Genomic DNA, 71,793 nt, shown 5'->3' with positions numbered 1-71,793 from the left:
GGGGTGGGGCTGGAAGAAGGATTATGATGCAAAGTGCCGCGAGGGGTCAATGCCTCGATCTGGTGTGCGAGGTTGGTGTTGATTCAATTAAAAATGGTGTATCGAGTGCACTTAATGAGTGTGAGAATGAGTTGGCTGTCTGTGGGGGTGGACCAGAGTTGCGAGGGGCCCAGCCAATCATGTCCACATGTTCTGGTCATGCTCAAAGTTGGAGAGACATTGTGGGTTGTTTTTCAGCACCATGTCCGAGGCATATGGAATTGTAGCAAGGTCCCCTTGAGGTATTCGGGCTTTTGGACTTGACGGAGTTGCAGACAGGAGTGGGGGCAGACATCTTAGCCTTCGCCTCATTGATCAATCCCAGGCGTGTCCCTTTGGGGTGGAGGTCAGCCTTTCACCCCCAGTGCCTCGGTGTGGCTGGGGCACCTGTTGCAGTTTCTGACTTTGCTGAAGATAAAATTTGCCCTGAGGGGGGCGGATGAGGGATTCCACCAGAGATGGGGATCGTTCATTTTTCATTTTGGAGATCTGCCAGGCTGGAGAATTGCTGGGGGGTGGCGTGAATCCCGCCCCCGCTGGCTGCCGAATTCTCCGGCGCCGGGGTTTTGGCGGGGGTGGGAATTGCGTTGCTCCGGTCGGTGGCCGCGAGCAGCGGCGATTCTCCAGCCCGTGATGGGCCGCGCGACCACCCGTTTTAGGCCGGTCCCGTCGGCGTAAATTAGACTGGTACTTACCAGCAGGGCCTGGCTCTGCGGGTGGCCTCTGGGGTCCTCGGTGAGGCATGGATCTGGCCCCGGGGGGTGGCCCCACGGTGGCCTGGCCCGCGATCGGGGACAGATGCGCGGGCGGGCCTGTGCCGTGGGGGCACTCTTTCCCTCCGCACTGGCTGGTGTGGACCTCCGCCATGGCCGGTGCAGAGACGACCTCCCCTGCGCATGCGCTGGGATGACCCCAGCACACGCTGGCATTCCCGCACATGCACTAACTCGTGCCGGTCGGCGGAGGCCCATCGGCGCAGGTTGGCATGGTGCCAAGCCCCTGCTGCGCCAGCTGGTGCAGTGCCAACCCCGCCGGCGCCGGCCTGGTCCCTGAAGGTGCGGATTCCGCACCTTCCGGGCGGCCCGACGCCGGAGTGGTTCATGCCACTCCTCGGCGCCGGGACCACCCGCCCTGCCGGGCAGGGGACAATCCCGCCCCTGGTTGCTGCTAAGAGGTGGGGTGAAGGGGTGGGGGGGGGGGGGGGTGGGCGGGGGGGGGGGGGGTAGCTATTAGTTGTATGTAAAAATGTTTTGAAAATGTTTGATAAAAATACTTTTTTAAAAAGATCTTGCGAGGCGTTGGGAGCTGGGTAAATCCCGGGACAGGGTCTCCCAGCTTCTACCGGCCACGCCGCGCCACGGCAAGCTGATTTTCAGGCGCAGCATGACCGTTGGATTGTGCCCTGTTTCCTGTTCGCTAACCAATTGTTTATCCATAGTAACTGCTGCTGAAATTGCCTGGCAATCAGGGATGGGCAACAAATGCCCGCCTTCACAGCGACACCCACATTCTTTGAAAGAATAAAGACTAAAAATACATTTTTATCGAAACGCAAAGTTGAACAGAGTAGTCAGATCGGCATTCCTCCACCTACAGGGTAGTGGCAGGGGGGAGCCCGGTGAAGGGTAAGGAACAGAAAGTGTTTACAGGGTGAGACTGGAATGGATCTGGGCACTCCGCCAGCTACATATCATTTGTAAGCCGCTGTGTAAACACCACAGGCTGGAGCATCCGAATCTGCTCTCCAGAGTCCAGGCCAAGGCAGCAGCTTTGAGTCCGGCTGCCTCTCCGATGGAGATGGATAATCTTGGAGATCGTGCGGCTATTCTGGAGAATTGAGCGAGCGAAAAAGGTCTGGCTCCTCGCTGGCTCGCAACCAGGGAACCAACCCAGCTCTGCATTGCACACATGACAATAAAAAACCCAGTCAGACAGGCTCACGGCCTGCGTGCAAACGCCTCAATTTTCAAATTCCCAGCCTGCTTTACACATTCCTTGGCATCAGATAGAAACATAGAGACGAGGAGCGGGAGGAGGCCATTCGACCCTTCAAACCTGCTCCACCATTCAGTGTGATCATGACTGATCCTCGATCTCAATGCCATATTCAGTCTTTCTCCCCATACTCCTGCATGCCATTAAACTTAGAGTCTGTTACACTGACACAAAGAGGCTGTTCAGCCCCTTTCAAAACTGTTACACAGGAACTCCAGGAGCCCATTCAGCCCCTCAAGCTTGTTACACAAGAACAAGAGGAGGCCATTCAGTACCTTCTTGAGCCTGTTACACAGGAACAGGAAGAAGTCCATTGAATCCCTTCTCGAGTGCGTTACACAGGAACAGGAGGAGGACATTGAGCCCCTCTTGAGTCTCTCACAAAGCAACAAGAAAAGGCCATTCAGCCCCTTCCTGAGCCTGTTGCCCAGGAACAGGAGGAGCCCATTCAGGCCGTCTCCCGAGATTGTTACAAAAGAACAGGAGGAGGCCATTCAGCCCCTCGGGCCTGTTACACAGGAACAAGAGGAGATCGATTGAGCCCCTTATGAGTCTCTTACAAAGGAACAAAAAAAGGCCATTCAGCCGATTCTTGAGCCAGTTACACAGGAACAGGAGATCATTCAGCCCCCTGTCCAGCCTGTTACAGAGGGACAGGAAAAGGCCATTCCGCCCCTTCTTGAGCCTGTTGCCCAGGAACAGGAGGAGCCCATTCAGGGCGTTTCTCGAGATTGTTACAAAAGAACAGGAGGAGGCCATTCAGCCCCTCTCAAGCCAGTTACACAGGAACAAGAGGAGGCCATTCAGCCCCTCTCAAGCCAGTTACACAGGAACAGGAGGAGACCATTCAGCCCCTCTCAAGCCAGTTACACAGGAACAGGAGGAGACCATTCAGCCCCTCTCAAGCCAGTTACACAGGAACAGGAGGAGGCCAGTTAGGCCCTCTCAAGCCTGTTACACAGGAACTGAAGGAGGTCCATTGAGCCCTTCTCGAGTGCATTACACATGAACAGGAGGAGGCCATTCAGTCACTGTCCAGCCTGTTTCACAGAAACAGGAAGAGGCATTCAGCCCCTCGGGCCTGTTCCGCTGGAAGAGGAGGCCATTGAGCCCCTTCTCAAGCCTGTTACAGAGGAACAGGAGGAGATATTGTGGCTCTATTAATAATGTTGGTGAACCACAAGCCTTCCCTTATGTCGATCAAATGACCACACAACAAGTTAGCCAGTTCAAAAGATGGTTTATTTACATACACAGAAGTTATCTCAACATGCAAACACAATATCTACTACGGGTTAAACTACACCTATCAGCTACAATAACCTACACTTAACTTCAGGGCGACCGGCACTGTGCAAATGGATAAGGCCTTTATCTGGATTTCACTTGGCTGGTTCGAAGAAAGCGGCTCTGTCTCTGCTGGGCTCATCCATCAGGCAGCGATCATTGGTCTTGAACTTGGCTGGCTGTTCCTGCTACAATTGGGCTGGCACAGGCTGGATCCAAATGAGACAAAACACATGGCTGTGTCCTCTTTTATCCCTCTGGAATTTCACAATCTTGGGGTGTTCCTTTACCTTGGACCCAATAGTTCGACAGGGCTCTGATCACTGTCTTCGATTTTGGCCAATAAAGCGTCAGGTGCCTTGGTAGCTGTGCGGGTCCTTAGCTGTCATTGACCTTGGCAGTTGTGCTTTCTGAGTAAGGGGAGTGGCGCCGATCAGTCTGTGGCTGTACTGGTTGCTTGATTGGAGTTCTATTGTCCTGGGAAAATGGGCCATTGAAATGCAAATGAGCGGGAGTTTCGGTCAGGTCTGGTTACCTGTGTTTCAAATACACATTGGCTCTGTATCTGTCTGAGTCCTGTGTTGGCCATAATTCCCATGGTCATCTGGGCCTGTTTAGTACAGGGCTAAATCGTTGGCTTTGAAAGCAGACCAAGGCAGGCCAGCAGCACGGTTCAATTCCCATAACAGCCTCCCCGAACAGGCGCCGGAATGTGGCGACTAGGGGCTTTACACAGTAACTTCATTTGAAGCCTACTTGTGACAATAAGTGATTTTCATTTCATTTCAGGTGGCCATCTTAGATGGCTACATTCCGTCCTCTTGATCCTGAACGCGAAGCGTGGTGGGTCACACTATTGATCCCTGTTCATCCTTGGTGGACCGGTCACTCTTGATCAAGGCAAGGTTCTACTCTACTCTATCTTATGGTTTGAGACATTTACCTAATATTTCATTAATACATTCGTAAATTAATTCATCTCTAATGGTTACTACAATCAGGTCACTATAAAACATTTAATTTATCCGCACAGTTGATCTCTAGCTAACACGATCTAAGCTACTCACATGCTGCTGGATATCAAAGAACTTATATACAGTACAAAATTTAAAACAGCAGCATCACATTTCTCCTTAATCCTAATAAAGTTAAAGAGGTACATGGATTATTTTTAGCCACGATTGGGACATGAGTTTAATTTGTTGAATTCCAAAGAAGGGGGCTCGGACTGTATGTATCGGGGAGCGGGAGGCTTTTGCTCGCCATTCACGGAGTCGAAGTGTCTGAATGACACTGCAGATTATTGCAATTACTGGAAGGGCCTCTACTGTGTATGAAAGGGGGTTCCATTTGGCAATGTTTTCGCACCAAGTGGGGGTTTTGGTGTCTGTCTTTATGTGTGGTGTAGTGTCCGGGCTGGTGGTGGCCTGTTGTGTGGTAGTGTCCGGGCTGGTGGTGGCCTGTTGTGTGGTAGTGTCCGGGCTGGTGGTGGCCTGTTGTGTGGTAGTGTTTGGGGCTGGTGTAGGGTCTGTAACGAAGATTTGTTGCGCGCGCAGTTGCAGAAGTCCAGCGATCATCCAAACGCATATCAGCAGTCCTTGCTTCATCCTGTGATTTCTGTTTTCCATGTAATCCTGGGGGTGCGAACATAGTATCTGTTATTATCTTTGGTTCATATCTCGTTTTATTTGTCTTTCTGTCCTTACTCCAATTACCCGTTATGATTGCACCATGTGTTACTCCCTCATTTTTTTTTTTTAATACCATTTTGGAGAGACTAGAAATGCAAATGTTTAAAGTACAGAGAATCTCACAGCTTGTGGTCGATGCAGGGAGTGGGCGGACAATTTATTCGACCAGTCTTTTCTTTACTTGCAACCAGTGGTGGTTGAGGCTTAACTTAACCAGCCGAATTTCAGGGAGGCCAGTTATATAGAGTGTCGTCCCGGGGTTCAGAGGTAGTTCACGTGTAGCAGTGTGTACAGCAACCAATTGTGTCATATGTGTAAATAGCGACTTCCGGTTGCGGCTATGCAGAGCTAAGCCGCACGATTCGGCAGCTCCCGCGAAGACGGAATTTCGGGCTCGATAGAAGAGCCCCAACGGAACTTTTTACATAGCCAACCCGTGGGGAAGAGAGGAGAGAGGTCCCCCACTAACGTGTATGGACCGGACCCGCAGCGAAACGGCCAAAAAAACGGCACTGGAGCAGCGGGAGAAGAGGGGGAAAACAAACAAAATGGCGGCGGCCGGGGACAAAGAGGAGATGCAAGAATTCATCAAGTGCTGCTTCGAGGAGTGCGCAAGGAGATGGTGGCGCCTATGCTGGCAATAATTGAAGGATTTGGGGCAACCCAGAAAGCCCACGAGGTGAAGATCCAGGAGATCCAGGACAAAGTGAGTGAGAATGAGGACGAGCTCTTGGGCCTGGCGGTGAAAGTGGAGCGGCACGAGGCGCTAACAAGACATGGGCGGGAAGACTCGAAGACCTGGAGAACAGGTCGAGGAGAAACAATCTGAGGATCCTGGGTCTCCCAGAAGGAGTGGAGGGGGCCGACGCCGCGGCATATGCGGGCACAATGATCGGGGCGCTGATGGGAGCGGAGGCCTCCCCGAGGTTGCTGGAGCTGGAAGGGGCGCACCGGGTGCTGGCGAGGAAGCCCAAGGCAAACGAGCCGCCAAGGGCGATGGTGGTGAGATTTCACCGGTTCACAGACAGAGAGAGGGTCCTGAAATGGGCCAAGAAGGAGCGGAGCAGCAAGTGGGACAATGCGGAGATCAGAATATACCCGGACTGGAGCACGGAGGTCGCTAAGCGGAGAGCGGGTTTCAACCGGGCCAAAGCGGTGCTGCATCGGAAAGGAGTGAAATTTGGAATGTTGCAGCCAGCGCGACTGTGGGTTACACATAACGGCCAACACCACTACTTCGAAACGCCCGAAGAGGCGTGGACCTTTACACTAACTGAAAAGTTGGACTCTAATTGAGGGTTTGTGAGGGTGGGGGGTATTTGAGGGTTGAAGTATGATGGCGGTTGTAGAGAGGGGGACAAGCACGCGCAGGGAATGTTATATAGGCTGGGGACGAGAGACAAGGCCGCAACAGAAGCTGCGTCAGGGGGGGCGGGGCAGACTCTGGAAAGCGCGGGGTTTTTCTCCCTCGCGCGGGAAGAAAGATGGGAGGGGGAACGTAGGAACGTCTGCTGATGGGGAGATTCCCACACGGGGGGGTCAAAGGGATGGCGGGGGAAGCCGGGGTCAGCAGGCGTCAGCTGACTTACGGGAGTGATATGGGGGGAGCAAAAAAGCTAGACAGGGATCTAGCGGGGGGGAGGGAAGGATGGGGAGGGGGGAGGGGGGGAGGGGGGGGGGAGACAGGGTTGCTGCTGCACTGGCCGAAAGGGAATGGGACACAGAAGAGGTGGCCGGGACAGAGGTCCCACGGTTGGGGGCCTGGAGGATGAGGGAGACGCAGACACGGGACTGGCCCAGAAAAGGAGATGGCTCCCCCCAATCCGGCTGATAACGTGGAACGTGAGGGGCCTGAATGGACCGGTGAAGAGGGCTCGAGTGTTCGCGTACTTGAAGGGACTGAAGGCAGACGTGGCTATGCTCCAAGAGACACACCTGAAGGTGGCGGACCAGGTGAGGTTAAGAAGAGGATGGGTAGGACAGGTATTTCACTCGGGGCTGGACACGAAAAATAAGGGGTGGCAATTCTGGTGGGACAACATGTGTCATTTGAGGCCAAGACTATCGTAGCGGACAATGGAGGGAGATATGTGATGGTGAGTGGTAGGTTGCAAGGGACGTGGGTGGTGTTGGTAAATGTATACGCCTCGAACTGGGATGATGCTGGATTCATGAAGCGCATGTTGGAGCGCATCCCGGACCTGGAGATAGGAGGACTGATAATGGGAGGGGACTTCAATACAGTGCTGGATCCAGCACTGGACCGCTCCAGATCAAGGACAGGAAAGAGGCCGGCGGCGGCCAAGGTGCTCAGGGGTTTTATGGATCAGATGGGGGGAGTGGACCCATGGAGGTTTGCAAGACCGCAGGCCAGGGAATTTTCTTTCTTCTCCCACATGCACAAGGCCTACTCCCGGATAGACTACTTTGTGCTGGGCAGGGCGCTCATCCCGAGGGTGGAGGGGATGGCGTATTCAGCCATAGCCGTTTCGGACCATGCCCCGCACTGGGTGGAACTGGAGCTGGGAGAGGAGAGGGACCAACGCCCGCTGTGGTGGTTGGATGTGGGACCGCTGGCAGATGAGGTGATGTGTGGGAAGGTGAGGGGGTGTATTGAAAGGTACTTGGAGGCCAACGACAATGGGGAGGTGCGAGTGGGGGTGGTATGGGAGTCATTGAAGGCGGTGATCAGGGGAGAGCTAATCTCCACCAGGGCTCATAGGGAGAAGACAGAGGGCAGAGAAAGGGAGAGGTTAGTGGGGGAGATTTTGCGAGTGGAAAGGAGATACGCAGAGGCCCCGGAGGAAAGATTACTTGGGGAAAGGCGACGGCTCCAGACGGAGTTTGACTGTTGACCACGGGGAAGGTGGAGGCACAGTGGAGGAAGGCGCAGGGGGCGACCTACGAGTACGGGGAAAAGGCCAGTCGGATGCTGGCACACCAGCTCCGTAAGAGGGCGGCAGCGAGGGAAATAGGGGGAGTCAAAGATGGTGGGGGAGCCATGGCCCATAGTGCAACTGAAATAAACAAGGTATTCAAGGCCTTCTATGAAGAGCTGTTCAGATCCCAGCCCCCTGGGGGGGAAGAGGGGATGAGAAGATTCCTGGACCAACTGCGGTTCCCGAGGGTGGAGGAGCAAGAGGTGGCTGGTTTGGGGGCACCAATCAGGTTGGAGGAGCTGAGTAAGGGTTTGGGGAGCATGCAGGCGGGGAAGGCCCCGGGGCCGGACGGGTTCCCGGTGGAGTTCTATAGAAGGTATGCGGACCTGTTGGCCCCGCTACTAGTGAGGACCTTTAACAAGGCAAGAGAGGAGGGGACCCTGCCCCCGACAATGTCGGAGGCGACAATTTCCTTGATTCTAAAGCGAGACAAGGACCCACTGCAATGTGGATCGTACAGGCCGATTTCGCTCCTTAATGTGGACGCTAAACTATTGGCAAAAGTGCTGGCCATGAGGATTGAGGACTGTGTCCCGGGGGTGATACACGAGGACCAGACGGGATTTGTAAAGGGCGGGCAATTAAATACGAATGTGCGGCGGCTCTTAAACGTGATAATGATGCCATCGGAGGAGGGAGAGGCGGAGATAGTGGCAGCTATGGACGCGGAAAAGGCCTTTGACCGAGTAGAATGGGAGTACCTCTGGGAGGTATTGCGCAGGTTTGGGTTCGGGGGAGGGTTTATTAGCTGGGTTAAGCTCCTTTACAGCGCCCCGGTGGCAAATGTGGTGACGAACCGGCGGAGGTCGGAGTACTTTCGGCTGTACCGAGGAACGAGGCAGGGGTGCCCTCTGTCCCCCCTGTTGTTTGCATTGGCGATCAAACCCTTGGCCATATCACTGAGGGAGTCTAATAAATGGAGGGGGGTGGTCCGCGGGGGAGAAGAGCATCGGGTGTCGCTATACGCGGACGACCTGCTGCTGTACGTGGCGGACCCAATGGAGGGGATGGGGGAGGTCATGCAGACTTTGAGGGAGTTTGGGGAGTTCTCGGGCTATAAGCTCAATGTAGGTAAGAGCGAGCTTTTTGTACTACAGGCAGGGGACCAAGAAAGAGGGATAGGGGACCTACCGCTGAGGAGGGCGGAGGGTTTTTTTCGGTGTCTAGGGATCCAGATAGCCAGGAGCTGGGGGGCAGTGGGGCAGCACGGTAGCATTGTGGATAGCACAATTGCTTCACAGCTCCAGGGTCCCAGGTTTGATTCCGGCTTGGGTCACTGTCTGTGCGGAGTCTGCACATCCTCGCCGTGTGTGCGTGGGTTTCCTCCGGGTGCTCCGGTTTCCTCCCACAGTCCAAAGATGTGCAGGTTAGGTGGATTGGCCATGATAAATTGCTCTTAGTGTCCACAATTGCCCTTAGTGTTGAGTGGGGTTACTGGGTTATGGGGATAGGGTGGCGGTGTTGACCTTGGGTAGGGTGCTCTTTTCAAGAGCCAGTGCAGACTCGATGGGCTGAATGGCCTCCTTCTGCACTGTAAATTCTATGATAATCCTCTATGATAATCCCTACACAAATTGAATATGACGAGGTTGGTGGACCAAATGGAGGTGGACTTCAAAAGATGGGACATGTTGCCGCTCTCATTGGCGGGTAGAGTGCAGTCGGTCAAAATGGTGGTCCTTCCGAGGTTTTTGTTTTATTCCAGTGCCTCCCCATCGTGATTACCAAGGGCTTTTTCAAGAGAGTAGGTAGGAGTATTATGGGGTTTGTGTGGGCGAACAAGACCCCGAGGGTAAGGAGAGGGTTCCTGGAACGCAGTAGGGACCGAGGAGGGCTGGCGCTGCCAAACCTAGGGAGCTACTACTGGGCAGCAAACGTGGCGATGATCCGTAAGTGGGTTATGGAGGGAGAGGGGGCGGCATGGAAGAGGATGGAGATGGCGTCCTGCAAAGGAACGAGCTTGGGGGCGCTGGTGACGGCACCGCTGCCGCTCTCGCCATCAAAGTACACCACGAGCCCGGTGGTGGCGGCAACGTTAAGGATCTGGGGCCAGTGGAGACGGCACAGGGGTGCAGTGGGAGCCTCGGTGTGGTCCCCGATCAGGGGTAACCACCGGTTTGTCCCAGGGAAGATGGATGGGGGGGTTCCAGGGCTGGCATCGGGCAGGGATTAGAAGACTGGGGACCTGTTCATCGACGGGACATTTGCGAGCCTAGGGGCACTGGAGGAGAAGTTTGAGCTACCCCCGGGAAATGCATTCAGATATATGCAGGTGAGGGCTTTTGTGAGGTGACAGGTCAGAGAATTCCCGCTGCTCCCGACACAAAAAATTCAGGGCAGGGTGATCTCGGGTGTATGGGTCGGGGAGGGCAAGGTTTCGGCAATGCACCAAGAGATGAAAGAAGAGGGGGAAGCGCTAGCAGAAGAGTTGAAGGGTAAATGGGAGGAGGAGCTGGGGGAGGAGATCGAGGAAGGTTTGTGGGCTGACGCCCTGGGTGGGGTTAATTCCTCCTCCTCATGTGCCAGGCTCAGCCTGATACAATTTAAGGTGGTTCACAGAGCGCACCTGACGGGGGCGAGGTTGAGTAGGTTCTTTGGGGTAGAGGACAGATGTGGAAGGTGCTCAGGGAGCCCGGCGAACCATGTCCACATGTTCTGGACATGTCCGGCACTGGAGGGGTTCTGGAGAGGAGTGGCGGGAGCAATATCTCAGGTGGTGAAAGTCCGGGTCAAGCCAAGCTGGGGGCTAGCAATATTTGGAGTAGTGGATGAGCCGGGAGTGCAGGAGGCGAAAGAGGCTGGTATTCTGGCCTTTGCGTCCCTGGTAGCCCGGCGAAGGATCTTGCTAATGTGGAAGGAGGCGAAGCCCCCTAGCGTGGAGGCCTGGACAAACAACATGGCTGGGTTCATAGAGTTGGAGAGGATTAAGTTTGCCTTAAGGGGGTCTGCACAGGGGTTCTACAGATGGAACGTTAGAGGAAGGTCGGTCAGCAGCAGCAGCAACCCTGGGGGGGGGGGGGGGGGGGGGAAACGAGGGATTGTTTGAGGGGACGGATGAGCGGGGGATAACATGGAGGGTGGGGGAAACTGGCACGAATGGGCAAGAGCCAGTGTATAAAGCTATGTAAATATATCATCTTACCATGTATATATCTTGCTCAGGGCAATTTTGTGTTAATTTGTTACGGGGGGGAGGGGTTTATTGTTTGTAAGGGGAAAAAATTGTTTTGTTAATAAATATATATTTTTTTTAAATATGTGTAAATAGCAGGTGGGGAGCGACCAGGAGGTCACGGAAGTTAAAGGAAAGAAGGAGTGAGCGTACGGAACGTGCAAAATGCGTTCTTTATAACACAACCAAAGGGAGAGTCGAGAAGGTGAAACTAAGGGCTTGCCAAAGACAGTGCAGAGTGTAGAGAACCATTCTAGAGCGTATGAAGTGAACGGGAACAGAAGGTGCGTGTGGGCCGCTGCGGGATAAGAATGGGTGGAATCCTCGGGTAGGGCGGGGTTTAGTGCCGTTACTCCACTACCCGAGCTTAACTGACCGGATGCATTTGGGGTCCTCAAGTAGAGCGGGGATCAGTGCCGTTCCTCCCTACCTGGGTGACCTGGGTGAACGGAAGAGTTTGTAGTCGTGTGGAAACCTGTCATAAAGACTGGGAGAACAGTGATCTGTTTCTCAACAAACTTGTGCCTTTAACTGACATTGGGTATCGTACCCTCGAATCAGAAGAATAATTGTGTGTCGGGCGACATTAATTAAAACCATGGAGTGGAAAAAAGAAGAAGGAAAAAGGCGGGCAGGCTCCATCAGAACTTTGGACACCTTAATACTCAGGTGGTGTCTCTTTCTCATCATCTGGACACCTCAGGGTTCTGTACCAAACAGTGTTGTAAAAGCATTACCGAAACGAGACTCTGAATCATCACCACCGCCCGATTGCCAGACCCGTGCCTGCCATTTCTGTGCCTTGGCCGTGTGGGCCGGCGGATGATCTGAATCGTCGTGCCTTACTAGTCTGCAAGAGTTGTCGCGGTGCCGAAGAGGGGCTTGTTTGTTGTGAGGCGTAGGGGCAGTGGGAATGGAGGGCAAGTTATTGTGGTCAGGCGCCGGCTGTGGCGGTGCCTGGGGGAGGGCATATAGGGGGTCAAAGATATCTAAGTCGTGGTTCAGGGGGCTGGGGTGACTGGGGGCAGAGAGATCGCGCCAGTGTTCAGGGATAGTAATCAAATCCGGGAGGCTTTCGCTGTCGTCGGAGTCAAGTTCAAGGTGAAAGTCCGTGCCTGTGGGCGGAGGCAAGTTCGGGTCTGTGGACGTAGACAAGGGATAAATGCCGGCATGGCTGGTGGAGGGTTGGGATAGAAGTTGGACTAGGTTGTCGATGGTCGGGGCGTGATCGCCTCCTATTGGCAGAGAGATGTGGTGGGAGTGGCTACATTGGGATCCGTAGACTTTGAGTTGGTTATGTGGGACCAACCAGTTTTACCGTTGGGGTAAGTTATCTTGTACACGGAGGGGCTCACTTTGTCGGAAATGGAATGGGGTCCTGCAAATTTGGGGGAGAGGAAAGAACTGCGGTTGTAAAGTGAAAACATTACTTGCTGCCCGACTGTGTACTCTACGGGGCGGACGATTTTGGCAAATCATGCTTTAGTCTGCTTCCTTCTAGCGCCTAGTCAGACAGCTGCAGCGAATTGTGCCGCTTTAATGTTATTTGTAACCTGTTGGATTACTTTTTCGTGGGTGAGGGCGGTCAATGTAGGGCTTGCCAGATCGAGGCCTAATAAATATTCAATACCCTTCATGGGCGTCCGGTCATGAGAGTGTGGGGGGGTGAAACCTGTTGAACTGGAAATGGTGTTCCGAATAAACATGAGAGCAAATGGGAGGATCGTGTCCCACGTGATATTGTTCTGTTGCACCATCTTCCTAATGGTCGCTTTTAAAGTTTGATTCATTCTCTCGAAAATGCCACTGGATTGGGGGTGATAAGCTATATTGAATTCTGCCTGATCCCAAAAGTTGTTAAAACATTTTGCATGACTCTGCCGGTGAAGTGGAAACCTTGGTCTGACTCAATTCTGTGGGGGAGACCCCAGCGTGTGAATATCTGTTGGGTCAAAATCTTAGCGGTGACCTTTGCCGTGTTTGTCCGTGAGGGAAATGCTTCTACACATTTAGTAAAGGCAGCGATTACAACCAGCACGTACTTGAAACCGTTTCTGCAAGGGGGGAGGGGGCCAATGTAATCGATTTGAAAATTTGTCCAAGGGCCATTCACAGGTCGGGTGTGATGTAATTGTCCTTTCTTTGAATAACGTTCAGGATTGTTCTGAGCACAGATAAGGCAATTCTCGACATAATGGGTTACATCACTTTTTAAATCGGGCCACCAACACAAAGGTCTTAAATGGGCAAAGGTATTGTCTATCCCCTGATGTCCGTGTCCGTCAAGAAATTGGTAAATGATCTGGTTTCTGTCCTGGGTGGGGACCAAATAAATTTCATTTTTTAAAACGCTGCCGTCCTGTACAGTCAGTGCGTCCTTCCATTTATCATAGGGGGCTGGAAAGTTGCCGCCTAAAACCTGTTTGAGGGTGTCATCTGCTTTTTGGGATTGGGATAGATCCTCAATATTGGTCTGGGAAACCTGGACTGAGTGTATCGGTTCGCTTTCGGGTGGCTGCCAGAAGTGACCATGGCGTGAACCTGCTTTGTCTAAGGCATCTGCCTTTACATTACCGGGTGGGGACGAGCGATGATGGCTTCTTACTTTAAGATACCGTATGTGCGATCTGAGGCTGTCTTGAGAATGTGCTTCAACAACGGGGCAGAGGGTAGGGGTTTTCCATCGGCTGAAACAGAACCTCGAGATTCCCGCAGGGGCAGGAATTCTGTTAAGTTGTTGCACACATACAGGCTGTCCGAGCGTATGTCTGCGGGGGTTGGAAAAGAGTCAGGGTACTGAACTACATAGGCTATGGCTGCGAGTTCTGCTGCTTGTGAACCTAGGTGGCCGGGCAATTTTAAAGAGACCTCTTTTAGTGGGCGTCCCTGTGCGTCTTCCACATAAATTCCACAACCAGTAATTCTAACTCCATTTTCGATTGTGGAGGAACCGTCTACATACATTTTTTAAGTATCCCCAGTGGCTCAGGAATCCTGTGTCTGACTGCCTGCTCGTGGGTGTAGTGACTTTGGGATAAAGGGCCCTGTGTGGTGTTTCATAGAATTTACAGTGCAGAAGGAGGCCATTCGGCCCATCGAGACTGCACCGGCTCTTGGAAAGAGCACCCTACCCAAGGTCAACACCTCCACCCAATCCCCATAACCCAGTAACCCCACCCAACACTAAGGGCAATTTTGGACACTAAGGGCAATTTATCATGGCCAATCCACCTAACCTGCACATCTTTGGACTGTGGGAGGAAACCGGAGCACCCGGAGGAAACCCACGCACACACGGGGAGGATGTGCAGACTCCGCACAGACAGTTACCCAAGCCGGAATCGAACTTGGGACCCTGGAGCTGTGAAGCAATTGTGCTATCCACAATGCTACCGTGCTGCCCCCTTGTAGTTCTTCAAAGACTACAGGGAAATTCAGCCAAGCCTGGAAAAACTAGCAAGTGAAAAGCCTCCTGTGTATTAGAACTTGCAGAAGCCCAGACAGCACTGAAACTCACAGCCATCTGCATATTAATGAGCGATCCCCGGGAACAATGGAAACATTTAAGGTGAAAAAGGCCAAGCCAGACTCCTCGGCGCCAGCAGGAGCCAAGACAAAGGACGGCCAACGGACACCTAGGGACCACCCAGCGATCAGGGAACGGCTCCAGTATTGGCGAAATCGATCCAAGTGATCAGAACTTAGTCCAATCACTTGGAACCAGGTACAGGGTCCGCCCAAAGGGGTGGGAAGCCCCTGGAGACTATAAAATAGAGTTCCCAAGTTCAAACCATCCTTCTTGGCAGGGTCACTTGGCAGCAAACCAACCCTTGGCAGTGAACTGCCTGAGCTGCCGCATCAACCAAGTAAGTCTCCAGTCAACGCACGCTATGAGATAGGCGCTCCTAGCTACCAGTCCATACCAGCTTTTGAATCCTGCAGACTTAGAATCGAACGAAAGGCCATTTGTTCCCCTGACCTGGTGGGCCAGTTCCAAGCAAAGTATAGGCCTTTTAGTGACATAGATAGCCTAGTAAGTTGAGTTTTATGCAGAGTAGTGATTGACTGTGCATAATAAATGTGTTTTGATTTGAATCTTCCTAATTGGTGTGTCGAGTTATTGATCAGTACTTGAACTTGAACCTCGTGGTGGTATCGTAAAGATACCTGGCTACTCTAGAGCAAAGGTTATAGAAGCAGGGCGAATTAAGTAAAGATACAACGGGCAACATTTAAGAGCCAACCAAAAGTTAGCAACATTTACTGGCTGACTCTGATGGGACCCGACTTAGAAGTGGCCTAACCACTCCGGGAGAACCCAAAATTTGAATTAGAATCCAATTGGGAACAGAAAAACCACAAGTGTTCAAGCAATTCTGATCAATCTTCGTAATTCAGAAGTGTATTAATGAATGCGTAACTAACAGGGCTATGAGGTAAAACTGATAGACTTTTGTTGCGAAAAACTGTCGGGAGTTTGTATTCCGGAAATTAGCGAACGCCGTACCCGTGTTTACAGCAGCTCCTTAGTACCCCTCGTTCCAAATTTTAAAAGAGCATTCAAAAAGAGTAAAAATGGCAATGAAGGCAATGGAACGCCTTATGAACTCCCAGGAATTCAAGGTCGCAACGACCAGCAGCAGAGTAGGACAGTGTCCCGTTTGGGAAGAAGAGATCAGAAAATATCTCAAAGGGAAAGGATGGCCCCTTTGGAGTGAATTCTGTGATAATGAGGAAACAGGACCTGGGAGTATAGGACATACTTGGTGGGAGAACCTATCAGAGATCCATACGAAAAGCAGAGGAAAAGCTCGCAAGCCGATGGCAATCGTGTCCTGTCTGGCACAATTGCGAGGCACCGAGGAGGTTGTTCGGATGCTCCGCAAAGAGATAGAAGAGAGACATCGAATGAGCAAGGTCAATGTTAGTGAGATCGAGAGAGAAAATATAGAATTAAGAAGGAAGTTGGCAGCAAAGGACAGAGAGGTGGATGATGCCAAGTGGGCACACCAGTCTTATCTAGCGCATCTGAGCAGCTTCCAAACCCAATATGAGAAGGCCTAACAACGTGCAGTCCTGGTAAGAGAAGAGACAGAGAAACAGGTAGAGGCATTGCAAAGGCAGTGCAGCGATTTAAAAGCAGCGTTAAGAGCACTCCATGCTGCCACCACGGAGCACAGACAAAGCTCAGTGGGTCATTCAAAATGCAGGAAGCAGATTGCGGAACTGCAGTCTTTGCTTTCAGTACAAAATGGGTTTCAGAGCACCTTTGGATCCCAATCAGATGAGGAAGACGGCCCTGATTTGCAAGAATTAAATGAAACCGCGCATAGGTATGTTCAGGGAACATGTGTGCAAGGAAAGCCCCAAAAGAGAAAAGCACCCCAACCCCCCACAGAACAGATAGATCAGGCACCCATGAAGGGACACAGAATTTCTTTATACCGCCCCCTTAACCGTGACCCAATTACGGGACGCGTGCGAAAAGATCACACCGTTCCTTCCCACCTCATACCCCCACCACTTCTTTGCTAGAGTGAAACGGCAGGTGACCATGTACGGCCTGGATGAGCGTGAGCAAGCAAAGCTCACAGTTTTAAGCTTAGACCCTTCGGTTGTGGCAGCCCTTCCCAACCCACAGAATGTAAGAGGAGGCACCCTTGCAGACATGCACACGGCAATCCTAGACGCGATCGGTTACAACAGAGGTGACCCAGTAGAAGGCCTGAATAAGTGCAGGCAGAAAAAGACAGAACACGCCACAGCGTTTGCTGGACGTCTGTGGATCCATTTTACAGCCGTTTTCGGCAATTTAGACCGTGCCCATTTGTCTCAAGACAGCATGGCCAAATGGATCCGTACCCTTATCTCCCATGACACAGAGGCAGGACAAAAAGCCTGTACAAATTATGACCCCTCGGAAGAAGCGCACAACGAAAAGTGGGTTTTAAAAAGATTGTCCCGCACCTGGGAGCAATCTGTCCAAAAGAAAACCTAATTTCTAGCACCCGATGAAGAGCAGGTAGAAATGAACCCAGTTAAAGCACACCAGAACCCCGCATGGGTCAATGAGGGCAGGAACAGCCAACCCCAGCCCAAAGCTCAAGAATGTTACAATTGCGGACAATTAGGACATTACGCACGAGAATGTCAAGCCCCCCCTGAAACAGCAACGGAATCAGCCCACAAATGCCCCCCGAACCAGCAAAGACACCATCAGCCCCGACCCCCCACCCAGGGAACCATACCCAAGGGAACAATGCACCAGAGAGCGTGCTCCACCTTTATGTGCCCCAGGGGTCATGTTACTCTAGAGCAAAGGTTATAGAAGTCTGGGTGTGGAACTTGTAAACGTGCCTAGGGCGTGTTTTAAATCATCAATGGCGTCTGTGTGTTGTGGAAGCCATTCCCATGGGGCGTTCTTTTCAAGGAGCTCTGAGAGTGGGGCTGCTTTAGAGTCAAAACTATCTATATAATTTCTGCAATATCCTACCAAACCTAGGATTGACCGGAGCACAGTGACATTTTGGGGTAGGGGCAATTTAATGATGGATTTGATCCATTTTTGCTCAATTTCTCTCTTCCCATGGGTGATGATGGTGCCTAAATAAAGAACCTTTTCCTTTAAAATCTGGACCTTTTTGGGGTTTACCTTAAATCCGATTGATTGCAGCAGGCCTAGTAATTCCGATAAAAGCTCTACGTGTTCCTCTTTTATGTCCGTTTGCAAGAGCAGATTGTCTACATATTGTATTAGGCATTTGGGTCAGGAAAATTTAGAAAGTCCGTTGGCCAATTGTCGGTCGAAAATGGAGGGGGAGTTATGGAATCCTTGTGGGAGGCATGTCCATGTGTACTGCTACCCTTGAAACGTAGACGCAAATTTATACTGGCAGGCCTTGTCTAACGGGATGGACCAAAAGCCATTGCTGATGTCCAGCATTGTGAAATATTTTGCCTGTACTCCTTGTTTGAGCATGGTCCCGGGACTCATGGCAACAGTGGCAACGGGGCTGCTAAAGGGATTACCTTATTAAGATCTCGGTAATCGATCGTTAGTCAACATGAACCAGCGGACTTTTTTACGGGCCAAATTGGGGCATTATTTGTGGACACAATGGGTCGAATAACTCCTTGGTCTAACAATCTGTTAATAACCTTCGAAATCTCACCCTCAACTTGCTGTGGGAAGCCGTATGGCTTTTGCGTCTTTGGATCGGGACCTGAAATCTTTACTGTACCTGGGATGTTCCCACAATCATGTTTGTGTTGTGCGAACTAAGCTTTGTGTTTCATGAGGATCTCTCTAATCGTCTGACCTGCACTAATTGTTTGCTGATTAAACCAAATCCTGTTTTCATAATCCTGAGCAAATCCTGTTTTCATAATCCCCTTCTGTGAGCATAGCGGGAGCCCTAGCTGTTTTAGCCATTTGCCATACACATCTGTTTACTGGGTCAAACGAAAGGTTATGGGAGCTCATAAAATCAATGCCTAAAATGTGCTCTGCTGTTTGGGGGTAAGTCAACTAAAATGATGGGGTGTCTGGTGCTAATGTTCCCTATCTATTTGGGTATGGGAGCTGTGATATATCCTTGTTGCATGTGGCCGGTGAATCCACTCAGGGTGATGGTGTCTGTGGTGGGCCATTTGTCCTGTTGAAACATGGTGGAGGAGTTTAAAGTGGTGTGGGTTCCTCCTGTGTCACAAAGAAAATCGACTGTATGTCCCGGACTGTGCCTGTAACTACTGGGCTGCCTGATTTGTCCCAGCGTGTGCCACAGACCCAAGTTGGGGAGTCCGATCACCGTCAATCTGTGGAGTTAAACACTAAGTCTTCTGAACGGGTACTAACATTATGCATGGGCCTAACATTGTTCCTCGGTGTGGGGGGGTTTGGTTGTTGGTAACGTTGCTGGTTCGGGGGGTTTTGTCGGCAATCGCGGGCGTAATGTCCCATGTGGCCACAATTGTAACAACCTCGTGGTGCCTGTGCTCTGGGGTGCTGTTCCTCGTGTCCACCCTCGTTTATCCATGCTGGGTCCTGGCTAGTCCTAACTGGGTGCATGTTTGCTTCTATATCGTCCTGATCTGTCCGTCGGTGTAGGGCTTGTTCCCATGCGCCAGAAAGTTGTTTAAGTACCCAAACTTAATTGTGTGTGTGGTCTGCGGGGTTGTAGTTTACACAAGCCTTTTGACCTGCGTCTGTGGCATGCGAGACTAAGATGCGGTGTCCTCCTCATTTAGGTGTGCGCGGTTCAATTGTCCGTAGACTGCCATGAAATAAATCCATAGGCGACCAGCAAACGTGGTCGGGTGTTCTCCCTTCTTTTGCCTGCAGTGATTTAAACCCTCGACTCGATCTGCTTTGTTATACCCGATGGCATCTAATATGGCTGCTTTCCTTTCCTGTAGGGTTCCTCCTGCTACATTTTGGGGTTCTGGCAAAGCTGACCTTACGGACTGGCTACGGCTCACAACTATTAGCTTTACTTCCTCTCTCTCATCTCGGCCGTACATAACCTTTTGTTGGCGCACCTCCTCAAAGAAGCTGTGTGGGTCTGGGGTGGGCTGGAATGGAATAATTTTCGTGCAAGCATGTCTTAATTGGGTTATGGATAGTGGGCTGGTGTAAACGATATCAGGCTCCTCCTGATCCGATGACCTGTGTTGTGTGGTAACTGGATTCATGGGGGTCGAATTGTGAGTGGGGGTGGGTGCTGCCTGTGCAGTCGGTGGTGCGGGTGCTTTTCTTTTTCGGGCGTGGGGGGCTCGATTGTGATTTCCCGTGTCCTCTACCTATCTTTGGGCGCTTTTGTTTAATTCTTGCCAATCTGGAGCATCTTCCTCATCTAAATCCTGCCCGAAAGTGTACCTGAAGCCATTCTGTACTGAGAGTAGCGACTGTAATTTTTCTATCTTCTGTCGGCATTTGGCATGATCAACGGTACTCTGCCTGTGTTCCTTAGTGGAGCTGTGGAGCGCAGTCTGGTTTTTAATCGGCGCATTTGCTGGTTCGCTGGGTGACCTGTTGTTCTGTTTCCTCTCTTACCAGGACTGCGCGCTGTGTATCATGGTAGGCTTTATCATACTGGGTCTGGAAGCTACTAAGGTGAAATGGACAAGATTGATGTGCACGTTTTACATCGGCCATTTCCTTATCCTTTGCTGCTAACTGTTCCCAGAGTTGCTCAATTATCTTCTCGCTTTCGTTACTGTTTCCCTCGTTCTTTTCTTCCTTCTCAACTAACTGCCTCTGGAGCGTCTTCACGACCTCCTCTGTGCCTCGCAACTGTGCCAAACAGGACAGTATTGCCATCGGCTTTCTGACTTTCCCTACATTTTTCTTGTGGACCTTGCTTAGGTTCTCCCACCAAGTTTGTCCTATCTTTCATGGACCTGACTCATCATTAGCACAAAAATTCGACCAAAGGGGCCATCCTTTCCCCTTTAAGTATTTCCTTAACTCTTCCTCCCATATGGGGCATTGCTCTGCTCTGTTGGTCGCTGCGACCATTACTTCTCTTATCTTTTTCTCTACTTTTAATTTCGGACAGGGGAATAAGGAGGCAATTTGAACAGCGGGTATGGCCTAAGCTACCTTCCGGCTCACAATCCCTCGATAGTTGTGCACAATTCTAACGAGTTTACCTTACTCTTCCTGCACACACTTCCAAAATTCGGTTATTTAGTCGATATGGGATTGCACTTGTGGTTATTCTCTTTCTCGCAATTGGATTCAAAATTTGTGGGTTCTAGCAGAGTGGCAAAGTCATTTCTAATTGAGTCCCACCAGAGTCGCCAATAATGTTGCCCTATTAATAATGTTGGTGAACCACAAGCCTTCCCTTATATCGATCAAATTACCACAGAACCAGTTAGTTAGTTGAAAAGATGGTTTATTTACAGACACAAGAGTTATCTCGACATGCAAACACAATATCTACATCAGCTGCAATAACCTGTACGTAACTTCAGGGCGACCGGCACTGTGCAAATGGATAAGGCCTTTATCTGGATTTCACTTGGCTGGTTTGAAGAAAGCAGCTCTGTCTCTGCTGGAGTCATCTGTCAGGTAGCGATCGTTGGTCTTGAACTTAGCTGGCTGTTCCTGCTGCAATTGGGTTGGCACAGGCTGGATCCAAAAGAGACAGAACACATGGCTGTGCTCTCTTTTACCTCTCTGGGATTTCGCACTCTTTGGGGCGGTCCTTAAACTTGGACCCAATAGATCGACAGAGCTCTGATCACTGTCTTCGATTTCGGCCAATAAAGGGGCGGGTGCCTTGGTGTCTGGGCGGGTCCTTAGTGGTCATTGACCTTGGAAGTTGGGCTTTTTGAGTAAGGGGGGTGGCGCCAATCAGTCTGTGGCTGTACCGGTTGCTTGATTGGAGTTCTATTGTCCTGGGGAAATGGGCCATTAAAATGTAAACGAGCGGGGGTTTCGATCAGGTCTGGTTACCTGTGTTTCAAATACACACAAGCTCTGTATCTGTACTGGGTTGGCCATAACTCCCATGGTACTTTGCAGGTGGCCATCTTAGATGGGTACAATATTCAGCCCCTTCTCGAATGTATTACACAGGAGGAGTGTATTCAGCCCCTTCTTGAGCCTGTTCCCTGTAGCAGGAGGTGGCAATTCAACACCTTCTCGAGCCTGTTGCACAAGAACAGGAGAAGGCTATTGAGCCCCTCTAGAGTCTCTCAGAAAGGAACAAGAGGAGACCATTCAGCCCCTCCTTGATCCTGTTACACTGGAACAGGAGAAGACCATTCAGCCTCTCTCGAGTCTCTTACACAGGAACAGGAGGAGCCCATTCAGCCCCTCTCGAGTCTCTTACACAGGAACAGGAGGAGCCCATTCAGCCCCTCTCGAGTCTCTTACACAGGAACAGGAGGAGCCCATTCAGCCCCTCTCGAGTCTCTTACACAGGAACAGGAGGAGCCCATTCAGGCCGTTTCTCAAAATTGTTACACGGGAACAGGAGGAGGCCAGTCAGCCCCTCCCAAGCCTGTTGAACAGGCAGAGAAGGAGATCCATTGAGCCCCTTCATCGAGAGTGTTACAGAAGAACAGGAGGAGGCAAGTTAGACCATCTCAAGCCTGGTATACAGGAACAGAAGGAGGTCCATTGAGCCCCTTCTCGTGTGTGTTACACAGGAACAGGAGGAGGCCATTTAGCCCTCCTCCAGCCTGTTACACAGGAACAGGAGGGACGGAATTCAGCCTATGAGGTCTGTTAGACAGGAAGAGGAGGAGGCCATTCAGCCCTGTGATGAACCACTGTAATAGGAGATGTAAGCTAGGACCTGCACTACAGTTTCGCCGGTAGCTCCTGCCGGCTGACTCCGCCCAGGGAGAACTATATAAATATGCATGACCTCCAGTGCCCTGCCATTTGGCCAACTGGAGCAGGAGGCCACGCATCTGACACTAATAAAGCCACAGTTGTACCCAACTTTAGTCTTTGTGCAAATGATCGTGCATCAATTTATTACAGTCAAATTTTCCACAGAATGGATATCAGAATTAAGCCCGATCGCCTGCAGCTGGATCCGCACTCGCCCGGCGCCAGGAAAGACTTTACACACTGGCTAGCATGTTTCGAGGCCTACATTAAGGCTGCGGACCCCGAGCCAACGGAGGCTCAGAAGATAAACGTCCTGTACTCCAGACTGAGCTCCAGTGTGTTCCCGTTGATCCAAGATGCCACGAATTACACAAAAGCAATGGAACTCCTTAAGGAACACTACGCGCAGAAGGCAAACCGCTCTTCGCCAGGCATGTACTTGCCACCCGCTCGCTTCTACCTGGTGAGTCCATCGAAGACTTCTGGTGGGCCCTAATTCCACTTGTCCGGGACTGTGACTGTCAGGCTCACGGCCGCCGAATACGCAAATCTCCTCATACGCAATGCTTTTGTGATGGGGATTGCGTTGGACTACATCCAAGAACGATTACTGAAAGGGGCCACGCTCGAACTGGCGGAGACGAATACCTTGGCGCTCACCATGATGGTCGCATCCCGTAACGTACAATCGTACCTCTCCCGCTGCGCTGCCCACCCTTCTTCCCCTTCCCACCCCTCCTGGACCCCGCCGACGACCTCCTCAGCCGGGGCCCTGCCTTCGCATTACACCTGCGCCGCTCGCCGATCCGTGTACCCCCGCCAACACTGCCCGTCCCGCACTGCAGTTTGTAAAGCCTGCAGTAAAAAGGGCCACTTCGTGGCTGTGTGCCAGGCCCACGCAGTCGCTGCGATCGCACCCGCTGTCGCTGCGATCGCGCCCGCTATCGCCCCCTCCCCCACGCCAGACGCACAATGGGAGCTGCCATCTTCTCCTCCCGGGTCCATGTGCGACCAATGGGCGTCGCCATCTTGTCCCGACCCCGCAATATGCGTACCATGGGCGCCGTCATCTTGTCCCGACCCCGCAATGTGCGCACCATGGGCGCCACCATCTTGTTCCCCACAGGGCCCCCGGACATCTTGACATCGGATCTCCGCACCCGCTCACCACCCGAAGCATCCGATGGCTACCCGCAGCTCGCTTCGATGACGCTGGACCAATCTCGTCCGCACAACCTGGCCACCGCGTCGACGACGGTTAAAATCAACGGCCACGCGACCTCGTGCCTGCTGGACTCCGGGAGCACCAAAAGCTTTGTTCACCCAGATACAGTAAGGCGCTGCTCCCTCGCGGTCCACCCTGCCAATCAAAGGATCTCCCTAGCCTCCGGACCCCACTCCGTCCCGATCCAAGGCTTTTGTACAGTCACCCTCACCGTCCAGGGCGTAGAATTTAGTAACTTCCGCCTCTATGTCCTTCCTAATCTCTGCGCTGCACTCCTGTTGGGCCTGGACTTCCAGTGCAACCTCCAGAGCCTCACCCTCAAATTCAGCGGGCCCTTACCCCCCCTTATCTTTTGCGGCTTCGCAACCCTCAAGGTCGATCCCCCCTCCCTTTTTGCAAACCTAACTGCGGATTGCAAGCCCGTTGCCACTAGGAGCAGATGGTATAGCACCCAGGACGAGATCTTCATCAGGTCCGAAGTCCAGCGGCTGCTTGGAGGGTATTATCGAGGCCAGCAACAGCCTCTGGAGAGCCCAAGTGGTAGTGGTTAAAACTGGGGAGAAACACAGGATGCTCGTGGACTACAGCCAGACCATCAATCGGTACACGCAGTTCGACGCGTACCCCCTCCCACGCATATCTGATATGGTCAATCAGATTGCGCAATACCGGGTCTTCTCAACAATTGACCTGAAATCCGCCTACCACCAGCTCCCCATCTGAAAGTCGGACCGGCCATACACTGCCTTTGAGGCGGACGGTCGCCCCTACCACTTCCTTCGGGTCCCTTTCGGTGTCACAAATGGGGTCTCGGTCTTCCAAAGAGAGATGGACCGAATGGTCGATCAGTACGGTTTGCGGGCCACCTTTCCGTACTTAGATAATGTCACCATCTGCGGCCATGACTAGCAGGACCGCGATGCCAACCTCGATAAATTCCTCCGCACTGCCACCCTTCTCAACCTAACCTACAACAAATAGAAGTGTGTGTTCAGCACAACCCGGTTAGCCATTCTCGGCTATATCGTCCAAAACGGACTTCTCGGGCCCGACCTCGACCACATACGTCCCCTCATGGAACCTCCCCTCCCCCACTGCCCCAAGGCCTTCAAACGCTGCCTGGGGTATTTTCCTACTACACTTAGTGGGTCCCAAACTCTGCGGACAAGGCCCGCCCACTCATTCAGTCCACCCAATTCCCCCTCGCGGCCGAGGCACAACACACTTTCGCCCGCATCAGAGCAGACATCGCCAAGGCTGGGATGCGCGCAGTGGACGAGTCACTGCCTTTCCAAGTAGAAAGCGACGCTTCAGACGTCGCCCTTCCCGCCACTCTAAACCAGGCAGGCAGACCCGTGGCATTCTTTTCCTGCACCCTTCATGCCTCTGAAATTCGACACTCATCCGTCGAGAAGGAGGCTCAAGCTATCGTTGAAGCTGTGCGGCATTGGAGGCATTACCTGGCCGGTAAGAGATTCACACTCCTTACGGACCAACGGTCGTTAGCCTTCATGTTCAATAACACACAGCGGGGCAAGATCAAAAATGATAAAATCTTGCGGTGGAGAATCGAGCTCTCCACCTATAATTAAGAGATCTTGTATCACCCCGGTAAACTCAACGAGCCCCCAGACACCCTCTCCCGAGGTACATGTGCCAGCGCACAAGTGGACCAACTCCGGGCCCTACATGACAGCCTTTGTCACCCGGGGGTCACTCGATTGTACCATCTGGTCAAAGCTCGCAATCTGCCCTACTCCGTCGAGGAAGGAAGGACAGTCACCAGGGACTGCCAAGTCTGTGTGGAGTGCAAGCCGCCCTTCTACCGGCCGGACCGCGTGAACCTGCTGGAGGCCTCCCGCCCCTTTGAACGCCTCAGCGTGGATTTCAAAGGGCCCCTCCCCCCCCCCCCCACCGACCGTAACACGTATATTCTCAGTGTGATCGATGAGTACACCAGATTCCCCTTCGCCATCCCATGCCCCGATATGACATCTGCCACCGTCATCAAGGCCTTCAGCACCATCTTCGCTCTGTTCGGTTTCCCCGCCTACATCCACAGTGACAGGGGATCCTCATTCATGAGCGATGAGCTGCGTCATTTCCTGCTCAGCAGGGGTATAGCCTCCAGCAGGACGACCAGCTATAACTCCCAGGGAAACGGGCAAGTAGAATGGGAGAATGGGACGGTTTGGAGGGCCGTCCAGCTGGCCCTACGTTCCAGGAACCTCCCAGCCTCTCGCTGACAGGAGGTCCTCCCTGTCGCTCCCAACTTGGATCGCTGCTCCAGGACCGGTCCTTCTCCGTAGGCACGTTCGACTCCACAAGGCGGACCCCTTGGTGGACAGGGTTCACCTGCTCCACGCCAACCTTCAATATGCCTACGTTGAGTTCCCCGACGGCCGCCAAGATACTGTCTCACTCAGGGACCTGCACCATCAGGTTCCACCCCAACACTCCCCCCCATCAATGCGCCCCCCCCCCACCTCCCACCGCGCAGCCAATATTGACCCCACCAGACCACTTCCCCCCTCCCCTTTTCCGCATAAGAGGACGAAGAGGACTTCTGCACGCTCCCGGAGTTCCCTGATGACTGGCCAGCATCACCACCGCCATCGGTACCACCTCCACCGCCACCACCGTTACGCTGATTCCAACGAAGCACCAAAGCACCGGACCGGCTGAACCTTTGACGGACCCCAGACCATCAACATGGACTTTTCTTTCCCTACCACTGTACATAATTGCACTAATTGTATATAGTTTCACGTCACCCCCGCCGAACTCATTTTTAACAGGGGGTGAATGTGGTGATCCACTGTAATAGGAGATGTAAGCTAGGACCTGCACTACAGGTTCGCCGGTAGCTCCTGCCGGCTGGCTCTGCCCACGGAGAACTGTATAAATATGCATGACCTCCAGTGCCCTGCCATTTCGCCAGCTGCAGCAGGAGGCCTTGCATCTGACTGTAATAAAGCCACAGTTGTACCCAACTTTAGTCTTTGTGCAATTGATCGGGCATCAAGCCCCTTCTCTAAACCATTCCACAGGAACAGGAGGAGCCCCATTCAGCCTTCTTGAGCCTGTTGGACAGGAACTGGAGGTCATTTAGCAAATTTGAGAATGTCACAGAGGAACAGGAGGTGGCTATTCAGCTCCCTCAGGCCTGTTACACAGGAACAGGGGGAAGCCATTGAGAGTGCTTCATGATTGTTTCACAAAGCTAATTAGAAGACATAACAAGACATTTTTTCCCTGACTGGGTGTGTTCTGGCTTTGTTTGTGTGCTTTATCTGTGTGCCTGCTTGAACAGGCAGCGTCTGCATGTGGACAGAACTAACCTTCACCGAGACTGTCTGCCTCTCAACAAGTGACGCAGCATTAAAACTCAATGCTGATTGCCTTATACTGAGTTGCCGCCCTGATCTGAAACATGTCTGTTCGACTGGCCCTGACCACAAGATGGGGTGTGAGGTTTAAAATTCAAACTCAGGAGCTTGTGAACTTTACATGGCTTCAGACGAATTGTCCTGTGATAAATGTCTGACACATTAACAGTGACAGAAATCAGTCGGACTAAAATCTCCTGAGGGTTGATTAAAGATATCACTTTGGATGTTCCTCTCAAATTGTTTGGGCACCGTTTGTTAAAAGCAATCAGATAGTTTGGTTAAACACTTGGAGATTTAGTTTCTGTTTCATTATCATCAGGAAGCTGTCCCCTGAGTGATTCGAAGCTATAGCAGCTTTTCATTCACACTCCGAGCACAGGCTCATCTGATCCCAGATTTCAGAGACGGCAGTGCCTGAGAGGATGCCTCATTATCCTGAGAACCCGGGCTGTGCCACACCAGAAGTCAGAACAGGGGTAAGTAAGCTGCACAAGGTGAAAGAGGAGCCTCACAGCCTGCATGCAGGACGCACAATGATCAGGAACTGAGATCCCCCTCTAGAGCGAGCAGATCGCAGTGCAATTGCCCCACAGATTGTGGGTGCAGTGGGCACTGGGAGCACCCCAGGCACAGTTCCTCTGGTGTGGGTGGGCGGGTGCATGATGAGTAACTCCTCTTCCTTTCCACAGGACCCTATACACAGCAGAAGTTTACACTGTGACTCGAGGCGTTTCAAAATTCATTTACATGATGTGGGCATCGCTGAATGGTCTACCATTTATTGCCCATCCTTAATTGCCCCTTGACAAGTAGGTTCTGATCAGGAGGGAGTTCCAGGATTCTGACCAGCTACAGTGAAGGAACGGTGATATATCTCTCGGTCAGGGCGGTGTGTGGCTTAGAGGGGATCTTGGATTGGATTGGATTTGCTTATTGTCACGTGTACCGAGGTACAGTGAAAAGTATTTTTCTGCGAGCAGCTCAACAGATCATTAAATACATGGGAAGAAAAGAAAATACATAATAGGGCAACACAACATATACAATGTGATGCACTAAGCGTCAAGAACCACAAAGACATGTGAGACTTTAACCAAGGCTTTAATACACTACATAGAAAGCTTACCTGACACAGACGACCCCAGACAAAATGGGTCAGGTCTCAGAAGCTGGGTCTTATACCTAACTCCCGGGGGAGTGGCCAAGGCGGAGCTCTCCGTGGCCAGGTCAGGTTACATACAGGTGACCGAACCTCTACAGAGCTACAATACAATACACAGTACAATACACAGGATTACAGGGCCACGTTACACACAACTATTATATAACTATGTACAATGCTAGGGAAGTACAGTGGTGTATCACCACACAATGTAACTACATAAGCACTGGCATCGGATGAAGCATACAGGGTGTAGTGTTAATGAGGTCAGTCCATAAGAGGGTCATTTAGGAGTCTGGTGACAGTGGGGAAGAAGCTGTTTTTGAGTCTGTTCGTGCGTGTTCTCAGATTACTGTATCTCCTGCCCAATGGAAGAAGTTGGAAGAGTGAGTAAGCCGGGTGGGAGGGGTCTTTGATTATACTGCCCGCTTTCCCCAGGCAGCGGAAGGTGTAGATGGAGTCAATGGATGGGAGGCAGGTTTGTGTGATGGACTGGGCGGTGTTCACGACTCTCTGAAGTTTCCTGCGGTCCTGGGCCGAGCAGTTGTCGTCAGCCTACCCAACACATCAGGTCGGTCCTGCAGTGCATCTTGTAGATGGTACACATGGCTGCCACGGTGTTTGTGGAAGGGGTAGCAATCAAACGGGCTACTTTGTCCTTGATGGCGTCGAGCTTGTTGAGTGTTATTGGAGAGGCACTCATCCGGGCAAGTGGATAGTTATTTCATTACACTTCTGAGTTGTGCCCTCTCGGCTTTGGGGGTCAGGAGGAGAGTTACTTGCCGTAGGATTCCTAGCCTCAGACCTACTCTAATAGCCCCAGTATTTATATGGCTTGTCCAGTTCAGTCCAGGATGTTGGTTGTGGGGATTCAGTGATGGTAACGCCATTGAATGAGATGGGCGATGGTTTGATTCTCTCTTATTGGCAATGGTCATTGCCTGGCACCTGCAAGGTGCGAATGTCACTTGCCACTTGTCAGCCAAGCCTGGATATTGTCCAGGTCTTGCTGCATTTGGACATAGACTGCTTCATTATCTGAGAGAGTCACGAATGGTGCTGAACATTGTGCAGTCATCTGCAAACACTCTCACTCTGACCTTATGATGGAAGGGAAGCCATTGATGAAGCAGCTGAACATGGTTGGGCCTAGGACACTACCCTGAGGAACTCCTGCAGTGATGTCCTGGAGCTCAGATGATTGGCCTCCAACAGCCACAGCCACCTTCCTTTGTGTCAGGTATGACTCCAACCAGCAGAGTTTTTCCTCTGATTCCCATTGACCCCAGTTTAGCTGGGGCTCCTTGATGCCATACTCGGTCAAATGCTGCCTTGATGTCAAGGGCAGTCACTCTCACCTCACTCTGGCATTCAGCTTTTTTGTCCATGTTTGAACCAAGGCTGTAATGAGGTCAGAAGCTGAGTGACCCTGGCGGAACCCAAACTGAGCGTCCGTGAGCAGGTTATTGCTGAGCAGGTGCTGTTTGATAGCACTGCTGATGACTCCTTCCATCACATTGCTGATGATGGAGAGTAGAGTGATAGGGGGGTAATTGGCTGGGTTGGATTTGTCCTGTTTCTTGTGTACAGGATACACCTGGACAATTTTCCACATTGCCGGATAGATGCCACTGGTGTAGCTGTACTGGAACAGCTCGGCGAGGGGTGCAGAAAGTTCTGGAGCACAAGTCTTTAGTAGTATTGCTGGAATATTGTTGGGGCCCATAGACTTTACAGTATCCAGTCCTTCAGCCATTTCTTGATATCATATGGAGTGAATCGTACTGGCTGTAGACTGACACCTCGAGAGGACCAGGGGGCATAATCTCAGAGGAAGTGGTTGCCCATTTACAACAGAGATGAGGAGGAATTTCTTCTCTCAGAAAACAGTAAATCTGTGGATTTCCTTACCGCAGAGAGCTGTGGAGTGGGGTATGTCCAAGGCTGAGATAGGTTTTTAATCAGTAAGGGAATCCAGGGTTATGAGGTTCAGGCAGGACAGTGGAGTTGACGATTACTAGGTCAGCCATGATCTCATTGAATGGCAGAGCAGATTCGAGGGGCCGATTGGCCTACTTCTGCTCCTATTCCTTATGGTCTTCAAATGCTGTCATGAGAGCTTTTCACATCAATCGGATAATTTAGCTTTTCACGCTACATGTGACTCCAGACCCACAACATGTGTTTGGTTGCTTAACTGCCCCATAGAACTGGTCTAAAAGCCACTCACTTGTATCAGAATTTTATAGAAAGCAATGAAACCGGACAGACCACCCGGCATCAACCAGACAGTGGAAACGACGATGGCAAACCCAGCCCTGTCGACCCTTCAAAGTCCTTCGTACTAACATCTGGGGGCTTGTGCCAAATTTGGGAGACTCACAGATTAGTTAAGCAACATACTGACAGAATCATACCGTACAGATAACATCCCAGACATCGCTATCACCATCCCTGGGTATGTCCTGTCTCACTGGCAGCTCAGATCCTGCAGAGTCGCAAGCTCTTTTTATTTATTAATTCATGGGATGTGGGCATCGTTGGCAAAGGCAACGTTTGTTATCAATGCATTTGTTATCCATCCCTAATTGCTTTTGAATGCAGTGGGTAGTCCCACCATTTCAGAGGGGCAGTTAAAGTTAGTCACATTGCTGTGGGTCTGGAGTCACATGTCGGTCAGACCAGGTAAGGATGGCAGATTTGAGGTTTTCACAACAATCGACGATGGTTTCGCGGTCACCATTATTGAGACTAACTTTTAATTACTGATTCATTAATTGAATTTAAATTCCACCAACTACTGTGGTAGGTTTCAAACCCATGTCCCCAGAGCATTAGCCTGTCCCTCTGGTTTATTGGTCTAGTCACGTTACCACTGTCATGATATGCAAACATGCAACCAATGAACACTCAGAATAGGACACAACCAATGGGCAGTCAGGACACTCAGAGGTGTCATCACCACAAGGGGGCATGACATAAACACTATAAAAGGGATGAGGCACTCACACCCTGCCTCTTTCCACAGACAGACATCTGGAGAGTTAGACAGGGTTGATCAGCAGCATCACACCCCAGCACGTGGCTTAGAGCAAGCTGGTACAGTTAGACTGAGTTACTACAGTTAGATTAGCAGAGAGTCGAACTCATTTGAGAACTGTTAATAGTTCAATAAACACATTTCAGAGTCTGGAGCATCCTTTAGTTAAGACTGCATCAAATAGCAGCCTGTGTTATCCAAAGCAGCAAAACACAACAACCATTACATCCCTAAAATGGACATTAGTATTATTAATAGATGAGCTCCAATATTAATAAAACCAGAAGAGAAAATGCTGGAAAATCTCAGCAGGTCTGGCAGCATCTGTAGGGAGTGAAAAGAGCAAACGTTTCGAGTCCAGATGACCTTGAGTCAAAGCTCCAATATTGTTGTTGCTCCAGACTGATGATCTTTTTTGAAATGCCTTTGTTTCAGACCACGATCATCGCGGTTGAGTTTGATGGAGGAGTGGTGATTGGCTCGGATTCCCGTGTCTCTGCCGGGTAAGTTTTCATCACATTAGTTCTCTCACCATAATTCTCCGGCCGCTTGGATTCTCTGTTCCTCCCCGGCAGCTTGAATGGAAAACCCCATTGACAAGCGGCGGGAAGATAAAACCCCGCCACCAGGGAACGGCGCAGTGCCGAGAAACATGCGGCTGGGGGACCGCAGAATCCAGCCCTCTCTCCTTCCATTCCAATTATACCGCTCTTCGTAATGAAGTGCTTCGAGAGGTTGATCATGACGCGCATCACCTCCAGTCTGAGAACACGCACGAACAGACTCAAAAACAGCTTCTTCCCCACTGTCACCAGACTCCTAAATGACCCTCTTATGGACTGACCTCATTAACACTACACCCTGTATGCTTCACCCGATGTCGGTGCTTATGTAGTTACATTGTATACCTTGTGTTGCCCTATTATGGGCGGGATTCTCCCCTACCCGGCGGGGCGGGCGGCCCCGGCGCCGAGGAGTGACGTGAACCATTCCGGCGTCGGGCCGCCCCGAAGGTGTGGAATTCTCCGCACCTTCAGGGGCTAGGCCGGCGCCGGAGTGGTTTGCGCCGCACCGGCCAGCGCGTAAGGGGCTTGCCACCATGCCAACCGGTGCCAAAGGGCCTCCACTGGCCGGCGCAAATTGACGCATGCGCGGGAGCTGCAGCGTGTCCTGCCGTCATCCCAGCGCATGCACAGGGGGGTTCATCTCCGCATCGCCCATCGCTGACTGTTACACCAGTCGACGTGGAGGAATAGAGTACCCCCACGGCACAGGCCCGCCCGCGAATCGGTGGGCTCCGATTGCGGGCCAGGCCACCATGGGGCACCCCCCGGGGCCAGATCCCCCTGCGCCGCCCTCCGGAGGCCGCCCTAAGGAGTACCTACCTTAATTTACGCCGGCGGGACGGGCCTAAAACGGGTGGCCGCCCAGCCCATCGCGGGCCGGAGAATTTGGGCGGTCCTGGGCCCATTGCGTCGCACCAGTCCTGCCATTCTCCAAGCCGGGCGGTGCGATTCACGTCGGGGGGATTTTTGGGGGGCAGGAGAATTCGGCGGGCAGCGGGGGCGGTATTCACGCCGATCCCCAGCGATTCTCCGCCCTATGTATTTTCTTTTATTCCCTTTTCTTCCCATGTACTGAATGATTTGTTGAGCTGCTCGCAGAAAAATACTTTTCACTGTACCTCAGTACACGTGACAATAAACAAATCCAATCCAATCCAATCCAATCTGAACCCATAGAGCACCTGACACAAATATCTCAAAGCGCTCCACAGCCAATGAAATATGTCACTGCTCCAACATGGCAGCCAATTAACACACAGCAAACTCCCACAAACAGCAATGAGATAACGCCGACCTCCCGACCGTTCCCGCAGAGTTCCTGCCGGCAGCGACCAGGGGTGACCGGCGCCGGCGGGACTCTATCGTATTGGCGCAGCCGCTCGGTCCATCCGGGCCGGAGAATCGGCAGCCCCACCGATTCTAGCGGCCCGCAGCCAGGCCGCGCCAAACACGCCGGGGCTGGGAGAATTACCCCCAAGATTTAGGAGCAGGAGTAAGCTCCTCAGCCCATTGAGCCTGCTCTGCCATTCAACACCATCACAGCTGATCCACGAACTCAACTCCATTTCCCCACCCACCCCACATTCCTTCATTCCCTAGAGACTAAAACTCTGTCTATCACAGCCTCAAGCAATGGAGCATCTACAACCCCCTGGGGTAGAAAAGTTCAAAGATTGACAATCCTTTGAGTGAAGCTATTTCGCCTCATCTCAGTCCCAAATGACCGGACCACTTATCCTGTGCTCCTCCCACTGCCCCGCACCTCCCTCCCCTCATCGTGTTTTACATTCTCCAACCAGCAGAAACAATCTCTCAGCATTCATCCCATTAAACCCCCTTGAGAATCTTGCAGGTTTCAATGAGATCGATTGCCACTCTTTTCCAAACTCCAGAGAAACACGGGAGCAATAGGTCAGAAGGTGAGAGCATTGAGGGAGAACGAGGGAATAGGGACAGTGGGGCTCTGAGGCAGAGCAGACAGGGAGAAGTTGCTGAACACAGCGGGTCTGGTGGCCTGAAGTGCATATGTTTTAATGCAAGGAGCATTACGGGTAAGGCAGATGAACTTAGAGCTTGGATTCGTACTTGGAACTATGATGTTGTTGCCATTACAGAGACCTGGTTGAGGGAAGGGCAGGATTGGCAGCTAAACGTTCCAGGATTTAGATGTTTCAGGCGGGATAGAGGGGAATGTAAAAGGGGAGGCGGAGTTGCGCTACTGGTTCGGGAGAATATCACAGCTGTACTGCGGGAGGACACCTCAGAGGGCAGTGAGGCTATGTGGGTAGAGATCAGGAATAAGAAGGGTGCAGTCACAATGTTGGGGGTTTACTACAGGCCTCCCAACAGCCAGCGAGAGATAGAGGAGCAGATAGGTAGACAGATTTTGGAAAAGAGTAAAAACAACAGGGTTGTGGTGATGGGAGACTTCAACTTCCCCAATATTGACTGGGACTCATTTAGTGCCAGGGGCTTAGACGGGGCAGAGTTTGTAAGGAGCATCCAGGAGGGCTTCTTAAAACAATATGTAGACAGTCCAACTAGGGAAGGGGCGGTACTGGACCTGGTATTGGGGAATGAGCCTGGCCAGGTGGTGGATGTTTCAGTAGGGGAGCATTTCAGTAACAGTGACCACAATTCAGTAAGTTTTAAAGTACTGGTGGACAAGGATAAGAGTGGTCCCAGGATGAATGTGCTAAATTGGGGGAAGGCTAATTATAACAATATTAGGCAGGAACTGAAGAACCTAGATTGGGGGCGGATGTTTGAGGGCAAATCAACATCTGACATGTGGGAGGCTTTCAAGTGTCAGTTGAAAGGAATTCAGGACCGGCATGTTCCTGTGAGGAAGAAGGATAAATACGGCAATTTCCGTATGACTAGGGAAAGAGTAGGACCAGTCAAGGACAGGGATGGGAAGTTGTGTGTAGAGTCTGAAGAGATAGGCGAGATACTAAATGAATATTTTTCGTCAGTATTCACTCAGGAAAAACATAATGTTGTGGAGGAGAATGCTGAGCTCCAGGTAAATAGATTAGATGGCATTGAGGTACGTAGGGAAGAGGTGTTGGCAATTCTGGACAGGCTGAAAATAGATAAGTCCCCGGGACCTGATGGGATTTATCCTAGGATTCTCTGGGAGGCCAGGGAAGAGATTGCTGGACCTTTGGCTTTGATTTTTATGTCATCATTGGCTACAGGAATAGTGCCAGAGGACTGGAGGATAGCAAATGTGGTCCCTTTGTTCAAAAAGGGGAGCAGAGACAACCCCGGCAACTATAGACCGGTGAGCCTCACGTCTGTAGTGGGTAAAGTCTTGGAGGGGATTATAAGAGACAAGATTTATAATCATCTAGATAGGAATAATATGATCAGGGATAGTCAGCATGGCTTTGTGAAGGGTAGGTCATGCCTCACAAACCTTATCGAGTTCTTTGAGAAGGTGACTGAACAGGTAGACGAGGGTAGAGCAGTTGATGTGGTGTATATGGATTTCAGCAAAGCGTTTGATAAGGTTCCCCACGGTAGGCTATTGCAGAAAATACGGAGGCTGGGGATTGAGGGTGATTTAGAGATGTGGATCAGAAATTGGCTAGCTGAAAGAAGACAGAGGGTGGTGGTTGATGGGAAATGTTCAGAATGGAGTTCTGTCACAAGTGGAGTACCACAAGGATCTGTTCTGGGGCCGTTGCTGTTTGTCATTTTTATCAATGACCTAGAGGAAGGCGCAGAAGGGTGGGTGAGTAAATTTGCAGACGATACTAAAGTCGGTGGTGTTGTCGATAGTGTGGAAGGAAGTAGCAGGTTACAGAGGGATATAGATAAGCTGCAGTGCTGGGCTGAGAGGTGGCAAATGGAGTTTATGTAGAGAAGTGTGAGGTGATTCACTTTGGAAGGAATAACAGGAATGTGGAATATTTGGCAAATGGAAAAGTTCTTGAAAGTGTGGATGAGCAGAGGGATCTAGATGTCCATGTACATAGATCCCTGAAAGTTGCCACCCAGGTTGATAGGGTGGTGAAGAAGGCCTATGGAGTGTTGGCCTTTATTGGTAGAGGGATTGAGTTCCGGAGTCAGGAGGTCATGTTGCAGCTGTACAGAACTCTGGTACGGCCGCATTTGTAGTATTTCATACAGTTCTGGTCACCGCATTATAGGAAGGACGTGGAGGCTTTGGAACGGGTGCAGAGGAGATTTACCAGGATGTTGCCTGGTATGGAGGGAAAATCTTATGAGGAAAGGCTGATGGACTTGAGGTTGTTTTCGTTAGAGAGAAGAAGGTTAAGAGGAGACTTAATAGAGGCATACAAAATGATCAGAGGGTTAGATAGGGTGGACAGTGAGAGCCTTCTCCCGCGGATGGAAATGGCTAGCATGAGAGGACATAGCCTTAAACTGAGGGGTAATAGATATAGGACAGAGGTCAGAGGTAGGTTCTTTACGCAAAGAGTAGTGAGGCCGTGGAATGCCCTACCTGCTACAGTAGTGAACTCGCCAACATTGAGGGCATTTAAAAGTTTATTGGATAAACATATGGATGATAGTGGTATAGTGTAGGTTAGGTGGCTTTTGTTTTGGTGCAACATCGTGGGCCGAAGGGCCTGTACTGCGCTGTATTGTTCTATGTTCTATGTTCTATGTTCCGGGAACCTTGGATAACGAGAGATATTGTAGGCCTCGTCAAAAAGAAAAAGGAGGCATTTGTCAGGGCTAAAAGGCTGGGAACAGACGAAGCCTGCGTGGAATGTAAGGAAAGTAGGAAGGAACTTAAGCAAGGAGTCAGGAGGGCTAGAAGGGGTCACGAAAAGTCATTGGCAAATAGGGTTAAGGAAAATCCCAAGGCTTTTTACACGTACATAAAAAGCAAGAGGGTAGCCAGGGAAAGGGTTGGCCCACTGAAGGAGAGGCAAGGGAATCTATGTGTGGAGCCAGAGGAAATGGGCGAGGTACTAAATGAATACTTTGCATCAGTATTCACCAAAGAGAAGAAATTGGTAGATGTTGAGTCTGGAGAAGGGTGTGTAGATAGCCTGGGTCACATTGAGATTCAAAAAGACGAGGTGTTGGGTGTCTTAAAACATATTAAGGTAGATAAGTCCCCAGGGCCTGATGGGATCTACCCCAGAATACTGAAGGAGGCTGGAGAGGAAATTGCTGAGGCCTTGACAGAAATCTTTGGATCCTCACAGTCTTCAGGGGATGTCCCGGAGGACTGGAGAATAGCCAATGTTGTTCCTCTGTTTAAGAAGGGTAGCAAGGATAATCCCGGGAACTACAGGCCGGTGAGCATTTGGAGGCCCATGGACGTATTAGTGAGAGGCAGCACGGTTTTGTGAAGGGAAGGTCGTGACTCACTAACTTGATAGAGTTTTTCGAGGAGGTCACTAAGATGATTGATGCAGGTAGGGCAGTGGATGTTGTCTATATGGACTTCAGTAAGGCCTTTGACAAGGTCCCTCATGGTAGACTAGTACAAAAGGTGAAGTCACACGGGATCAGGGGTGAGCTGGCAAGGTGGATACAGAACTGGCTAGGTCATAGAAGGCAGAGAGTAGCAATGGAAGGATGCTTTTCTAATTGGAGGGCTGTGACCAGTGGTGTTCCACAGGGATCAGTGCTGGGACCTTTGCTCTTTGTAGTATATATAAATGATTTGGAGGAAAATGTAACTGGTCTGATTAGTAAGTTTGCAGACGACACAAAGGTTGGTGGAATTGCAGATAGCGATAAGGACTGTCAGAGGATACAGCAGGAATTAGATTGTTTGGAGACTCGGGCGGAGAGATGGCAGATGGAGTTTAATCCGGACAAATGTGAGGTAATGCATTTTGGAAGGTCTAATGCAGGTAGGGAATATACAGTGAATGTTAGAACCCTCAAGAGTATTGGAAGTCAAAGAGATCTAGGAGTACAGGTCCACAGGTCATTGAAAGGGGCAACACAGGTGGAGAAGGTAGTCAAGAAGGCATACGGCATGCTTGCTTTCATTGGCCGGGGCATTGAGTATAAGAATTGGCAAGTCATGTCGCAGCTGTATCGAACCTTAGTTAGGCCACACTTGGAGTATAGTGTTCAATTCTGGTCGCCACACTACCAGAAGGATGTGGAGGTTTTAGAGAGGGTGCAGAAGAGATTTACCAGAATGTTGCCTGGTATGGAGGGCATTAGCTATGAGGAGCGGTTGAATAAACTCGGTTTGTTCTCACTGGAACGAAGGAGGTTGAGGGGAGACCTGATAGAGGTCTTCAAAATTATGAGGGGCATAGACAGAGTGGATAGTCAGAGGTTTTTCCCCAAGGTAGAGGGGTCAATTACTAGGGGGCATAGGTTTAAGGTGAGAGGGGCAAGGTTTAGAGTAGATGTACGAGGCAAGTTTTTTACTCAGAGGGTAGTGAGTGCCTGGAACTCGCTACTGGAGGAGGTGGTGGAAGCAGGGACGATAGTGACATTTAAGGGGCATCTTGACAAATACATGAATAGGATGGGAATAGAGGGATATGGACACAGGAGGTGTAGAAGATTGTAGTTTAGTCAGGCAGCATGGTCGGGCTTGGAGGGTCGAAGGGCCTGTTCCTGTGCTGTACATTTCTTTGTTCTTTGTTCTTTGTTCTAATATAAACCCAATTTCTTAATCTTTCATCATTGGACTACTCTCTCATCTCGGGAAACAATCTAGTGAACCTTTGCTGTACCACCTCCAATGCAAGTCCAACCTTCCCTAAATGTGGAGACCAAAACTGCCCACACTATTCCAGATGTTCAGGGCAGCACAGTGGCGCTGTGGTTAGCATTGCTGCCTCACAGCTCCAGGGACCCGGGTTCAATTCCAGCCTTGGGTCACTGTCTGTGTGGAGTTTGCAAGTTCTCCCCGTGTCTGCATGGGTTTCCTCCGGGTGCTCCAGTTTCCTCCCACAGTCCAAAGATGTGCAGGTTAGGTGGATTGGACATGATAAATTGCCCTTAGTGTCCAAAAGGTTTGATGGGGTTACAGGGTTGTGGGGGACTGAGCCTTGGTTGGGTGCACTTTCAGAGGGTCAGTGTAGATCCGATTGGCCGAATGGCCTCCTTCCGCACTGTAGAAATTCGATGAATCTCTGTGTTCTCACCGAAACCCTATTGTGAGACGGATTGTACTCCAATCTTCTGGAACTAAAAGCCAATTGTTTTTAATATTATTTCATGGAAAGTCGGCGTCGCTGGGCCAGCATTTGTTGCCATCCCCATTTGCCCTTGAGCTGAGTGGCTTGCTAGGCCATTTCAATGGGGCAGTTAAGAGTCAACCACATTGCTGTGGATCTGGTGTCACATGTAGGCCAGACCAGTCAGGATGGCAGATTTACGGGCGGCACGGAGGCACAGTGGTTAGCACTGCTGCATACGGCGCTGAGGACCCATGTTCAATCCCGGCCCCGGGTCACTGTCTGCGTGGAGTTTGCACATTTTCCCCGTGTCTGCATGGGTCTCACCTCCACAACCCAAAGATGTGCAGATTAGGTGGATTGGCTATGCTAAATTGCCACTTAATTGGAAAAAGAAAATTAGATATTCTAAATTTTTTTTTTAAAGGATGGCAGATTTCCTTCTCTAAAGGATATTCGTAAACCAGATGGGTTTTTATAACAATCAACAACAATCTCGTGGTCATTGGACAATAGATCAATAGAATTATTGAATTCAAATTTCACCATCTCCTGTGTGTGATTCGAACCCAGGTACCCTGGGTCTCTGGATGACTAGCCCAGTGACAATACCATTGTGCCACCACCTTCCTGACATGCCATTCGCCTTCCTCATTTGCTTGTTGTAACTCCACGTTAACATTCTGTGTTCCTGGCACGATCCAAATCTCTTCCAACATCTCTTCTCCGGAATAGGGCCAGAATTTTCTTATGTCCAACTGACAGAGTAGACAGTCATCTAAAAATGTCATCTGAAGTTTAGCACCTCTGACAGTGCAGCACCCCCTCAGGACAGCGACGAGTGTCGAGCGAGACTTCAGGCCTGGAACCTACGACCATCTGGATTCAGAGGCAAGAGTTACACCTCTGTATAATGCCCCTGCCAACTCGCCTGATGTTGATTTCCGAGCGGTAACCCCTGCTGAAGGGGTTGGTTACAGGAGATGTTCGGGAGGGAGATCCAGATGGAAGGAGAGAGGGAGAAGAATTTATTTGACGCAGCAAGTCGTTTCGATCTGGAATGTACCGCCTGCAATGGCAATCTGAAAAAAAAGGTTCAATAGATTCGCCCTGTACTCTTTGGAGTTTTGAAGAATGAGAGATGACAGTATTAAGACATATAGGATTCTCAGAGGGCTTGACAGGGTCGATGCTGAGAGGAGGTTGTTGTGTTCTCTACTTTGCTTTACCTGGATGGCTTGGATGCACTGTGTTGAATAAAGAACACAAAGCTTTGTTAACGGACAAAACTATAAATTTATTTCACGACTAACTAAGATTCGTTCACATTCCTAAAGTAGAAGGTTTCTAGATTAAAATATGCTATCTCTAACTAACATAACTCTCAAGTACACAACTGCTCTCTCTCTCTAGCTAATTCCTCACTCCTGCTGCTACCACCTTCATCTGTCCTTGTCCCATCCCTTATATGGAACTAGCTCCGTCTAGTGGCTGTCTGTATACATTTCATTAACCTTTGCATTGTCTTCATGTACGATCATACCACATATCCGGCTTGAGTCACTGTCTGTGCAGAGTCTGCACATCCTCCCCATGCGTGCGTGGGTTTCCTCCGGGTGCTCCGGTTTCCTCCCACAGTCCAAAGATGTGCAGGTTAGGTGGATTGGCCATGCTAAATTGCCCTTAGTGTCCAAAATTGCCCTTAGTGTTGGGTGGAGTTACTGGGTTGTGGGGATAGAGTGGAGGTGTTGACCTTGGGTAGGGTGCTCTTTCCAAGAGCTGGTGCAGACTCGATGGGCCGAATAGCCTCCTTCTGCACTGTAAATTCTATGATCTTTCCTCTTGTGTGAGAGTCCAGGCCCAGAGGAAATAATCTCAGAATACGGGGTCGTCCATTTCAGATAGAGATGAGGGGGAATTTTGTCTGTCAGAGGGGAGTGAATCTGTGGAATTCTTTACCGCAGAGACCTGTAGAGGCTCGGTCGTTAAGTATGTTCAAGACTGAGATAGACAGATTTTTAATCAGGAAGGAAATCCAGGGTGATGGGGATAAGGCGGGAAAGTGGAGTTGAGGATTATGAGATCAGGTGAAGCAGATTCAATGGGCCGAATGGCCTACTTCTGCTCTAATTTTTATGGTTTTAAAGGGCAGTGGAAGAAGATTCATTTCTAACTTTCACAGAGAATTAGATACATCCTGAACAAGGAAAATGGCACAAAGCAATGAGGAAAAGGCAGGGTAGTGTGATTGTTGACAGCTGTTTTAGAGGGTCAGCAAAGACAGAATGGGCCGAAAGGCCTCCTTCTGTTCTCCAGCATTCCATGAATCTAAGCCTGGTGTTGATGAATGAACAATTCCTTCTTCTCTCAGCGTTGGTGAGATCCTACATTCTGCCGGGGCCTGCCTCCTTGTTCTGCAGTTAAACAGTTTCCTTTATCGTCAAAACTGTAGAATTCCCAGACGGAGCAGGAAGTAATGCTCAAGATTTCCTGTCCCCCTCATTCCAGTACCATCCCTCACTTCGAGCATTCCTTAATTTTCCTTTCACCCACCCCTGCAACCCACGGGGTGGATGCTGAACAGTGACTGACAAGTGGCCTGGCCATCCATTCTTTCTTTGAGGCTAACATTCCCATTCCTGGAACTTTCCAGATCTATCCACAATCTGGGAGCTGAGCCAATTAGAGGAGCTACTGCAATTTGGAATATGGGTCACTGTGTCAAACAAGTATTTGATTGGCCGTGAGGATAGAAAATAGGAGCAGGAGGAGGTCATTCAGCCCATTGAGCCCGCTCCGCCATTCGTTATGGTCATAGCTGACCATCCAACTCAATAGCCGAATCCCGCTTTCCTCCCCATATCCTTTGACCCCCTTCGTCCTAAGTGCTATATCTAACTGCTTCTTGAAACCATACAATATTTTGGACTCAACTACATTCTGTGGCAATGAATTCCACAGGCCGACCACTCTCCAGGTGAAGAAATTTCTCCTCATCTCTGTCCTAAATGGTCTAACTCGGATCCTCAGACTGCGACCACTGGTTCTGGACACACCCATCGGGAACATCCTTCATGCTTCTACCCTGTCCAGTCCTGCTAGAATTTTATAGGTTTCTATGAGATCTCCCCTCATTCATTGGATTTGGTACTGGGTAATGAACCGGGCCAAGTGTTTGTGGGAGAGCACATTAGAGGTAGTGACCACAATTCGGTGTCTTTCACTATTGCAATGGAGAGGGATAGGGCCATACGACAGGGCAAGGTTTATAATTGGGGGAGGGGTAATTATGATGCGATTAGGCAAGAATTAGGGAGCATAAGATGGGAACAGAAACTGTCAGGGAAAGGCACAAATGAAAAGTGGAGCTTCTTCAAGGAACAAATACTGCGTGTCCTTGATAGGTATCCCTGTCAGGCAGGGAGTAAATGGCCGTGTGAGGGAACCATGGTTCACAAAAGAGGTTGAATGTCTTGTCAAGAGGAAAAAGGAAAGGCGGAACTGGGGGTGCTATCCACGAGTAGGGCTGTGGAACAGCTTTGGAAGGCAAGGGGAGTGGTATATGAGCATGGGGAGAAGGCTAGCAGGTTGCTAGCGTAGCAACTCAGGAAGAGGGAGGCGGCCAGGGAAATAAGTAGAGTGGTGGACGGGAAGGGGAGCAGAGTGGAGGACCCGTCAGGGCTGAGTAAGGTATTTCGGGACTTTTAAAGTAAGCTTTACACTTGAAAACCCACGGAGGAGCTGGAGAAGATGAAACGGTTCCTATTGAAGCGGCCCTACCCCTGTTATGCTCCTCTTGCTCAATGTGGGAGTTCAGGGACACGGCCGATGCCCCTGACTCCTTCATGTGCGGGAAGTGTGTCCAGTTGCAGCTCCTGTTAGACCGCATGACGGCTCTGGAGCTGTGGATGGACTCACTTTGGAGCATCCGCGATGCTGAGGAGGTCATGGATAGCACGTCAGCGAGTTGGTAAGGGAGACAGAGAATGGGTGACCAAAAGGCAGAGAAAGAGCAGGAAGGCAGTGCAGATGTCCCCTGCGGTCATCTCCCTCCAAAACAGGTATACCGTTTTGGATACTGTTGGGGGAGATGACTCACCAGGGGAAGGCAGTAGTAGCCAGGCTCATGGCATCGTGGCTGGCTCTGCTGCACAGAAGGGTGGGGAAAAGACTGGCAGGCCTATAGTCATAGGGGATTCAATCGTAAGGGGAGTAGACAGGCGTTTCTGTGGTCGAAAACAAGACTGCCGAATGGTATGTGGCCTCCTGGGTGCACAGGTCAGGGAAGTCTCAGATCGGCTGCAGGACATATTGAAGGGGGAGGGTGAACAGCCAGTTGGCGTGGTGCATATAGGCACCAACGATATAGGTAAAAAACGGGATGAGGTCCTACAATCAGAATTTAGGGAGTTAGGAGATAAGTTAAAAAGTAGGACCTCAAAGTTAGTAATCTCAGGATTGCTACCAGTGCCATGAGACAGTCAGAGTAGAAATTCAAGAATAGTCAGAATGAATACGTGGCTTGAGAGAAGGTGCAGGAGGGAGGGGTTCAGATTTTTGGGACATTGGAACCGGCTCTGGGGGCGGTGGGACCATTATAAATTGGATGGTCTACACCTGGGCAGGACTGGAACCAATGTCCTAGGGGGTGCTTTTGCTAACACTGTTGGGGAGGTTTTAAACTAATGTGGCAGGGGGTTGGGAAGATTAGGAAGTTAGCGGTCAGTAAAGAGGCAGCAACTAAAGCCAGTAAGGTACTAGATAATAAACTCAATGTGACTAAGGGAAGAGTAGACAGGGAAGAGGTGATGAACGCAAAGGGACAGATGGTCTGAGGTGCATTTGTTTCAATGCGAGAAGTAAGGCAGATGAACTTAGGGCTTGGATTAGTACCTGGGAATATGATGTTATTGGTATTATTGACACTTGGTTGAGGGAAGGGCAAGACTGGCAACTAAATATCCCAGGGTATAGATGCTTCAGGAGGCATAAAGAGGGGTTGCATTACTGGCCAGAGATGATATCACAGCTGTGATGAAGGAGGGCACGATGGAGGATTCGAGCACTGAGGCAATATGGGTAGAGCTAAGAAATAGGAAGGGTGCAGTAACATTGTTGGGACTTTACTACAGGCCTCCCAAAAGCGAGCGTGAAGTAGAGGTACAAATATGTAGACAGACTATAGAAAAATGTAGGAGCAATAGGGTGGTCGTGATGGGAGATTTTAACTTCCCCAACATTGAATGGGACTAATATAGTGTTGGAGGCGTAGATGGAGCAGAATTTGTAAGGAGCATCCAGGAGAGTTTTTTAGAGCAGTATGTAAATAGTCCAATTCGGGAAGGGGCCATACTGGACCTAGTATTGGGGAATGATCCTCGCCAGGTGGTTGAAGTTTCAATCGGTGATTACTTTGGGAATAGTGATCACAATTCCGTAAGTTTTAGAATACTCATGGACAAAGACGAGAGTGGTCCTAAAGGAAGAGTGCTAAATTGGGGAAATGCCAAGTGTAACAACATTTGGCAGGAGCTAGGGAATGTGGATTGGGAGCAGCTGTTTAAGGGTAAATCCACATTTGAAATGTGGGAATCTTTTAAGGAAAGGTTGATTAGAGTGCAGGACAGACATGTCCCTGTGAAAATGAGAGATAGAAATGGCAAGATTAGGGAACCATGGATGACGGGTGGAATTGTGAGACTAGCTAAGATGAAAAAGAAAGCATACATATGGGGCAAAATTCTCCTACCCGCCCCGCCACATTTCTGCCCTGACCGGCCGGCGGGAGTCTCCGTAATACCGGCCGGTCAATGGGGTTTCCCATTGTGGGGCAGCCCCATGCCATCGGGAAACCCCCGGGCGCCGGCAAAACGGAGACTCCCGCCGGCGGAGAATGACGCCCAAGATCTTGGCGACTTAAAACTGATGAAGCTTTGGAGGAATATTGGGAAAGTAGGACAAATGTCAAACGCGCAATAAAGAGGGCTAAAAGGGGTCATGAAATATCTTTGGCTAACAGGGTTAAGGAAAATCCCAAAGCCTTGTATTCGTATATAAGGAGCAAGAGGGTATCTAGAGAAAGGATTGGCCCACTCAAAGACAAAAGAGGGAATTTATGCGTGGAGTCAGAGGAAATGGGTGAGATTCTTAATGAGTACTTTGCATCGGTATTCACCAAGGAGAGGGATTTGACGGATGTTGAGGCTCGGGATGTATGTTTAAATACTCTAGGTCAAGTCGGCATAAGGAAGGGGGACGTTTTGAATATTCTAAAAGGCATTAAGGTGGACAAGTCCCCAGGTCCGATGGGATCTATCCCAGGTTATTGAGGAAAGCGAGGGAAGAAATAGCTGGGGACTTAACAGATATCTTTGCAGCATCCTTGAGCACGGATGAGGTCCGGAGAACTGGAGAATTGCTAATGTTGTCCCTTTGTTTAAGAAGGGTAGCAGGGATAATCCAGGGAATTAAATTATGGACCTGTGAGCTTGACGTCAGTGGTAGGCAAACTGTTGGAGAAGATACTGAGGGATAGGATCTATTCACATTTGGAAGAAAATAGATTATCAGTGATAGGCAGCATGGTTTTATACAGGGAAGGTCATGTCTTACAAACCTAATAGAATTCTTTGAGGAAGTGACAAAGTTAATTGATGAGGGAAGGGATGTAGATGTCATACATGAAAATGAAAATGAAAATTGCTTATTGTCACAAGTAGGCTTCAAATGAAGTTACTGTGAAAAGCCCCTAGTCGCCACATTCCGGCACCTGTTCGGGGAGGCTGGTACGGGAATTGAACCGTATGCTGGCCTACTGTGGTCTACTTTCAAAGCCAGCGATTTAACCCATTTGCTAAACAGCCCCTCATGGACTTCAGTAGGGTGTTTGATAAAGTTTCCCATGGCAGGTTGATGGAAAAAGTGAAGTCGTATGGGGGTTCAGGGTGTACTAGCTAGATGGATAAAGAACTGGCTGAGCAACAGGAGACAGAGAGTAGTGGTGGAAGGGAGTGCCTCACAATGGAGAAAGGTGACTAGTGGTGTTCCACAGGGATCCGTGCTCGGACCACTGTTGTTTGTGATATACATAAATGATCTGGACGAAGGCATAGGTGGTCTGATTAGCAAGTTTGCAGATGATACTAAGATTGGTGGAGTTGCAGATAGCGAGGAGGACTGTCAGAGAATACAGCAAAATATAGATAGATTGGAGGGTTGAGCAGAGAAATGGCAGATGGAGTTCAATCCATGCAAATGCGAGGTGATGCATTTTGGAAGATCTAATTCAAGAGTGGACTATACGGTCAATGGAAGAGTCCTGGGGAAAATTGATGTACAGAGAGATCTGGGAGTTCAGGTCCATTGTACCCTGAAGGTGACAACGCAGGTCGATAGAGTGGTCAAGAAGGCATACAGCATGCTTGCCTTCATCGGACGGGGTATTGAGTACAAGAGTCGGCAGGTCATGTTACAGTTGTATAGGACTTTGGTTAGGCCACATTTGGAATACTGCGTGCAGTTCTGGTCGCCACATTACCAGAAGGATGTGGATGCTTTAGAGAGGGTGCAGAGGAGGTTCACCAGGATGTTGCCTGCTATGGAGGGTGCTAGCTATGAAGAAAGGTTGAGTAGATTAGGATTGTTTTCATTGGAAAGACGGAGGTTGAGGGGGGATCTGATTGAGGTCTACAAAATTATGAGAGGTATGGACAGGGTGGATAGCAACAAGCTTTTTCCAAGAGTGGGGGTGTCAATTACAAGGGGTCACGATTTCAAGGTGAGAGGGGGAAAGTTTAAGGGAGATGTGCGTGGAAAGTTTTTTATGCAGAGGGTGTTGGGTGCCTGGAACGCTTTGCCAGCGGAGGTGGTAGAGGCGGGCACGATTGCATTATTTAAGATGCATCTAGACAGAGATATGAACAGGCGGGGAACAGAGGGAAGTAGATCCTTGGAAAATAGAAGACAGGTTTAGATAAAGGATCTGGATCGGAGGGCTGGGAGGGTCGAAGGGCCTGTTCCTGTGCTGTAATTTTCTTTGTTCTTTGTTCTTTGTTCTGGACGGACTAACCTTCCCATAAGTAGGCGGGGGACTAGTGGATGGGCTGGGGGCCCCGATTAGAACAGAAGAGGTACTGGGGGGCCTAAAGGCCATGCAGTCGGGGAAAGCCCCGGGACTGGATGGATACCCAATAGAGTTTTGCAAAAAGTTCTCGGAGATAATGGGACCGGTCCTGACTAGGGTTTTTAATGAGGCGAGGGACAGAGGGACCCTGCCTCCGACGATGTCGCAAGCCACCAACTCGCTGATATTAAAGCGGGACAAGGACCCGGAATCCTGCGGGTCATACAGGCCAATCTCCCTGATCAATGTGGACGGCAAGCTCCTGGCCAAGGTCCTGGCGATTAGAATTGAGGACTGCGTACCGGAGGTGATTGGGGACGACCAGACAGGGCAGGCAGCTGATAGCCAACTTGAGAAGATTGCTTAATGTGTTTATTTCATAGATCATAGAATTTTCATAGAATTTACAGTGCAGAAGGAGGCCATTCAGCCCATCGAGTCTGCACCGGCTCTTGGAAAGAGCTCCCTACCCAAGGTCCACACATCCACCCTATCCCCATAACCCAGTAACCTCACCCAACACTAAGGGCGATTTTGGACACTAAGGGCAATTTATCATGGCCAATTCACCTAACCTGCACATCTTTGGACTGTGGGAGGAAACCGGAGCACCCGGAAGAAACCCACGCACACACGGGGAGGATGTGCAGACTCCGCACAGACAGTGACCCAAGCTGGGAATCGAACCTGGGACCCTGGAACTGTGAAGCAATTGTGCTAACCACAATGCTACCGTGCTGCCCACCGACGGCCAAGGAGGTGGAGGTAGTGGTGGCAATGGACGCTGAGAAGGCCTTCGACCGGGTGGAGTAGGACTATTTATGGGAGGTACTCGGACGGTTCGGGGAGGGACTGGTTAATTGGGTCAGACTATTGTACCAGGCCCCAAAAGCTAGCGTAAGGACGAACAGGATAATGTCCGATTACTTCAGACTACATCGCGGGACCAGACAGGGATGCCCACTCTCCCTGTTGCTGTTCGCGCTGGCCATAGAACCGTTGGCGATTGCGCTGAGAGCTGCAAAGGGGTGGAAGGGAATGACTAGGGGGGGTGAAGCACAGGGTCTCTCTCTATGCGAATGACCTGCTCCTGTACATGTCGGACCCACTGGCTGGGATGGAAAATATACTGGAAACATTGAGGAAGTTTGGCCGGCTTTCAGGGTACAAATTAAATATGGCCAAGAGTGAGATGTTTGTGGTGCAGGCAAGGGGCCAGGAGAATAGACTGAAGGAGCTGCCATTTAGGCTGGTTGGGGAAAGTTTCCGGTACTTGGGGATACAGGCGGCACGAGACTGGGGCAGGTTACATAAGTTAAATTTGACTCGGGTGGTGGAACAAATGAAGAGGGAGTTTCGGAGATGGGATGCACTCCCGCTGTCACTTGCGGGGAGGGTGCAGATGGTTCAGATGACAATCCTCCCTAGATTTCTGTTCATCTTCCAGTACCTCCCGATCTTTATCCCACAGTCCTTCTTCAAAAGGACCGGCAAAATCATCATGAACTTTGTCTGGGCGGGAAAATCCTCGCGGGTGAGGAAGGCGATGCTTGAAAGGAGCTGCAGCGAGGGGGGACTGGCATTGCCGAGTCTGATCAACTACTACTGGGCGGCTAACATAGCCATGATAAGGAAGTGGATGGTGGGTACGGGGTCTATCTGGGAGCGGGTGGAGGCGGCTTCGTGCAGGGGCACCAGTTTGGCAGCCCTACCGCTTGTGCCGGCCAGGTACTCCACCAACCCGGTGGTGGGGGCGGCCCTGCGGATTTGGGGACAGTGGAGAAAGCATGCAGGGAAGGTGGGTGCGTCGGCCTGGGCTCCAATTTGTGATAACCATCGATTCGCCCCCGGGAACATGGATGGATGGTTTCGAACATGGCGGCGGGCGGGGGTGAGGAGGGTGGGCGATGTGTTCCTGGAGGGGAACTTTGCGAGTTTGAGGGAGTTGGAGGAGAAAGCTGGGCTGGAAAGGGGAAATTACTTTAGGTACTTACAGATGTGGGACTTTGTACGCAGACAGGTCCCATCCTTCCCACGCCTCCTGATAATAGGGATCCAGGACAGAATAGTCTCTAGAGGAGAAGGAGGAGAGGGTACAGTCTCAGATATTTACAAGGCGCTCATGAAGGGAGAAGAGTCCCAGGCGGAGGAACTGAAACTCAAATGGGAGGAGGAGCTCGGCGGGGAGATGGAGGACGGGGTATGGGCAGAAGCCCTGAGTAGGGTAAACTCAACCGCAACATGCGCCAGGCTCAGCCTGATTCAGTTTAAGGTCGTTCACCGGGCCCACGTGACGGTGGTTCGGATGAGCAAATTCTTTGGGGTAGAGGACAAGTGCGCTAGATGCGCGGGAGGAACAGCGAACCACGTTCACATATTTTGGACATGCCTTAAGCTTAGGGGATACTGGGAGGGATTTGCGGGGGTCATGTCCCGGGTGCTGAAAACAAGGGTGGTGATGAGTCCAGAGGTGGTAATGTTCAGGGTTTTGGAAGACCCGGGAGTCCAGGGGGAGAAAGAGGCCAATGTTCTGGCCTTTGCTTCCCTGATAGCCCGGCGGCGAATACTGCTGGCATGGAGGGACTCAAAACCCCCGAAGACCGAACTATGGCTTTCGGACATGTCATGTTTTCTGGGTATGGAAAAAAATCAAGTTCGCCTTGAGGGGATCTGTACTGGGGTTCGCCCGAAGGTGGCAAACATTCATCGACTTCTTCGTGGGAGAGTGAACGTCGGGGGGGGAGGGGGGAGATTAGAGTAGAGTAGGAGGGATAAATAGGTGGGTAGTGTCTATGGGAGGGGAGCGGGTATGTGCATTATGGTTTTGTTGAAGTGTTGGTTTTCCATTGATGTTTGCATATTTCTGTAATCTTTAACTTTACAATGCCAAAAGATACCTCAATAAAATTGTTTATTAAAAAAAAATAGGAAAAAGGAAGCGTATGAGAGGAAGAGAAAACAAGGTTCAGTTGGGTCGCTTGAGGGTTACAAGGCAACAAGGAATGAGCTAAAAAAGAGCTTAGGAGAGCTAGGAGGGGGCATGAGAAGTCCTTGGCGGGTCAGATCAAGGAAAACCCCAAGGCTTTTTACTCTTATGTGAGAAATAAAAGAATGACCAGGGTGAGGTTAGGGCCGGTCACGGACAGTAGTGGGAACTTGTGTGTGGAGTCAGAGGAGATAGGAAAGGAGTTGAATAAATACTTTTCTTCAGTGTTCACCGAGGAGAGGGGCTATGTTTTTGAGGATGACAGTGTGATACAGGCGGGTGGGCTGTCAGAGATAGATGTTCTGAGGGAAGATGTATTCGCAATTTTGAAAAACCTGAGGGTCGAACAGTCCCCTGGGCCAGGTGGGATATATCCTAGGATTCTTTGGGAGGCAAGCGATAAGATTGCAGAGCCTTTGGGTCCTCACTGTCCACGGGGATAGTGCCAGAGGACTGGAGAGTGGCGAATGGTGTTACTCTGTTCAAGAAAGGGAACAGGAATGACCCTAGTAATTATAGGCCTGTTAGTCTTACTTCGGCGGTCGGTAAGTTAATGGAAAGGGTCCTGAGGAATTGGATTAATGACCAAACGGAAAGATGCAGCTTAATCCGGGATAGTCAACACGGATTCGTGAAGGGTAGGTCTTGCCTCGCAAATTTGATTGAATTCTTTGAGGAGGTAACTAAGTGTGTAGATGAAGGTGGAGCAGTTGATGTATACATGGATTTTAGTACGGCGTTTGAAAAGGTTCCCCATGGTCGGCTCATGAAGAAAGTAAGGAGGTGTGGGGTAGAGGAAAGTGCGAGGTGATTCATTTTGGTATGACAAACGGCAGGGTTCTGAGGAATGTGGAGGAACAGAGAGATCTTGGGGTTCATGTCCACAGATCTCTGAAGGTTGCCACTCAAGTGGATAGAGCCGTGAAGAAGGCCTCTAGTGTGTTAGCAAACAAAGAACAAAGAACAAAGAAATGTACAGCACAGGAACAGGCCCTTCGGCCCTCCAAGCCCGTGCCGACCATACTGCCCGACTAAACTACAATCTTCTACACTTCCTGGGTCCGTATCCTTCTATTCCCATCCTATTCATATATTTGTCAAGATGCCCCTTAAATGTCCCTATCGTCCCTGCTTCCACTACCTCCTCCGGTAGCGAGTTCCAGGCACCCACTACCCTCTGCGTAAAAAACTTGCCTCGTACATCTACTCTAAACCTTGCCCCTCTCACCTTAAACCTATGCCCCCTAGTAATTGACCCCTCTACCCTGGGGAAAAGCCTCTGACTATCCACTCTGTCTATGCCCCTCATAATTTTGTATACCTCTATCAGGTCGCCCCTCAACCTCCTTCGTTCCAGTGAGAACAAACCGAGTTTATTCAATCGCTCCTCATAGCTTATGCCCTCCATACCAGGCAACATTCTGGTAAATCTCTTCTGCACCCTCTCTAAAGCCTCCACATCCTTCTGGTAGTGTGGCGACCAGAATTGAACACTATACTCCAAGTGTGGCCTAACTAAGGTTCTATACAGCTGCAACATGACTTGCCAATTCTTATACTCAATGCCCCGGCCAATGAAGGCAAGCATGCCGTATGGCTTCTTGACTACCTTCTCCACCTGTGTTGCCCCTTTCAATGACCTGTGGACCTGTACTCCTAGATCTCTTTGACTTTCAATACTCTTGAGGGTTCTACCATTCACTGTATATTCCCTACCTGCATTAGCCCTTCCAAAATGCATTACCTAACATTTGTCCGGATTAAACTCCATCTGCCATCTCTCCGCCCAAGTCTCCAGACAATCTAAATCCTGCTGTATCCTCAGACAGTCCTCATCGCTATCCGCAATTCCACCAACCTTTGTGTCGTCTGCAAACTTACTAATCAGACCAGTTACATTTTCCTCCAAATCATTTATATATACTACAAACAGCAAAGGTCCCAACACTGACCCCTGTGGAACACCAGCGTTTATTAACAGGGGTCTTGAGTTTAAGAGCCGTGGGGTTATGCTGCAACTGTACATGACCCTGGTGAGACCACATTTGGAGTATTGTGTGCAGTTCTGGTCAGCTCATTATAGGACGGAATGGCATTGGAAAGGGTGCAAAGGAGATTTACCAGGATGCTGCCTGGATTGGAGGGTAGGTCTTATGAGGAAAGGTTGAGGGAGCAAGGGCTTTTCTCATTGGAGCGAAGGAGGATGAGAGGCGACTTAATAGAGGTTTATAAGATGATGAGGGGGATAGATAGAGTGGACGTTCAGAGACTATTTCCTTGGGTGGATGTAGCTGTTACAAGGGGCTATAACTATAAGATTCAGGGTGGGAGATATAGGAAGGATGACCGAGGTAGATTCTTTACTCAGAGAGTGGTTAGGGTGTGGAATGGGCTGCCTGCTGTGATCGTGGAGTCGGACACTTTAGGAACTTTCAAGCGGTTATTGGATAGGCACATGGAGCACACCAGAATGACAGGGAGTGAGATAGCTTGGTCTTGGTTTTGGACAAGGCTCGGCACAACATCGAGGGCCGAAGGGCCTGTTCTGTGCTGTACTGTTCTATGTTCTTCTGAATTCCAGCGAATACAATCCTAACCGATTCAATCTCTCCTCATACGTCAGTCCCACCATCAGTCTGATTCACAATATTGCTGAGGATCAGTTGCACCCATTGCCCCTCCAGTTTCATTCTTTGCTGTGTGTGGTCACTGATCAAGCAGAGGGAGGGTTAATGATGTTTCCTGTGTGTCTGTAGGGATTCTATATGTAATCGAGTGATGAACAAGTTGTCCCCGCTCCATGATCGGATTTACTGCGCACTGTCTGGTTCAGCAGCTGACGCCCAGGCAATCGCTGACTCTGTCAATTACCAACTGGAATTACACAGGTAAGCTGCTCAATGTACCGGATTCGACACAAATCAGCGGGATATTGCTGGCTGAAACATTCTGAGGCACTGTTTTGTACACAGGATGGGCCCATCGCAACTCAGAGATATGCCCACATTTTTATAACCACTGGCATAACTGGAGGGAATAGTAGAGGGCTCCAGCTGGAGGAATGGCCTCAACTAGTAGATACTTCTCTGTGACCAGACTCTCCCTCCACACCGCCCCCACCCAACTAGGATAAGCACACAGTCCCTACTGTGGCCAGCAGACACTTCCCCCTGGGTCTAGCAGACACAAAGAACAAAGAACAAAGAAAAGTACAGCACAGGAACAGGCCCTTCGGCCCTCCAAGCCCATGCCGACCATGCTGCCCGACTAAACTACAATCTTCCACACTTCCTGGGTCCGTATCCCTCTATTCCCATCCTATTCATGTATTTGTCAAGATGCCCCTTAAATGTCCCTGCTTCCACCACCTCCTCCGGCAGCGAGTTCCAGGCACCCACTTCCCTCTGTGTAAAAAACTTGCCTCGTACATTATGCTCGATCAATAACTCCAGAAGCGAGATTGGATGACAATTGAAGGCTTTATTGGAATAGATGTTTCCCCCAGCAGCGCAGGTACAGAATGCAGCTGCTGGGAAGACACAGACTCTTATACTCCGCCTTACTGGGTGGAACCAGCAGGCAGACTTCACCAATGATCTTCATGTCTCAGGTATCTCCCACACCAATGGTCTTACAGCCTCAACCTAGGTACCGTAATACCCCTAATACAGACTACCACATTCACCCCCTGTTAAAAAAGAGTCTGGCAGGGCTGGTGATCTCGCGTCATACAATGGTAGAGGTTATGGTGATACCCGTCGGTGGTACAGTGTTTTGCCTTATTACATGTCACAACTATTTCCAGTATTCATTTTACATGTACATATCAGAATGAAGCAATTAGTCGATCGGGGGCCCTGGTCGTCCTCTGTGATCGTTGCAGATTCGGCGGTGATGCAGGTGCCGGCTTGGGCATCCGTGACTCTGGGAGCGTGATTCCAGCTTCTTCAGTAGCTTCATCACCCTTGGGTGGGACCAGTGGAAGAACCGATCCACCTGGAAAGGGGGCAACCATGGGGTGCGCTGGTGGGAGGGAGGGTGGGGTTGGTGGTGGGAGTGTGGGTGGGGATCCAGCAGGCGCCAGGTCCCGTAGGGAGACCGTATCCTGCCGGCCATGGGGGTATGCCACTGAGGGTTAGCGTGAAGGAGGTGGACCCTCTCTACCAATGGGTCCGACTTGTGCGCCCGCATGTGTTTGCGGAGCAGAATGGGTCCAGGAGCTGCCAGCCATGTTGGGAGCGAGGTCCCGGAGGAGGACTTCCTAGGGAAGACGTTCATGAGGTGTTTCGTTTGTCGTGGTACACGACAGTGATCGGATGGAGTGGAGTGCATTGGGAAGGACCTCCTGCCAACGGGTGACTGGGAGAATCCTGGACCGTAGGGCCAGTAGGACGGTCTTCCAGACCATTCCGTTCTCCCTCTCTACCTGTCCGTTTTCCCCGGGGGTTATAACTGGTCGTCCTGCTCGAGGCGATGCCCTTGCTGAGCAGGAATTGACGCAGTATGTCGCTCATGAAGGAGGTCCCCCTATCGCTGTGTATGTAGGCGGGGAAACCGAACAGGGTAAAGATACTGTGGAGGGCTTTTATGACGGTGGCTGCGGTCATGTTGGTGCAGGGGATGGCGAATGGGAACTGGGAGTATTCATCAATCACGTTCAAGAAGTACGTGTTGCAGTCAGTGGAGGGGAGGTGCCCTTTGAAGTCTATACTGAGGCGTTCAACGGGACGGGAAGCCTTCACCAGGTGCGCTCTATCTGGCCTGTAGAAGTACGGCTCGCACTCCGTGTAGATTTGGCAGTTCCTGCTGGCGGTCCTGACCTCCTCGAGGGAGTAGGGCATGTTGTGGGTCTTGATAAAATGGGAGAATTGAGTGACCCCCGGGTGGCAGAGGTCCTCATGGAGGGCCCAGAGTCGGTCCACTTGTGCGTTGGCACATGTGTCACGGGATAGGGCATCAGGAGGCTCGTTTAGCTTCCTGGGATGATTCAGGATCTCATAGTTGTAGGTGGAGAGCTCGATCCTCCACCGTAAGATCTAATCATTCTTAATCTTGCCCCGCTGTGCATTATTGAACATGAAAGCTACCGACCATTGGTCAGTGAGGAGCGTGAATCTCCTGCCGGCCAGGTAATGTGTCAAGTGCCGCACGGCTTCTACTGTGGCCTGGACCTCCTTTTCACCGGAGGAATGATGGATTTCTGAAGCATGGAGGATGCGTGAGAAGAAGGCCATGGGCCTGCCTGCTTGGTTGAGGGTGGCAGCCAGAGCTACGTCGGACGCGTCGCTCTCGACTTGGAAGGGAAGGGATTCATTGATTACGTGCATCATGGCCTTTGCGATGTCCGCCTTTTTGCGGCTGAAGGCCTGGTGGGCCTCTGCCGACAGGGGGAAAAACTGAGGATTGGATTAGTGGGCGGGCCTTGTCCGCATAATTGGGGACCCACTGGGCGTAATATGAAAAAAATCCCAGGCAGAGTTTCAGGGCCTTGGAGCAGTGGGGGAGGGGAAACTCCATGAGGGGGCGCATGCGTTCGAGATCTGGGCCTATAACTCCATCATGCACTACGTAGCCGAGGATGGCGAGACGGGCGGTGCTGAACAAGAATTTGTCCTTGTTGTAGGTCAAGTTAAGGATTTTTGCGGTATGGAGGAATTTGCGGAGGTTGGTGTCATAGTCCTACTGGTCGTGGCCGCAGATGGTGACGTTATCGAGGTACGGAAACGTGGCCCGCAAACCGTACCAGTCAACCATTCGGTCCATCTCCAGTTGGGAGACCGAGACTCCATTTGTGACACCGAAGGGAACCCTTAGGAAGTGGTAGAGCCGCCCACCTGCTTCGAATGCAGTGAACTTGCGGTCGTCCAGGCGGATGGGGAGCTGGTGGTAGGCGGATTTGAGGTCCACCGTGGAAAAGACATTGTGTTGCGCGATCCTGTAGACCAGATCGGATATGCGGGGGAGAGGGTGTGCGTCGAGCTGCGTATACCTGTTGATGGTCTGGCTATAATCGATGACCATCCTGTGCTTCTCATCGGTCTTTACAACCACTACTTGAGCTCTCCAGGGGCTGTTGCTAGCCTCGATAACACCTTCCTTCAGTAGCCGCTGGACTTCCGACCTAATGAAGGTCCGGTCCTGGGCACTGTACCATCTGCTCCTGGTGGCGACGGGTTTGCAATCCAGGGTGAGGTTCACAAAAAGGGAAGGCAGGTCGACCTTGAGGGTCGTGAGGCTGCAGATAGTGAGGGGGGGGGGGTATAGGGCCGCCGAATTTAAAAGTTAAGCTCTGTAGGTTGCATTGGAAGTCCAACCCCAGGAGCGTGGCAGTGCAGAGGTGAGGGAGGACGTAAAGTCAGAAATTTTTTAATTCTCTTCCCTGGACTGTGAGGTTAGCTATGCAGTACCCGTTGATCTCTATAGAGTGAGACCCGGAGGCCAGGGAGATTTTTCGGTTAACTGAGTGTCGGGAAGAGAACAGCGCCTTACCGTGTTGGGGTGTATGTTGGGAGTATGAAGCTCTCTGTGCTCCCGGAGTCGATCAGGCAGGATATTTTGCGACCGTTGGTGAGTACGGTCATCGTTGCAGTCGAGAGTGTTCGGGGCCGAGACTGGTCCAGGGTCACCGAGGCGAGTCGTGGTACAAATTGGAGACTTTCCTCGGGCGGTGTGTGGTCATCTGAATCGGGGTCCTGAGACTCCAGCCAAGATGGCGGCGTCCACGGGTTGCACATGGCTGGGGTGGGCAAGATGGCGGCATCCACGCATCGCACGTGGACCCTGGGGAACAAGATGGCGGTGCCCAGGGCCCGCACATGGCTGGGGAAATAGAAAATGGCGGCCTGCACATGGCCCATGGAGAGAGTTGTGGTGGTGGCCCCGGTTCGCCCCCGAGACAGCGGCGACCGCCCGGGCCTGGCATACTGCCACAAAATGGCCCTTTTTGCCACAATCTTTTCAGGTGGAGGAGCGGGCCGGACAGCGCTGCCGGGGGTGCTTGGCTTGCCCGCAAATATAACAGCGGGGCCCCCCGGGGTTGCCTGGTAGCCATGCGGCACAAGCTTGTGGGGGGATGGGGGATGCATTGGGGTCGGCCGCGGGTAGGTTCCACGCTGCCCAAGGGGTTGCCGCGCGGTCGGGAACGTACGCGGGGGTGTTTCGGGCGGCCACGTCCAGGGAGCTAGCAAGGGCCCGTGCCTCCTTGAGGCCTAGTGTCTCTTTCTCTTACAGCCGCTGACGGATTTGGGAGGACAGCATACCTGCAACGAATGCGCCCCGGATAAAAGTTCTGTGTGGAGCTGGCTGAAACTTGCGGGCAGTCACAGTTCCTACCCAGTACCAGGAGCACGTGGTAGAATTCATCCAGCGATTCCCCCAGGATTTGTCGCCTTGTCGCTAGCAGATGCCGGGCGTAAACCCGGTTTACTGGGCGAATGTAGTGTCCTTTCAACAGGGCCATCGCGGCCTCGAAATCGTCCGCATCCTCGATGAGGGTGTAGATCTCTGGGCTCACCCTCGAATGGAGAACTTGCAGTTTCTGGTCCTCCGTGGGTGCAGTCGTGGCCGTCCTGAGGTACCCTTTGAAGCACGCCAGCCAGTGTTTGAAGGTTGCCGCTGAGTTTGCCGCATGGGGGCTGAGTTGCAGACTCTCCCGCTTGATTCGGAGCTCCATTCTTTAAAATCTAGTCCAATAAATTGATGCTCGATCAATAACTCCAGAAGCGAGATTGGATGACAATTGAAGACTTTATTAGACTAGATGTTTCCCCCAGCAGCGCAGGTACAGAATGCGGCTGCTAGGGAGACACAGACTCTTATACTCCGCCTTACTGGGCGGAACCAGCAGGCAGGCTTCACCAATAATTTTCATGTCTCAGGTACCTCCCACACCAATGGTCTTACAGCCTCAACCTAGGTACCGTAATACGCCTAATACAGACTACCACATACATCTCCTCTAAATCTTGCCTCTCACACCTTAAACCTATGCCACCTAGTAATTGACCCCTCTACCCTTGGAAAAAGCCTCTGACTATCCACTCTGTCTATGCCCCTCATAATTTTGTAGACCTCTATCAGGTCGCCCCTCAACCTCCGTCGTTCCAGTGAGAACAAACCAAGTTTATTCAACCGCTCCTCATAGCTAATGCCCTCCATACCAGGCAACACCCTGGTAAATCTCTTCTGCACCCTCTCTAAAGCCTCCACATCCTTCTGGTATTGTGGTGACCAGAATTGAACACTATATTCCAAGTGTGGCCTAATTAAGGTTCTATACAGCTGCAACATGACTTGCCAAATCTTATACTCAATGCCCCAGCCAATGAAGGCAAGCATGCCGTATGCCTTCTTGACTACCTTCTCCACCTGTGTTGCCCCTTTCAGTGACACTTCGCACTGGGACCAGCAGACACTCCCCACCCGGGGCCAGCAACATTCCCCACCCACCCCCACCCCCAAGACCAGCAGATACTTCCCCCTGGGACTAGCAGACACTTCGCACTGGGACCAAAAAATACTCTCCACCGGGACCAGCAGAGATTCCACACTGAGTCCAGCAGACACTCTCCACTGCGACCAGCAGACATTCCCCACTGAGACCAGCAGACACTCTCCACTGAGACCAGCAGACACTCTCCACTGAGACCAGCAGACATTCTCCACTGCGACCAGCAGTCAGTCCCCACTGAGACCAGCAGACACTCTCCACTGAGACCAGCAGACATTCTCCACTGTGACCAGCAGTCAGTCCCCACTGAGACCAGCAGACACTCTCCACTGAGACCAGCAGACATTCCCCACTGGAACCAGCAGAGATCTGAGTTCTTCTGAAGTTCCAGGATCCTGTACAGATCCAGCTATCTGTTACAGCATTAAACCATTCCGTCCATCATAGGTCCTGACCTACAGGAAGCCACTTACAGCCTGTACATTACCGATCTCACTGTGTATCTGACCTATGTGTACATTGTACTCCAGACTGCAGGAGTTAGAGTCTTCAGCTCCTGGTCCATGCTGAAACTAGTATAAATCTCTCAGCAGAAACAGCTTATTGTGTCTAATCTGAGAACACTTTCACCTTTCTGTCAATCAGCATTGAAATGGAAGATGCTCCAATGGTTCGAGCAGCTGCCGCCATGGTTAAAAACATCAGTTACAAGTACAAGGAGGAGTTATCAGCTCACCTGATCGTAGCTGGCTGGGACAGGAAGCAAAAGGGCCAGGTACCTGTCCATTAACTACAATTATACTGACAGTCTGTCTTCACTGTTCGGACCAGCTCTTAACACAAATCCCCGTGATAAATCCCACTCGATCTCTACCTGGATTGTTGATCGATATATTCGCAATTAATAAATGGTTCCACTTCTACGTGGATTCTACCGATCGCCCCCAGTAAAATCATCACCTGAAAGCTAAAGGAATCAGGGTTTGTGTCTCCACCATGACTGTAACCGGGGTTTCAGTTTGACCCCGTGCTGCCCCAGAGAACGTGCCTCAAGAATCATGCAGGAAGTGAGGGCCAGTTTCTAGAAATGGGTTTTGGTGCTGGACTGGTCAATCAGACCCTCGACTTTGCTTAAATTCATAGTTCGTGTTGGTGGTCTGAGATGTCTGATTTTGTTCGCCTTGATGAATTTGAGACCAATCAGGGTCTTCCATCGCACAGACTAGTTCTCTCCCCCCCCCCCCCCCCCCCCCCCCCCCCCTCCCCCCCTCCCAGACGACCGATATCAGGGGACTGTGTAACCCAGTCTCTGGTTATTTATCCATTCATTCAACACTGCGGCTCAGTCAGTGTGGGGGGGGGGGGTGGAATTTTCCTGTCCTGCCTAAGACAATGGATCTTTGAATGGCCCACCCTGTGTTACAGCCCAGCCCACTGTGACAGGACTGTAAAATACCGCCCTGTGTCTCTATAAATCCCAGAATCCCATGTAACACAGGATGGGTCCATCGCAATTCACAGAGTACGGCCCACACTTTTACAATCGCTGGCATAACTGGAGGGAATAGTAGCCACTCTCTCAACCTGACCTGTCACCTTCAATGATTTCTCCATGTTTAGAACTATATTCCTACAGTGCAGAAGGAGGCCATTTGTCCCATCGAGTCTGCACCGACCCTCTGAAAGAGCACTCTGCCCAGTCACACTCCCCCACACTATGCCCGTAACCCCACCTAACCGACACATCTTTGGACATTGAGGGGCAATTTATCATGGCCAATCCACCTAACCTGCACAACTTTGGATTGTGGGAGGAAACTGGAGCACCCGGAGGAAACCCACGCAGACATGGGGAGAACGTGCAAACTATACAAACCCGAGGCCGGAATTGAACGAAGTGCTAACACAGTGCTAACCACTGTGCCACCATGCCGCTTCAGAACCTTCTGTTTCTGAAGAAGCCCCTTTTTATTTTATATTGCCTCTCCTCAAGCATTCCTTCCAAACTCTTTCACTCCCCACTTTTCTGAGTTAAATTTTGCCCACTCATTTCCACTAGCCTCTCTATGCTACCCCCTGCACACTTGGCAATTGAACGCTTTGCGTTATCCCCAAATTTGGAAATCCCCCCCCCACCCCCTCCCCACAGCCATTCGATAAAGGCCATCAATGTAGATCAAGAACAGTCATGGGACCTGTCACCCACCCCTGGGGAATCCCATCCATCCTCCAGGTTGAAAGACAGCTATTTATCACTGCTCTTTGTGACCTGTCACTCAGTTACCTTGGAGTCCATGCTCGTTACTACTGCTGTAATTCTGTAGGCCCAAATGTTGCTCACAAGCCTGTCACTTTATTAAGAATGTCCGACTGCCCCACACCATTCCCCTCTTCAGCTTCCCAAACAAAAAAAGTAATCAACCCAGTTCATCAGGCATGTTCAATCATTAACAAATCGAGATATTTGGAACAGTTCTTACGCTATGCTGTGTATCTCCCTGATCCAGGTCTACGCCACTCTGGGAGGAATGCTGGTCCGGCAGCCCTTCTCTGTTGGGGGCTCTGGGAGTGTCTACATTTATGGATACATCGACGCTGCTTATAAAGCTGGAATGAGCAAGGACGAGTGCCTGCAATTTGCAATCAACGGTGAGAACATGTGGCCTGGTGGAAGCTAATTTGACAAATAAGCTCTGCCATTCAATAAGATCACAACTGCTCTGTTTGTGCTGAGTCCCACATTCTCCATTCGATTCCTTTGCCCATCAAGAATCTGTCTACCTCCGCCTTAAACATATTCAGTGATCTGCTTCTCCTGAGGCCGAGAGTTCCAAAGAAGCACAACACTCTGAGAGAAAAACCTCTCCTCATTTCTGTCCTATAAGCACGCCCGGTAATTAAAAACAGAGCCCCCTGGTTCACTCTTCTAAACTCCAATGAAAACAAACCCGGACTGTCCAAACTGTCCTAATACAACAACCTGCTCAGTCCAGTCGATCTAACAAATCTCCTCTGGACCACCCCCCGATGCGGATTGAATGAATCCTGCTCCCATTTTCAAAGCCACAATCTGGAATAAGACTCAAAAGTCCTGGGAACATTTAAATAAAAGCAAAACACTACGGCTGCTGGAAACCTGAAATAAACACTGAAAAATGCTGGATAAACGCAGCAGATCTGTGGCGAGAGAAAGAGAGTTACCATTTCAAGTCCTGGTGACCCTTTGACATAACTAAAAAGGGATGGGAATGAGATGAATTACATACTTGGTGAGGGTTTTTCGATTCTACCTTTGCCACTACTAACATTCTTCAGTCCCCAATGGCACCATTAACAGCCCCTTTGTCTCATGCCCATGACACCTTTGTCAATCTGCCCTTAGTTCCGACCTACCACTGCCTTTCCATTCTGCCCTATTCCCCCTTCGCCACATTGACAGGGAGATCTTTCAGGTGAGATATTAAACCAAGCCCTCATTTTCCTGCATGGGTGGGTGTAAAAGATTCCAGGGCACTGTTTGGAGGAGGAGGGGAGTTCTGTCTCATGTCCGGGCCAACATTCATCCCTCAATCAACATCACAAAAAAGAATCAATACCACATAGCTGCTTGTGGGAGCTTGCTGTGCACAATTTGGCTGCCGCATTTCTTACCTTACAACAGTGACTGTACCGCATTGGCTCTGAAATGTATTTGAATATCATATGCCTGCGAAAGGCACCATATCAATGCAAGTCTTCCTACTGAAGAAAGGCAGAAAAAGACCAACTAGTTGATTGAACTTGGTCCACTCCACAGTAAAATCCCTATCAATCCACCATCACATCCCACTCCACCCTGGTCCCTATAAACCTCTACCAAACCTCCCTGCACTGTCATGGAATCTTATGATGTGGAGATGCCGGTGTTGGATTGGGGTGAGCACAGTACGAAGTCTTACAACACCAGGTTAAAGTCCAACAGGTTTGTTTCAAACACTAGCTTTCGGAGCACTGCTCCTTCCTCAGGTGAATGAAGAGGTATGTTCCAGAAACATTCCAGAAACATCTCCTCTTCATTCATCTGAGGAAGGAGCAGCGCTCCGGAAGCTAGTGTTTGAAACAAACCTGTTGGACTTTAACCTGGTGTTGTAAGACTTCTTACTGTAATGGAATCATATGGAAGGGCTTTATTGTACCACTGTGTCTTCACAGCGCCAGTGCATCACTGTCTGTGTGGAGTCTGCACATTCTCCCCATGAGTGTGTGGATTTCCTCCGGGTGCTCCGGTTTCCTCCCACAAGTCCCGAAAGATGTGCTGTTCGGTAATTTGGACATTCTGAATTCTCCCTCTGTGTACCCGAACAGGCCCCAGAATGTGGTGACTCAGGGCTTTTCACAGTAACTTCATTGCAGTGTTAATGTAAGCCTACTTGTGACAATAAAGATTATTATTATTAGTCAGGGAGTAATAAAGATGATAATTGAGGCCCAGGGGAAATCCCAGGGATTTTAGTTTAAACCTCGACAGGGAGTGAAACTCCTGAATGGATTTCCCCAGAGACAAATACATTCAGAGCTCAATCCCACTCATGGAAACCTGACTCTCTCAATGGATCCCCAAGCTCAGTGCTCCCTGATGAATCAAGAACCCTCATTCGACCAGACACTTCGCAGAGCTCCTGGGCATCATTTTAATTCATTTACAGGTTTGGGAAGTCGCTGGCTAGGTCAGCATTTATTGCCCATTTCCAATTGCCCTTGAGAAGTTGTGATAAATTTTTGAACCACTGCTGTTCATGTGATGTAGGTACACCCACTGTGCTGTTAGGGAGGGAGTTGCTGGATTTTGTCTCAGCGCCAGTGAACAAAGAACAAAGAAAATTACAGCACAGGAACAGGCCCTTCGGCCCTCCCAGCCTGCGCCGATCCAAATCCTTCAACTAAACCTGTCGCCAATTTTCCAAGGATCTACTTCCCTCTGTTCCCCGCCCGTTCATATATCGGTCTAGATGCATCGTAAATAATGCAATCGTGCCCGCCTCTACCACCTCCGCTGGCAAAGCATTCCAGGCACCCACCACCCTCTGCATAAAAAACTTTCCACGCACATCTCCCTTAAACTTTCCCCCTCTCACCTTGAAATCGTGACCCCTTGTAATTGACACCCCCACTCTTGGAAAAAGCTTGTTGCTATCCACCCTGTCCATACCTCTCATAATTTTGTAGACCTCAATCAGGTCCCCCCTCAACCTCCGTCTTTCCAACAAAACAATCCTAATCTACTCAACCTTTCTTCATAGCTAGAACCCTCCATAGCAAGCAACATCCTGGTGAACCTCCTCTGCACCCTCTCTGAAGCATTCACATCCTTCTGGTAATGTGGCGACCAGAACTGCACACAGTATTCCAAATGTGGCCTAACCAAAGTCCTAAACAACTGTAACATGACCTGCCGACTCTTGTACTCAATACCCCGTCCGATGAAGGCAAGCATGCTGTATGCCTTCTTGACCACTCTATCAACCTGCGTTGCCACCTTCAGGGTACAGTGGACCTGAACTCCCAGATCTCTCTGTACATCAATTTTCTGCAGGACTCTTCCATTGACCGTATAGTTCGCTCTTGAATTAGATCTTCCAAAATGCATTACCTCGCATTTGCCCGGATTGAACTCCATCTGCCATTTCTCTGCCAACTCGCCAATCTATTTAGAACATAGAACATAGAACAATACAGCGCAGTACAGGCCCTTCGGCCCACGATGTTGCACCGAAACAAAAGCCATCTAACCTACACTATGCCATTATCATCCATATGTTTATCCAATGAACTTTTAAATGCCCTCTATTTATATTTTGCTGTGTTCTATGACAGTCCTCCTCGCTATCTGCAACTCCACCAATCTTATTATCATCTGCAAACTTGCTAATCAGACCACCTATACCTTCGTCCAGATCATTTATGAATATCACAAACAACAGTGGTCTGAGCACGGATCCCTGTGGAACACCACTAGTCACCTTTCTCCATTTTGAGACACTCCCTTCCACCACTACTCTCGGTCTCCTGTTGCTCAGCCAGTTCTTTATCCATCTAGCTAGTACACCATGAACCCCATACGACTTCACTTTTTCCATCAACCTGCCATGGGAAACTTTAACAAACACCTTACTGAAGTCCATGTATATGACATCTACAGCCCTTCCCTCATCAATAAACATTGTCACTTTCTCAAAGAATTCTATTAGGTTTGTAAGACATGACCTTCCCTGCACAAAACCATGCTGCCTATCACTGATAAGTCTATTTTCTTCCAAATGTGAATAGATCCTATCCCTCAGTATCTTCTCCAACAGTTTGCCTACCACTGATGTCAAGCTCACAGGTCTATAATTCCCTGGATTATCCCTGCTACCCTTCTTAAACAAAGGGACAACATTAGCAATTCTCCAGTCCTCCGGGACCTCACCCGTGCTCAAGGATGCTGCAAAGATATCTGTTAAGGCCCTAGCTATTTCTTCCCTCGCTTCCCTCAGTAACCTGGGATAGATCCCATCCGGACCTGGGGACTTGTCCACCTTAATGCCTTTTAGAATACCCAAAATGTCCCCCTTCCTTATGCCGACTTGACCTAGAGTATTTAAACATCCATCCTTACCCTCAAAATCCGTCAAATCCCTCTTCTTGGTGAATACCGATGCAAAGTACTCACTAAGAATCTCACCCATTTCCTCTGACTCCACGCATAAATTCCCTCTTTTGTCTTTGAGTGGGCCAATCCTTTCTCTAGTTACCCTCTTGCTCCTCATATACAAATAAAAGGCTTTGGGATTTTCCTTAACCCTGTTAGCCAAAGATAACCCTTTTAGCCCTCTTTATTGCGCGTTTGAGATTTGTCCTACTTTCCCGATATTCCCCCAAAGCTTCATCAGTTTTAAGTCGCCAAGAGTTTATGTATGCTTTCTTTTTCATCTTAGCTCGTCTCACAATTCCACCCGTCATCCATGGTTCCCTAATCTTGCCATTTCTATCCCTCATTTTCACAGGGACATGTCTGTCCTGCACTCTAATCAACCTTTCCTTAAAAGACTCCCACATTTCAAATGTGGATTTACCCTTAAACAGCTGCTCCCAATCCACATTCACTAGCTCCTGGCGAATTTTGTTATACTTGGCCTTTCCCCAATTTAGCACTCTTTCTTTAGGACCACTCTAGTCTTTGTCCATGAGTATTCTAAAACTTACGGAATTGTGATCGCTATTCCCAAAGTAATCACCGACTGAAACTTTAACCACCTGGCCGGGATCATTCCCCAATACCAGGTCCAGTATGGCCCCTTCCCGAGTTGGTCTATTTACATACTGCTCTAAAAAACTCTCCTGGATGCTCCTTACAAATTCTGCTCCATCTGCGCCTCCAACACTACATGAGTCCCATTCAATGTTGGGGAAGTTAAAATCCCCCATCAGGACCACCCTATTGCTCCTACGTTTTTCTATAATCTGTCTACATATTTGTACCTCTACTTCACGCTCACTTTTGGGAGGCCTGTAGTAAAGTCCCAACAATGTTGGTGCACTCTTCCTATTTCTTAACTCTACCCATATTGCCTCAGTGCTCGAATCCTCCATCGTGCCCTCCTTAATCATAGCTGTGATATCATCTCTGACCAGTAATGCAACTCCTCCACCCCTTTTACCTCCCTCTCTATCCCTCCTGAAGCATCTATACCCTGGGATATTTAGTTGCCAGACTCCGTAATACCAATAACATCATGTTCCCAGGTACTAATTCAAGCCCTAAGTTCATCTGCCTTGCCTGCTCCACTTCTCGCATTGAAACAAATGCACCTCAGATCACCTGTCCTTTGTGTTCATCATCTCTTCACTGTCTTCTCTTCCCCTTAGTCACATTGAGTTTATTATCTAGTACCTTACTGGCTTTAGTTGCTGCCTCTTTACTGACCTCTGACTTCCTAATCTGGTTACCAACCCTCTGCCACATTAGTTTAAAACCTCCCCATCAGTGTTAGCAAAAGCACCCCCTAGTACATTGGTTCCAGTCCTGCCCAGGTGTAGACCATCCAATTTGTAATGGTCCCACCGCCCCCAGAACCAGTTCCAATGTCCCAAAAATATGAACCCCTCCCTCCGGCACTATCTCTCATGCCACGTATTCATTCTGACTATTCTTGAATTTCTACTCTGACTGTCTCATGGAACTGGTAGCAATCCTGAGATTACTACCTTTGAGGTCCTACTTTTTAACTTATCTCCTACCTCCCTAAATTCTGATTGTAGGACCTCATCCCGTTTTTTACCTATATCGTTGGTGCCTATATGCACCACGACAACTGGCTGTTCACCCTCCCCCTTCAGTATGTCCTGCAGCCGATCTGAGACATCCCTGACCCGTGCAACCGGGAGGCAACATACCATTGGGGAGTCTCGTTTTCAACCACAGAAACGCCTGTCTACTCCCCTTACGTTTGAATCCCCTACGACTATAGCCCTGCCAGTCTTTTTCCCGCCCTTCTGTGCAGCAGAGCCAGCCATGGTGCCATGAGCCTGGCTACTACTGCCTTCCCCTGGTGAGTCATCTCCCCCAACAGTATCCAAAACGGTATACCTGTTTTGGAGGGAGATGACCGCAGGGGACACCTGCACTGCCTTCCTGCTCTTTCTCTGCCTTTTGGTCACCCATTCCCTGTCTCCCTCACCAACCCTAATCTGCGGTGTGACCAACTCACTGAACGTGCTATGCACGACCTCCTCAGCATCGCGGATGCTCCAAAGTGAGTCCATCCGCAGCTCCAGAGCCGTCATGCGGTCTAACAGGAGCTGCAGTCGGACACACTTCCCGCACATGAAGGAGTCAGGGGCATAGGCCGCGTCCCTGAACTCCCACATCGAGCACGAGGTGCATTACACGGGTCTGGGATCTCCTGCCATTTTTACACTTTACCTTAACTGAGTTAAATTTCTCCCAGCTACTTACCTTCCCGACAGACCCCTGGCCACTGCTCCCGCCGAAAATCTGAAGCTATAACTGCGGATAAAAGATAAAGAAAAGAGAGAGCTTACCTGATATTCACTCACCCCCTTAGGTTAGAGGAGGTGGAAGGATGGGAGACACTACAAGTGTAGTGTCTCGGGTTTAGCAACCGTCCAACTTCAATAGAGGTAAAGATCAAACACTTGAGCACCTACCTGACTCTCAAGCTGCACTCCGGCTCCCTCTCTCTCTACTGTTCCCGGAAAAGAAGGCCGTTGGAACCTGGGGGCAAGTTTAAACACCTACCTGAATCCCAAGCTGCACTCGCTGCGCTCCGGCTCCCTCTCTCTCTCCCGCTCCCGGAAATGAAGGCCGCTGGAACCTCAGTGGGGGAGCTCATACTCTACGAGGACCACAGGGAAGATAATCATTCCCACCCCATAAATCCCCTGGAGATATTACAGATGATAAATGATGTGTGTCTGAGTGGATGGTTCTGCCCACTGCTGGTGATGAGGAGAGCGGGAGCCTCACTGATTATTCTCTCTCTCTCTCCCTGTTACAGCTATCGCCCTGGCCATTGGGAGAGACGGTTCCAGTGGTGGAGTGGTTTACCTCACAACCATTACAGAGAAAGGAACTGAGCACAAAGTCATTCTGGGCAATGAGTTACCTCAATTCCACGATGAGTGATTGCGCATGGCTTCAATTCGCAATAAATTGTTCATTCACTGAAAGCCAAATAGGCCAGTGTCCTCGTTCAATGTGTAAACGCAGGTCTGTAAACTCGGCAGGAACGAGATAAAATCATTGGTGCAAAATGACGCCAATGAAAGTGGCAATGTCACCCCCTTTGCTCACTGCCTAATCGTTATTTGTGCCCCAGTTGATTTTAACCTTGCCTGCCAGTCGAAAGGCTGTGCATTCGAGCTGCCTGAGAGGGTGGAGAAAGCAGACCAAATCATCATAAAGGGGAAAGCACGGGTGGAGTGGGACGAGTTGGCTCGCTCCCTCAAAGAGCTAGCAGATACCGGGGCAGCACGGTAGCCTTGTGGATAGCACAATTGCTTCACAGCTCCAGGGTCCCAGTTTCGATTCCGGCTTGGGTGACTGTCTGTGCAGAGTCTGCACATCCTCCCCGTGTGTGCGTGGGTTTCCTCCGGGTGCTCCGGTTTCCTCCCACAGTCCAAAGATGTGCGGGTTAGGTGGATTGGCCATGATAAATTGACCTTAATGTCCAAAATTGCCCTTAGTGTTGGGTGGGGTTACTGGGTTATGGGGATAGGGTGGCGGTGTTGACCTTGGGTAGGGTGCTCTTTCCAAGAGCCGGTGCAGACCCGATGGGCCGAATGGCCTCCTTCTGCACTGTAAATTCTATGATAAACTATGATAGAACGGGCTGAGCGGCCCTGTTCTGCATCGCATGATTCTATTGGGAACTGCAATAGTTTAGTCCAGCAAAACCCCCAATTCACTAAGGGAGTCAAGCTTCATGGTGGGTCAGGGAGATGGTGGGGTGAGGAGTTGGGGGCGCAGGTGGAACAGGTAGAAAGGGGGCGTTAAAGCCACAAGCTGATCAGGTATGATCTTACTGAATGGCGGAGTTGACTCGATGGGGCGAATGGCCTCCTCCTGCTCCTATTTCTTATTATCTTATGACCTTCCAATCACTCCCTGTGCCCTCTATACAAACACTTCATCACCACCCCCTCCCCCCACCCTCGTACCCCAATCTCCGGAGTAAACAATTGCCGAGGTTCCCCATTATCTGCTGACCCTCACTATATCCTGATTGAACTCCAGCTGCATGGCCAAAATATGAAATTCGAGGTGATTAGGCTGCTCTGTGATGCGTCTGCAGTCGAATAGCCAACTGCTCCACTCACTGTCTCTCTGTCTTTCTCACAATCTCTCACTCTCATTCGCTCACTCACACTCCCTCTCTCAACGGTTTGATAACCTCCCTGTCAATCAATACAAAACCTCCCCCACCACCCACAGGTCAGACACTGTTTCCCCATCCTTCTCTCTAAATGCCCTCTCTCTCCATCTTAATCTGTCTCATTCTGCCCCTCTCTCACCACACTGTTTCTCTCCAGCTGTGTTTCTCTTTCTCACAATCTCTCCCTTTCTCTCACACACCACCCCTCTGCCCTCCCACACACCGGCTGGGATTATCCGAAATCCCGGCCAAGTGTTGACGCCGGCGTAAGCACCGGGGGGGCTGTACACCGGCGTCAAGGGGCCTCATGGCCCAGCAATTCCGCAGTCTTCAGAGGGCCAGCACGGCGCTGGAGTGCTGCGCAAGGCGGCCCGGCACGGGTCCTCGCATGTGCGTGACGGCCGGCTCCGCCCCGGCGCAGAGCAACTTGTCCTACAGCGGGTCCGTATGGAAGGAGGAAGCCCCCAATCGTGGGCCTGGACCCTGTGGAGGCTCCCCCCACCCCCCACCCCCAGAGTCAGATCCCCCCCCGCTCCCTCCCACCAGGGCGTCCACTGCGGCCGCGGGTCCGAGCTCCCGGCGGGTGGTACCAGGTAGAAACCATGCCGGCGGGAGTCGGCGGAACTCGGCAGGAGTTCGGCTGGCCGACCGCGGAGAATCGCCGTGGGGGCCTCTTTCAGCGACCCCCGACCGGTGCCATGGTGACTGCACCGGCACGATTGGCACCGATTCTCCGGCCGCCAGAGAATTGAGTGCCGGTGTCGGAGCGGCGTGGCGGGAATTTACCGTGTCCCTGGCGATTCTCCGACCTGGCGCAGGCTGGGAGACTCCTGCTCACTGTTTCCCTTTCACTAGAAGGGTCTTTATTTCCAGGGACTTGATCCTCCCCTTGTCCCTCCCACAGTGTGAACAGTTCACACCCACCCTGACACAGTGTGAACAGTTCACACCCACCCTCCCACAGTGTGAACAGTTCACACCCACCCTGACAGTGTGAACAGTTCACACCCACCCTGACACAGTGTGAACAGTTCACACCCACCCTGACAGTGTGAACAGTTCACACCCACCCTGACACAGTGTGAACAGTTCACACCCACCCTGACAGTGTGAACAGTTCACACCCACCCTGACACAGTGTGAACAGTTCACACCCACCCTGACAGTGTGAACAGTTCACACCCACCCTGACAGTGTGAACAGTTCACACCCACCCTGACTCAGTGTGAACAGTTCACACCCACCCTGACACAGTGTGAACAGTTCACACCCACGCTGTCACAGTGTGAACAGTTCACACCCACCCTGACACAGTGTGAACAGTTCACACCCACCCTGACAGTGTGAACAGTTCACACCCACCCTGACAGTGTGAACAGTTCACACCCACCCTGACACAGTGTGAACAGTTCACACCCACCCTGACAGTGTGAACAGTTCACACCCACCCTGACACAGTGTGAACAGTTCACACCCACCCTGACAGTGTGAACAGTTCACACCCACCCTGACACAGTGTGAACAGTTCACACCCACCCTGACACAGTGTGAACAGTTCACACCCACGCTGTCACAGTGTGAACAGTTCACACCCACCCTGACACAGTGTGAACAGTTCACACCCACCCTGACAGTGTGAACAGTTCACACCCACGCTGTCACAGTGTGAACAGTTCACACCCACCCTGACACAGTGTGAACAGTTCACACCCACCCTGACACAGTGTGAACAGTTCACACCCACCCTCCCACAGTGTGAACAGTTCACACCCACCCTGACACAGTGTGAACAGTTCACACCCACCCTGACACAGGTATGAGAAACTTCAGTTATGAGGATAGACTGGAGAGTTTGGGACTGTTCGCCGTGGAGAGGAGAAGGCTATGCTGCAATTGTATAAGGTGTTAGTGAGGCCACACCTGGAGTATTGTGTTCAGTTTTGGTCTCCTTACTTGAGAAAGGACGTACTGGCACTGGAGGGTGTGCAGAGGAGATTCACTAGGCTAATCCCAGAGCTGAAGGGGTTGGATTACGAGGAGAGGTTGAGTAGACTGGGACTGTACTCGTTGGAATTTAGAAGGATGAGGGGGGATCTTATAGAAACATATAAAATTAAGAAGGGAATAGATAGGATAGATGCGGGCAGGTTATTTCCACTGGCGAGTGAAAGCAGAACTAGGGGGCATATCCTCAAAATAAGGGGAAGTAGATTTAGGACTGAGTTTCGGAGGAACTTCTTCACCCAAAGGGTTGTGAATCTCTGGAATTCCTTGCCCAGTGAAGCAGTGGAGGCTCCTTCATTAAATGTTTTCAAGATAAAGA

The 71,793-nt window shown here is 50.6% G+C and overlaps 1 protein-coding gene across 1 annotated transcript; it reads left to right on the top strand.

Moving 5' to 3' along the window:
- Positions 1–27,255: 27,255 nt before the first annotated feature.
- On the top strand, positions 27,256–68,271 carry psmb9a (proteasome 20S subunit beta 9a). Its single transcript, XM_072475002.1, has 6 exons — positions 27,256–27,566; positions 31,728–31,795; positions 52,862–52,993; positions 59,200–59,329; positions 61,062–61,203; positions 68,094–68,271. The coding sequence occupies exons 1-6, from the start codon at positions 27,513–27,515 to the stop codon at positions 68,219–68,221; spliced, it is 654 nt and encodes a 217-aa protein (XP_072331103.1). The 5' UTR covers positions 27,256–27,512; the 3' UTR covers positions 68,222–68,271.
- Positions 68,272–71,793: the final 3,522 nt, after the last annotated feature.

Source organism: Scyliorhinus torazame, chromosome 14 (assembly GCF_047496885.1).
Source record: "Scyliorhinus torazame isolate Kashiwa2021f chromosome 14, sScyTor2.1, whole genome shotgun sequence".
NCBI classification, from domain to species: domain Eukaryota; kingdom Metazoa; phylum Chordata; class Chondrichthyes; order Carcharhiniformes; family Scyliorhinidae; genus Scyliorhinus; species Scyliorhinus torazame.
Note: the sequence above shows the minus strand (reverse complement) of the source record. Positions and strands in the feature narration are given on the sequence as shown.

Coding starts and splice junctions, on each gene's coding strand:
- psmb9a (XM_072475002.1), top strand. CDS start 27,513: ATGCCTCATTATCCTGAGAACCCGGGCTGTGCCACACCAGAAGTCAGA. Junction 27,567..31,727: donor CACCAGAAGTCAGAACAGGG/GTAAGTAAGCTG, acceptor CCTTTGTTTCAG/ACCACGATCATCGCGGTTGA. Junction 31,796..52,861: donor GATTCCCGTGTCTCTGCCGG/GTAAGTTTTCAT, acceptor GTGTGTCTGTAG/GGATTCTATATGTAATCGAG.